Source organism: Aythya ferina, assembly GCF_964211825.1.
Source record: "Aythya ferina genome assembly, chromosome: 2".
In the NCBI taxonomy this organism is placed as follows: domain Eukaryota; kingdom Metazoa; phylum Chordata; class Aves; order Anseriformes; family Anatidae; genus Aythya; species Aythya ferina.
Window position 1 is genome coordinate 137,374,875 of NC_140297.1, and position 70,657 is coordinate 137,445,531.

General features: G+C 42.4%; 3 protein-coding genes across 9 annotated transcripts; 1 reads left to right on the forward strand and 2 right to left on the reverse strand.

Moving 5' to 3' along the window:
* Window positions 1-9,098: 9,098 nt before the first annotated feature.
* On the reverse strand, window positions 9,099-13,670 carry UQCRB (ubiquinol-cytochrome c reductase binding protein). The gene is made up of 4 exons (XM_084510445.1): window positions 13,584-13,670; window positions 12,394-12,465; window positions 10,438-10,604; window positions 9,099-9,341 (listed from the first exon to the last, which is right to left on the reverse strand). Exons 1-4 carry the CDS (start codon window positions 13,600-13,602, stop codon window positions 9,264-9,266), a joined length of 336 nt encoding a protein of 111 aa, XP_084366571.1. The 5' UTR covers window positions 13,603-13,670; the 3' UTR covers window positions 9,099-9,263.
* A 2,154-nt stretch (window positions 13,671-15,824) lies between these two features.
* Window positions 15,825-31,590, reverse strand: MTERF3 (mitochondrial transcription termination factor 3). 2 transcript variants are annotated; one of them, XM_084510444.1, is made up of 8 exons: window positions 31,464-31,590; window positions 30,802-31,150; window positions 28,506-28,658; window positions 27,332-27,521; window positions 21,478-21,625; window positions 20,144-20,215; window positions 17,359-17,520; window positions 15,825-16,080 (listed from the first exon to the last, which is right to left on the reverse strand). In XM_084510444.1, exons 2-8 carry the CDS (start codon window positions 31,127-31,129, stop codon window positions 15,886-15,888), a joined length of 1,248 nt encoding a protein of 415 aa, XP_084366570.1. In that variant the 5' UTR covers window positions 31,130-31,150; window positions 31,464-31,590; the 3' UTR covers window positions 15,825-15,885. The 2 variants fall into 2 exon arrangements, with proteins under 2 accessions (XP_084366570.1, XP_084366569.1); XM_084510443.1 differs by lacking the exon at window positions 31,464-31,590 and having other exon boundaries at window positions 30,802-31,283.
* A 91-nt stretch (window positions 31,591-31,681) lies between these two features.
* On the forward strand, window positions 31,682-56,878 carry PTDSS1 (phosphatidylserine synthase 1). Of its 6 annotated transcripts, none has more exons than XM_084510447.1 (14): window positions 31,682-31,974; window positions 37,172-37,263; window positions 38,727-38,771; window positions 40,920-41,044; window positions 42,421-42,579; window positions 45,943-46,094; window positions 47,892-48,033; window positions 48,900-49,012; window positions 50,484-50,549; window positions 53,478-53,577; window positions 54,440-54,508; window positions 55,021-55,090; window positions 56,379-56,496; window positions 56,619-56,878. In XM_084510447.1, exons 1-13 carry the CDS (start codon window positions 31,796-31,798, stop codon window positions 56,489-56,491), a joined length of 1,425 nt encoding a protein of 474 aa, XP_084366573.1. In that variant the 5' UTR covers window positions 31,682-31,795; the 3' UTR covers window positions 56,492-56,496; window positions 56,619-56,878. The 6 variants fall into 6 exon arrangements, with proteins under 6 accessions (XP_084366573.1, XP_084366576.1, XP_084366574.1 ...); XM_084510450.1 differs by having other exon boundaries at window positions 56,382-56,496; XM_084510448.1 differs by having other exon boundaries at window positions 56,615-56,744.
* Window positions 56,879-70,657: the final 13,779 nt, after the last annotated feature.

Below are 70,657 nucleotides of genomic sequence, written 5' to 3' on the forward strand. Positions count from 1 at the left end.
GCACTCGTGTCAGAGCAGCATGTAATGCTGAGCCCCCACGGCACCCTCTGCCATTCCTTGTACAGAAACAGTGCTGATTTCAGCTTGAAAATCTGATGCTTGGAGCTTTCTGCATGCTATCGTTCCCAAGAAATATAGCTGAAACTCCAAGGGTATAATACATGGCCATGAGAAACTCATACAGCCACACTATCTTTTCTATAATATATATTATATCCTTCTTAATTAGAAATAAGAGAAGTAATTATTTTGGCAGCTGAGTGCCACATATGAAATTCTTGGAGAAAAGTACTCTGGATTGCACTGAAAATACTGTGGACAAAGTAAAAGCAGAATAGCAAAGGTGAAGAATAAAACCTAGGGGGAAAAAAACAGTGTTTTTGTTAAATTTTTGGTTAGTGAGAAACTAGCCTACCTGTCTTTTTATCCGCTAAGTAAGACATATGGGACACAGATTTTGTTTCTTGCAAATTAAAGTAACATGTGGACTTGCTCTTTTGAGTGAGTTCAGAAATCTGTGCTTTATGGATATGCAAATAAATTCTGCATACGAGGCAGCATACAGGGCACATTCAGCAAGCACGACACCGCTTAGCTCCTGCACATACGACAGTTTGCAGTTAAACAATATCAAAGGCATTGGCAACTCATGGCATCATTAAGGACCTAAAGGGCAGAGATGTGTCAAACTCTGTGTGCTGCTTTGTCTCAGCCTCTCCTACACCCAAGGTTAGAGCAGGACAGTTCAGCAGCGTGTTCCCCACTCTGAGCCACTGCCAACATTTTTTTTAATGGGATTAAATTTTGCCCTGTTACTGTACAGACATATTTTAAGTATGCTTGGCCATTCATTTGGAGTAGGATTCTCTTTCGCTGAGCTATTATCCTGGATTTGTGAATAGCAAAGTCTTTATTTCATTACTCATCATAATTCTTCTCCTTGGATTTATCCAATTAGTGGTAGAGCTAATAGAAGGAGAAGCAAAGTGGGTAATTTAGATCCACTAAAACTTTTTAAAGCTTTTCCCCTCTGTTAGTATCTCTACCAGTAATTGAATAAATACTGGGAGGAGTACAGCCTTTTGACGTATGTTTAATTAAAAAAAAATACTGAATAAGCAATAAGCAGAGGAACTCTCCAGAGCTGCCACCCTGCCTTGCCGAAGCAGAAGGAGGTTTACAGATGACAGCAATACCAACCACAGCTAAACCAAGGCATGGGCTGTTCAGGGAGAGGGCTCAGTGGCTGGGGATGGGGATGGAGAGATCTCTGCCAAACTGGGGCCCTGGCATTTGCTGCCCTGGGCAGTAGAACATCAGGGATCACCACCCCGAACCGAGCCATTCTCGGGCCACGAAGCATGTGGCAGTCACAGCTATGGCACACCAAACCTTCTGAAAACACTTCTGTTTGCTGAATGAGGCTGTAACTAAAAAGCAATTGAGGTTTAGAGCTACCCAGGCTGGTTTTCCTCACGCTGCTGAGCAGCCACCGGGGCTCTGCACCTTGTATCAGCCGGAGACAGATCCGTCCCACTTCATCCTCCACGACCAGCACAGGGCCTGGGCTGAAGTTCTCAGCAGGAGGGAGCAGTGCACACCTGGGTCAGGATAAGAGGGTCGGGTAGGTGCAGCTCATATCCTGGCACTGGAGGATACCAGCAGCATGCTGCAGCTCTGCAATTGCTGCCATCTTTATAAAAACCATGCAACAGGGCAATTTCTGCACTACCACAGACATTAAGTCTTACCCAAGGCTTGTTAACCACCGTAAAACATCCTCCACCGTATTTTTGTGAGCACTCAGCTGTGAACATATCAGGAATGGGAAACTGCACCTCTTGGTTCCTGCAATTGTTCGGTGGGGCAAGTCCCTCACTTGCTTAAACGTGGATTTATTAAGGACTTGATTCTGGTCTGATTTCACAGCTACATAATTCCACCGCTATGAAGTTGTCCCAAATGACTTTTAAATGCAACACATGAACGTGGAAAAATTAGGAGGATTGCCAAAATGTGCCTGGGGAGAGCATTCTTAGATTTGTTTCTGATGTAGAAGATGGAGCACAAAGCCTGATTCTGCCCTCTCGAAGAGTGGTGGCAGCCAGGAGTGAAGACGTCACAGCTGCACTGGTAAATAGGAGAGGAAAATTAAGACAATGGCTTTTATCACTGATGGGCATTTTCATTCTAGTTTCGTTCCCAAACCCTTTAAATTTCCCTGGACCAAGCATGACCATTAGTGACTAATTGTGCTTTGTAATTAAGCAGGGTCATTCATCTACCTCTCATATAGGGCCCAGGCCAACGCCGACAAGGCCTGCACTTCTAACAATGACCGCACTGCTTCCAGCCCAAAAGCCACTATTGGTAGAATTAAAAGAAATTTATGGCAAAAATTAAAACATTTATATTTTAACATCTCCAGACTTTATTAGGTGTTCTTTATACAGTCATCTGGTATGTTTAAAGAGTGAGCAATCATATAAAAGGAAATATGGTCATAACTGATTGAAGTAATAAAACCCTGAAACTAAATAACATCTCATAACTCATTACACAGCATATATTAGATTTCATTACATCAGTATATGACTTAGTAGTAAATTCTCCTGTTGGTCATAAACCTCCAAAGTGTTGTCATCCTGAAAAATGAAATTAAAAAAGAGAAGACAATGCCAGGACGCTCTGGTGGTGCTTGTACTGTTACGGCACAGCCCCACCTGCCGTCGGGGCCAACCAGCCTCGGTGGGATGGGTAAGGGACATTGGGGAACCGGGCCACCAGCGCACGTCACCCCATGGAAATGCCAGCACAGGAGCTTCCTAAACCCTCCCCTCTTCCTGAGGGTAAAGCATCTCCCAACAGTTGAGTTGCTGAGGCCTGAAGGCTCTTCAGGACACCGGTGCCTTCTGCTGTCCTTCAGAGCACGCCCCGTGAGACCCGTGCCCCGCTCACGGGTGGAGAGGAGAAAAACAGGGCTCGTTCCCAACACGAGGTCTCCCGTGCCCTGCTCCTCCCCTCCTCCATTTAACAGTTTATAATTACAGAGCACCCGATCAGCAGCTGTGCTGCTCGCAACATCTGGGAGATCTTAAGGCAGATCCTGCTCCAAGCTGCACTGATGTAATTGTTTTGCTGGGTGAAGGATGATAACTCTCCCCACGTGTGTATATACGCTCCTTCAAAATAATCCAATGGTTTTTTTGAAGCTCGCTTATGTCAACACGCGCTTTATTGTGTCTTATGTGTTTTTAAAGTGCTGGATGGGAGCAGCTGGAGGAGAAGTCCCCTTTCAAAGCACACCTCCTCTCGATCTCCTTGACACAGTTTGTTGAATCGCTGCGAAGCATCGAGGCTTCAGTGGCTGGTTTGGAGGTGTCCGGCCACAAAGCAGATCCACGGGGTGAGATATATGTATTTAAAGGCAAGTATAAGAATGAAACAAATAAATTTCCCAGTGCCCTAGGGGTGGAGATGGCTACTCACCTCCTTTCCACAAGAAAGCTCACAACCAGGTAAGGAGGAGGCTGGGCAAAGCTTGGCACTCTGTATCCTAAATCTTGCACCAAAAATCCACCCTGGGGACCAGCTGCAAACCTACAAGCTGTCCTGCAGAAGCTGCTCCCAGCAGAAGCTGTCTTCCAGGGGTGGGCAGCAGACAAGCCGCACAACGATGCTCCTTAAGGCAAGCTGGGTGGATCTGGGCTACCACACAGAAACTTTATACTACAGATATGAAACACGTGTCATAATTGTATCGCCAGTCATATAATGGGAGTAGCAGTGTCTTTAAACCAGCTGTAGCTCTGGAAGGAAATATGCTTTGTTGGATTTTCCCAGAATTTCTTTTATTCTGTATTTTGCAGGGGGAGGAGAAGGCATCGCTGCCCCGCTGCAGACTCAGGTCCTGATTCTGCCCTGCCGCAGTGCAAGGATTTCGAGGCAGCGCCTGAATAAAGCTCAGAAATGCTGATCTCACCTCTCCTCTGGTAACTCAGTGCTTGCAATGCACAGAGCAGAGCTGAGCCAAGCCTCACCTGGCAGCAGCATGCATTTTGCTTTTTATCAGAGCCACCTCCACACTCCTGTGACAGTCTCGTTAGCTCTAATAGCCAGGCTGGGCTCCGAGCATCAGCGCAGCCCTGCTCATACACCGATGGAAAATTAAAGGAGCTTTCCTCCATATTCTTCGGCATGAGAACGCAGCTGAGGATCTTTCAGCGTTTGGAGGACTTTTGGTCAATTGAAGCAAACCAAACATACCTAGATGCTTTTACGGCTGTTTCAGAGCCCTGTCTTTTTTAAGCTAATACTCCACCAGGGAGCACAGCTCGCAGACAAAAGCCGTCTGAAGTGCCTCGAAGAGATCTGAGCCTTGGGCTCTGCACTTTGCTGCTTATAAGCAATCATTTCAATCTGCCGGGCCGCGGCGGGAGTATGAGGCTTCATAAAAGGGCTTAGGTGTTGTAATACTGAGCACAGCAGCATTTCGCTGGGTGTCTCGCTCTCCAGCCTCCCCGTGCAGTCCAGAAGATTTAGACACAAAGAACCAGATCCGTGCAGGCCAGCAGGGAACCACTTTAGGAAACGCTGAAGAGAGCACAGCCCAGCTGTGCTGAGTGAGGTGCCTCTTTCTGATCAGGTTTCAAGCCCCAGCTCCCTTCCCAGAGTAGGGGCTGAAGCAGCACACACTCATAAAACAGCAACAGCAATTAGAGCACTTGCTTAGGCTTTGGAAGGGAAAGATGCAGGTCTCCTCTTTCACTGCAGAGATGTGAATTCCCCAGTCCCAGACCCACGGTGTGACTATTGGGGTATCCTCCTGAAGCCCCTCTGGAAACAGACGAGGTCGGGCCAGGGGAGATGGACACCAATCATCCCTGAGCACTCTGGCAGCAGGACAGACAGCTTGGGCACCTTTCTGACACAGTTTGATGGGTAAGACTACAATATCCTTTAGAGAAGACTGAAGTCTCAGCGAGCGCCACGAACTGGGGGTTCCCAGAGTTAAGCCACACAGGTGTCACCCTCTCTGGTGGCCTGCAAAACACCAGCTTTTTGTGAAGAAAAATGAATCGAGCTCACGGCCTGCCAGCATGAACTAACGTTAAGTCACTAGTGACTAGAAGGTATCGAGGTGGTCTTCTCCAGGCTTGCTATGAGAAGCCACCTTGCCAGGAAAGCAGAAGCCAAGGTGATTTCTGGCACCCCAGCTTATCAGACCAGCCTGACACCTACTCCAGCACCACCAGCGCTGAGTTCCTGGGCAAGCCAAGATCTATTCAACACCGCAGCATTTACATAACTTTACTTGAGGAAACTTGCACCTCTGCACAGCCTGCAGAGGAGTTTGGGGAAACCGAGCTCTGGGATCAGGCCCAGTTCTCCAACGGTACTTAGATACTAACCCAAACAGTTTACAGTGGAGATAGTCGCCTAAATATTTTCCAAAATCTCAGTCCTTTGGGCCTTAGACTAGCTGGAAAAGAGGCCGAGAAGTGAAGTCACTCAAGGCACTCAGCTGCATACCAGGAGGGACACCGAGTTCCAGCTCTGGTCTCACCCCAGAGCAGTGGTGGTGCAGGTTGCATCTCCCTGCCCTGCCCTGCGAAGTTTGCCCTTACCACGGCCAAAATTTCAGCCCACGAAAGCTGATGGCACAACAGCACTGCGGTGAAACCCTCTGGATAATCTTTGACTTCTGCTACCTAGAGAGAAAACGCTTCAAGTAGGAATGTGTTTAGCATAATAACGCTAAAACAGTTCCATCGCAATGACAAGCATGATGTTTCATCAAAATTCTTAGGAGATTTGTATCTGCTGCAGCTCTCCTTTGGATGGGAGTTGGATGTAAAACAAGCATATGTTTCTCGTTACAGAGCTGCAGAAAAATCCATTGTTTCTTGGTTGACTGATGTGAAATTTAAAGAAATCGGTCTGCCATAACAAACACGATCTTCAGCAATCAAAACCTATTCTTGTATTTCACTATGTATTTAATCGAAGAACTTCAAGTGAAGTGAAAGCTCATTTAAAAATTACGAAAATTAATTCAAGCTACAACTATCAAACTGCAGGATTAATATTATTAACTGGAACTTTCTTAATTTGACACAAATAATTCTGATATGCCTAAAATGCTGTGAACTTAAGATAGAAAAAGATCCCAGTAATGTAAGAAATCTATATAGAATTCATATAAATTAAGATCAAGGTTTCAAAATCAAGTTTGGAAACTCAAGATGTACACTGCTGCCTTGTGCATTATGATATGACCACAAGTTACAGGTTCATTTTTTTCCACTAGGAACCCCTTTTTAAGAGTACTTTCCAATCATTTTCTGTACACAGCACAACCTCAAGTGCCACACTCTGCACAGGTCACAAAAGTATCAGCTGCTGTATTTCTATGCTTAGCATCCTAGGAATGAGGAAGGAGGTCTTTTTCAACACAAATTCCTCTCGAGATTCGCTCCCAGCACCACCTCCTGTAGTATCAGTGGTGTGCCCAAACGAACACCAATGCTTTTTTCTGTTCTGTTTTTCAGAACAGAAATACTGAAATGAGCTGCACTAATGCAGATGGAAGTCAGAGATCACTGAACAGTCAAAGTTCCTTGCAGAGTGCTACAGAGGAACCTCATGACAGAAAAACTAGTTCTCCAGAACAGAATGCTGTTTTCTTCTTCATCAGACTATCTACCTATCAGTGCTATCAAGCTTTTCCTTAAAATTAGACATTCTTTCAGATTGTAGGGTTTTGCAGCCAGGGGTTCACACTCTTCACAGACCAGCACACAGCCTACACCAGAAATGTGGCAGGACACAGCTGCACAGGTGGGATGGAAGTGTTGCAAGGAGATTATAGATACATGGAATTCCCTCCTTTTTTATTTATTTATTTTAAACTGTCTTCCAAGTTACTCACCTGCTAGCTGGTAGCACAAGCATCCAAATCCTACGTTATGTATTCTAGATAAGAGCTTGTTCTCTAACATGGAACTGCTACAACTCCTGGTTCCAGCGCAGAGGTCCCCCTTTCACACTGACCTGCTCCCTCCCTGTTTCACATTATTTTTAGATTTTCTTAAATGTCTCAAATACTCACCTATCTCTGCCAGAAAACCAAATACATTTTCCTTTCTAATATTAAACTGAGAAATAAGCCAACAGTCTTCACTGAATTCTTGAAAAATACTTCAACAGAAAACTACTGTACAGTATGAGAACTTAAAAATGATTAATCCACGTCAGAAGCATCTGAAAATATGCCTAAATTGAAGCTGTCAATCTCAGCTAGTCAACAGGCAAGCTTTGACACTGCTTCCTTTTACCTCCTCCCCTGAAACTGCAATAAAGACCACTTGGGAAGACTTTTGTTAACCTGCACCACTTGCCTCTGACTCTTGAAACATGATATATGACAGTAAAGAGGTCGATGATTTCAGGAGTATGATGCCAATTGGCACATGGATGGTTGGTATCCTCCTCAAAGGTCAGACTATTTTCAAGTGCTGGTGGCCAGCAAACCCTTTTTGTCTACCCCAACTTATTTTTGAAAACTTTTGAACCAAAGTAACCTTAATCCAAACCTATAGTCAAATAAACAGATATGGTCTTTCTACAAAACTGTACCTTTCATAGAATTTTGATCAGTTAAGCCCTTCAAATGCTCCTTCCATTAGATAATTAAGTTCTTTAATATTATTTAATAGCTAATGAAGTAGTTCTAATTCCACTAGAAAAAAAAAAAAAAAAAAATATTCTAATAATTCCATACAACAGAAGTGTGGAACTTTCAGGTCCTGTCTGTCCCTTGAAGAAAATTAGGAAGTTCTCAAAAATCCATCAGCAAATGATGTATATGCTTCAATGATAAGATTTTGCTATAGAAGGTGAAGGAAACCTCACATTCTTGATGTAACTTCCACACAATTTTTTCAAGGAATATTGGTGATGCAGATATTTCTGCAGCATTTTGATTCACCATACTGTGAAGTGTTGAAATAAATATTTCACCTAGTAATCGCTCTACCCATTTTACAGATGTAAGCAACTCAAGCAAGCAGGTAAGACGAGTCTGAGTCATGACCAAAGCTAAGATATGGATTAGAATGAATGGAAGCTATTTGGTTATATATTAATCCAAAGGTATAGGCATGGTTTGCTCCATATTTATGTATTTTTTTTTTTAACTGTTCTCTAGCTTTTGGTCCACAGATTACTGCATTTGGCTTACAAGCATGCATAATAAAAGAGATACTGTGTTACTACCGCACAAGATTGTGCACTCCATATTGAGGGATATAATAAGCCTCAAACTTTGCAATATGTGTGCAACACCAAAGACTGTCTAAGTAGTAACGCTACTATTATACTACGGATGACTAAACTCAAGGTCTTCAGTCAGCAAGGGCTGGTACCTTCTGCATACAGCTAAATTGTTTCTGTGTTGAAATAGGACCCAAGTTCTGTGGATCTCTACTGTTATTAGGTCTGTTAGCATCATGGTTTAAAGTAATTGGTGCAACTCACTGTAAATAACAACATGCTCTAGGCCAAGAAAAAAAATACATGGGATGTTAATTATACTGTAGAAAGCACATCAGCTTTTTATAAGGATAAAATCAAGATGAAATGAGACAGTCATCAAGGTTTATATGAAAATAATCTTATAAGCATTGACAACACACCTGGTGTAAAGAGCTAGTAAAATATTTCTTGATTTTATGATTAAGGAACCATTTACATTTGTCATTAATGAAATAAGTACGTGCTTAGATACACAGAATATCACATGCTGCCGTCTCACGACACCACTGTCACATCAAACACTGGTCCAGTATTCTCATCTCCAGGGAGAACTGGTGACAAAGGAAACAGCACCCCCATTTTAAGTTAACAGAGCAACTAGCAGCAACAGCCCTGGGCATTTCTTACCTTACCCTCTAACTGCAGGAAACAGCTGCACTATGAAAAGAGTAAGAAGCTGGAATGAAGACTGCATACCATTAAACTAATATGTAATGTATATGCTCATAGGAAAGATTTAAACATTAGCCTGTTAGCATTTACAAAGAAGTCTTCCAAGGAGATTTTATACTTTGACACGTTTATTTTAGTTGGATGAACAGAAACCATGAACAAGCTGAAACAAGTATTCCTTCAGCTTCACATCTGCCTCCCTGAAGACTTCAATAACCAAATGTTTAGAGATATCAGAAGTATGTGGACATTCGCATGAAGTAGTAGTTCAATAGTTATTTTTTGTTCCATGCTTCCCTTTCAAGCCGTTCACGGATTACTTCTTTAAGGTATGGTTCAAGATAATGCTTATCCTGAAAAAGAAGAGAGTATTTAAGATTAGTTAATTTCAACTCAAAAGGGAGGTCCAGAAACAACTCAAACCATCCTGCGGATTACTTCTCTCTCATTCTTCCTCAGATTTGGCTACAAACTAATCTACAGAGGGGGAAAAGAAAAAACAACTACATCACTTACTCTGAAAAGGTAAGTGTGGCATTTACCAAGTCTGCAATGACAAACTCTAATGCAACCACTGCTAATTCTTAATGCTTCCCCAACATTAACAAGTCAAACGATGCCTTCAGCTATAACTTCATATTTTTTGACAAATATCCAAGTGTGCAAAATCCACTTTAAATTTTCCTCACACTGCAGAAGCTTATTTTGAACTTAGCTTCTAAACAGCACTGCAAATTCAAACATAACCCCTTGTCTGTGTATAACTGCCAATCAATTGCTGCTCAAGCAACTTATGCAGTCAATACCAAAATATGACCAAGAACACCACAAGAAACAACCTCCGCTTCTATCGAGAAATTAATGCTCTTATATTATTTTCCAGTCCAAAGTTTAGTGAAAAAATTCTGCCAGGTGATTTGGAGAAAGTTGAAACAAGCAGTAATGCAAAGTCTGAATTATTCCACTACAAAGAAACATGTTAATTAAAAATAAAAAGGAAGGTGTAGCTTGATTTGGTTTTCAAATTACAGTAAGACTTTTATTTTAATACAAGGCTTTCCTTTAAATTATTGACATTTTCATAAATAAAAGCTTTGGCTCAAGATTTTCTACAAAAACAAGAAACTCATTCAAAAGAATTTCCAAGCCAGTTAGAGCATACTTCCTTACCTGACAGCTTAGAGTATTTCATCTGAATATAGAAGTGCTATAGTTTTGAGCTGTAGTTGAAGCCTTTGTCATCTTGAGCAAAAAGATTTAATTTCCAATGTTAAAATACAGATTTTTAAACAGCATTTCAAAGCTGTGTTTTTCAGAGGTATAGCATGAGATGCACACTCATTATAAATAACATGTAAACATGCATCTCTTCAAGAGACTGAACATCCCAATGACACTACAATGATCAGTCTTAAAGACCTCCACCTTGAGGCTACTCCATACACATACCTCTTCATATTTCACCCACTGGTCTTTCGGAAGGATCTGATGTTTCAGGCTTAAGTCGAGTGCTCGCTTTATGCGAAACATTCTTTCATTGTAAAGATCCTCTGGAAGTCTCTTCAGTGCTTCCTTTACATCATCATCTTCATAAAACGTATCATCTCGCATTAATCCTGCACCAACGATATTTGACATTATCACTGAGTTGATGTTCCTAAGTAAGACTTAGGACCAACACAGGTGTTTTTGCATAACATGGACATAACACTTAAAACGCAAAATTTTGAGGAAAAAAAACCAAAACAATCCAGGCAAAGAGAACCACTAACTGCTCACAGAGAACAAATTGTGAATGCTGACATTCACGTACTCTATTTAATTGCTCTTGCTCCTTTTCTTAAGAAGGAATATGGAAAATCGATATTTGATTTAATGTATTTCATAATGTTTTGCATAATCTATGCAGAACAGTAACTATTCAGGATCTGATGGGTGGACTTTTGTTCACTTTATTTCATATCCTTGATTTCAGATGACTGTCTAGGCAAAGAGTTTAACAGCTGATTCTGTTGTGGCCAGTCATCTGCAGATGTGACTATTTCAGTACCTAAGAATTATTGTCTAAGCTCCAGTGAGGATAATGCCTTGATCTCCATCAGCTACAACAAGCAAAGGGAACATGAACCTACTGAATTTTTTTTGTGCCTGAGTTTCCACTTCTTCCCTCCATCAGAACGTAGTTCAGGGAGGTGTAACTAGCCTTCTGACAGCATAAGGAGATCCCCACACTGTTTTTGGAGTGAAGAATTTCTGAAATTTAACCAATCCTGCTTGAAATTTCAGTATTAGTAACAAAGCACAAAATGTTACTTCTGTAACATTTTAAAATTGGTATAGATTACAAGTGCAGACCTACTGCCTTGAGGTTAAAGGTTTTGCTCTCACGTGACCAAGTTGGCAGAAGTCTCCCAGTAAAAAACAAATTTCCTTTGAGCCATATATTCTTGAAAATATAAGGTGTGGTTTTACAGTTTCTGTTTAAAGGCACAAGAAGCACAGCTGCTAATTTAGCCACTAGATTTCAGTCACATTCATAGAAAATAGAACAAATGTATAAATGCCATCAAGAATTTCAGTGGATAGCACTTCACCTCTAGAAGTGAGTGACCAAAGAATAAACTTTAGTCCTTCATTTTTCTTTTTTCTTTCTAGCTTTCCTGGGGCAGGCAAGTAAGCTTCTTTAAATCATGCCCTGAAGCTGCAGCCAGTACTAGTAACAGTCTCTGAATATTCAAATTATCTTGTCATTCAACAACAGTTCTGCAATCTATATTGTTGAAACAAACTTGGTAATAACAAGGGATGAATTAATAACAATACCATCAAGGCAAAGCCCTTTACTTAAGGAAACACTATTTTTACAGCCACTTTCCCATTATACAGGCCAGAGACACAGCAGCTCAAGTTACAGTGATACAAAGTGCAAAAATAGCTAAATCCTTTTATACAGGTTGGATACTTTGCACAAGTAACCCAGACAGACCAACTGCTATTAGCAGCAATCTCTCCAGTTTGGAATGCAGCCCTTGGGAAGGTAACAAGATTAGCAGGTACTAACCCATGCAATTAACTTCGTGGGGAAAAAAAATAAAGAATCAAGCTTTTAGGACTGCTTTCTGAAAGTTTTTTTCAACGGCTCCAACTTAAGCTTGGTTGTTACGAGTTATTTCACTGAAAAGGGGAGCAAACACAGAAACAACAGAAAAGAAGTCACTGTCTCATTACTAGGTAGCAGTCACGGTGACTGAAGTTGTTGATAACTTTCTTCTTGAAAGAAAAGTAGTAGCTAACATTAATAAAAAGACATGCAACAAATTGTGCATCCATACACCAGTTATGAACCATAACTAGATGAAGGACTGTTAACCTTGCAAAGTTTCTAAGGCTTAATGAAACACTCACCAAGCTTGTTGAATCCAGCCGCGTTGTAGTACCACTTGCGGATTCTGTCGATCAGACGGCCACCTCCTGAAACTGAAAGTGACTGCCATCAGTCGGGGAACACGATAAAATGCAACCTTACACACTGCTATGACACTATGCAAGTATTTGTTGACCTCTTTCACGTACAGTAATGCAACACCATGTCAGGTTTGGACTTGAGCATGCTTTCCAGTACTCTTACATGGATCCTGAGCATACAGAACAAGTGCTTGTTCCATATGATATTCTCACCTTTTTTTCACTCTATTTAAACATTAGAGCGCTTTAAGACTTGGAACACTGCTAACAATTCATCCCCAAACACATCAGCAACAGCTTTAAGCTCCATAACTCTTCCCTGAGCTAACACCATAGTGTTTACCGCCCTGTTTCTCAAAGCGTTTACCTGAGTTTCACAGCTCTCATTACGGGTTAATGCAATTTCAAGACCAGCATATTATGTTGTTAACCTTCTGCTCCCCTCGCCCATTACTTAAATACTATTCCAGACCTGCTTTTCCAAACAGCTGCCAAAGTCAGCGGGAAGGTCAACACCGAAACCTCAGAAGAATCGTTGGCTTTAAGAACTAAAGGATGCAATGTGCAGGATACTGATCTAGCAGGATACCGATCTTTTCCTAGCTGTGATTTTGGATATCAAAGGTGGGTTGGTTGGTTGTGTTTTAAGCGTGGTTAAATGCTGTTTGGTACCAAATTAAGATAACTCGGCAAGGGTCTGGAAAGGTGAAAACAGCACAGTTCAGGCAATGCGGTGAACACAAGGATGTATTTCATGGCTTTAAGTGGGCTGCCTTATGAAGACAATCCAGAAAGACAGTGCTATGTGTAATAGCAGCACACTATCAGCATGTCGCCTGGTCAGACTTCGACCTTCACATTTTAGCTGAGAAGCAACCACACCAAACGAACCGAGCCCGAAGCCGCTACTTATCACAGAACAGTATGGGTTGAAATGAACCTTAAAGCTTAAAGCCCACCCAGTTCCAGCCCCCTGCCATGGGCAGGGACACCTCCCCCCAGCCCAGGCTGCCCCAAACCCCGTCCAGCCTGGCCGTGAGCCCCTCCCGTGACGGGACACCCGCACCCTCCCCGGGCAGCCCCTGTGAGCGCCTCAGCGCAGCCCCTGCCCAGCCGCCCCCCCCGCTCACCGGTCGCCCTGGCCGCCATGTTGACCTCGGCGCGGCGCGCTGCCTGCTGGGGGGCGCAAAGGGCGCATGCGCGGCGGGGCGGGCTCGATCCGGGCACGGCCGTGAGGGGAGGAGCGGGGCGGGGGCCGGGGGCAGCGTCTCGCCGGTTGTTCCTGAAGAAAGGTCCCGCTGCGCTCCTAAAGACAAAAATAAAAATAAAATAAAGAAAATAAAGTTGTTTTATAACAGAAATCTTGTCACGCTAGACAATTTGAGGTGGCTGAGCGCGACGCGCAGGCTCGCAGCAGCACTGAGGGCGCCCTTCAGGCAGCCGCTGCCCGCAGCAGGAGCAGCGCTGTCGGAAATTTCTGTCAGCGTGCAGCCAAAAAGTATTTGATATAACTCCGAAAAGCCTTTTCTCCCCCCTCTTCTCTTCTCTTTTAGCACTTCTCTCGGTTGTCTTTCTTCACGGTGTTTCTGGGAAGCTATTTTGGCATAAGGTCACACAGTTAACATTTCAAGGAACCCCTTTAGCTGTGGCAGCGGTGTTCTTTTTTACATCTAAATTAAAAGCTCAAAGTTTAAGATATCCCAAGTTTCATATGTATTCTGTAATGAGTAATGGTTTATCACACACTAATAGTGCTAAGGGCAGCCAAGTAAATGCAAAACCAAGCTAATTTAGTGTTATGAACACACACGTTTCCTGTAATCATTACTCTTACTAGATTGTTTGAAGACTATAGTTTATTAGCATTTAATATTTAAAATCTGATCTTAAGTTAGATTTAGAGCCTTGGGTTTGAAAGGAAGGAGTGAGGAAGGGTTCAGCCAGCCCATTTTCAGCCACCACTTCAGCTGGTATTTGTGCACCTCCAGCAGGAGCAGGCAACGCGACAGAGGACTCAGTGATCGCTGTGGTGATCAGAACAGGAACAGGAGAGCATCGTGACAGACACTCAACACAGCTTTTTCCTGCAGTTGAAATGAAGATACTCTAGTAAATCAACCCATATACTGCTTATCCTGATGCTATTCCTTACCTTGGGTGGTGTTGCAATTCAAATTTTAATTTTTATTCTGGGTAAAAGTCCCAGATTGTGATGCCGAGAACTCACTGTTCTTCTCATTCTTTAAACTGCCCTTTAACGTTACTGTATTCCCCCCTGATTAGGGGAATTTAACCTTTTGCATTTTATTCTGCTATCTGCAGTCAGAATCTTCAGGCTTTTACTCCGGTGGCCCAAATGGGTATTTTAAGTTCCAACACTAACCTTAAAAAAACGACGACAGTTTAATGAAATAAAAAGCTTAAATACAAAAGACAACATCTGGATTTCAATTTCTTGACCTATTTTAACTGAAAGAATAGTTTATTGTTTACAAGTTTCTATTAGTTTGCATTTGTGCAAAGTTAGTTTCTTCACTTTGCTCAAATACACTGTGAAACATTTCGTAACTCTGTATCAACGTGGTTTATTCACTGATAATATTAACTACTTTTAATACTCCCACAATTTCTATTTTACTTCAGTTATAACTGAGCAAGATAACTATCAATTAAGTACACATTATAGCTTTTTTTTTTTTTTTTTTTTTTTGCACAGTTGGTTACTTCTATACTAAAGCCATACAAATCACATCAGGGTGGAGTAAAACTGCTTCTGGCTCTCAACAGTGCTTAAGCAAAAGTGACTTAAAACTAGACGTGTCCCTGAAATCTAGAAGGCTAGGAGCTTTTCTTCTTATAATTTGCCTAGATTCAATTTGCTGATTTTCTCTTACGTTTCAAGCCTAATTTCACTGTACAGCTTTTAGGATACTAACTTCAGCAGCCAGCTTTACAAGGAAACACCTGGGTAACCTGTTGAAAAGCGCCTTCTTTTATATGGGCTTCACATGTCATACTGTACTTCTCTTTACTGTTTAAAAGAACAAATAACATTACTAGCTCTTAAGATGACTGGGGAAAAAATAAAGTGATTAACCATTTTTTCCATCTCCCAAGCTTCTGAAATTATTGAAAGAAAAGAAAAATCACCTTGATTTACTTTTGTTAGCATGCTCAGTATGAATTTTAATTCATACTGAATTAAAAGTTAGCAATTAATTACAAGGATCACATCAAGAAAAATGAACATATACTTACCTAATCCTTTTAATTCACCACAAAGTTACCATATGCTTTTACATCCTACAAGTGTTTCATAAATAATGATGACTTAAACAAATAATTAAAAAAGTTTGAGACCATAAAAGGGAGCATTTTTAAAAAATGTTTATTTTACAACTTTATTCTATTCCTTTCTACATGTGTTAATAATTAAATTGTTTTTAAGAATTTTTCAAAGTCCTGTATAGACGCTTTGGCAATCTCTGTACAAAACACCTCGTCCGGCAAGGATACTAGCTGGTCCAGAGAGATGTAGCTGGGTTTTGCTGGGTCATACTGGGCTCTTCCCAAAAATGTAAGAAACTTGTGTCTCTCTTTGATTCGTAATAGCTTTGCGTTGAAAACCTAAAAAGAAAAAAAAAAAAAAAAAAAAGGAGAATGCTTTAGGTAGTCTAAATTTCAGATTTTGATCAATCTAAAAAACAAAAAGCATTTTTTAGACAAACTGGGGATCTAGCAAGAAAATACTTTACATCTTTTTTCCCCTCATTTATGTCAACCATCAGGTAGGTTGTATTTAAATACAAAAATGACAGGCTCAGCTGCCCTAGTCATGTCATGAAACTCACCAGTTTTGAAGATGACAAGGAAGAACAGAGAAAGGAAAGACTGACCACACCAACAACATAGAGTGGAAGAAACTAACCACTTACTCTTCCGAAGAGAGACCATAAATAATGAGGTGAAGCACCACAAAGCCATGATAAGACAACTGAGAAGGAAGTGAACAGGACTTGTGATCATTTACAGGTAAAGGAGGACAAACGTGAGACACAGACTGGAGTTACAGAAAGCACTGGTGCTAAGATACGTTAGATACCAAGATAAGCAGCCAAAATGAGGAGTCATAGTTCCCCATACAAGTTTGGCTTTTTAGCCAGTTTAATTAGAATCGGTTAGCATTAGCTTTAGGAGGAGCGTTGTTGCAGTTTGGAAGTAGCAATTTATACTTTTTTTTCCTTGTAAGAAGTTAGAGCGACTGCCTGTCAGCGCTTGATGAAGTGAGAAATACTTTGAACTTTCAGTTTGTGAGGAAATAACTTTAATGAGAAGATGGAACAAAAATCATCAAAAATTTCATTTATTTTCACTGTTTATTGCTGCAGCAGAAGAAAGGTCAATCCGACCACATAAAGGATAAAAACTTCTTTGCCTTTAAACTATATTTTCAGATCTTGGGATGTACAAAATTTAATTTTTAATTCGGCAAACATGAAATAAATGGTTATATGTTTATCCTGTTTACTGAGCAGATCCTCTGCACAATCTGTCTTCTTTTCATGTCTCTACACAGAAGATTTCAGGACAAGGAATCCCTAAGCTGCTATTAATTCTCTTTTATGAATCCAAAAGAGACAAGCATGATTATTTCTGTCAAAAACTTAAAATTGACCAGACGCGGGGCTGGGAGGGCACATACACAAGGGAGAGAAGAAAGGCACTTTTACACTTGAATACTCAATGGTTGCTGACTTGTTAATAAAAGTCTTCCCAATTAAAGTAAAAGCCACACGTAAATTGAAGAATTGTGTGTCCTGCATACAGCAGGCCTCCACTTTCACCAACCTAGTGAAACAGTGATGCACACAACACCTACAACATATCCCCGGATTAACAGCTCACCTGAGGAAAGCGAGTAAGCATGTGGTGGGGAATGCCCATGATGTTGTGCAGGTAGTCAAACGTCTGTCGGAGTCTCTTTCTACTTGCAGTTAAAATCTTGGGGGTTTTATACGCTATCTGTTGAATTTCGTTACGTTGAAAACCAAACTCAATCTGACAAACCTGAAAGAGAGTAGAATTTGATTTTCCAAAGTCAGCTACAGCAAACAGCTTATTTTAACATGCCACTGAAATAAACTCATGCAAAATTCTTCTACCCTTTGTCACATGGCAATATGAACGCAAGCCATATCATCATCTTCCAGTTCTCTGAAGTCAGAGAGTTTAAACCGTTTATCGTCCTGCATTAAAGTGTAATTTGCTTATGAAGTATTCCTAAAGTTAAGACAGCTTCTGTGAGTGCTATCTATTTTTCAGTTTGTCCAAGATATGAACAAAAACGCTTGTGTCTCAGTACACATGGCAGTTGCGAGCACAAAAACTCTCCCCTGAGAATCCTTCCTAAGTTGAACCTGAAAGAGTTGCATAGAATATGCAGTGTATTCAGTTTATTTTACAGTTGGTTCATGTCTAAAGTAAGATGTCTTTTTCAAAGACTGCCTTGACTGCAATTATGGTTTCCCAAAAGGAAAAACAAAACAGATTTTTTCAATAAAATCATGAGAACTCCTCCTGACACGCAGGATGGCAAGCAGTTCACTGAGTTGTTGAGAAAGGAATTCAGCATAGAAGAGTGTCTGGTAATTCAACCATTTCTTCTATCCTCCAGTGACATTTACAAGGAGCTTGTTTTCCGTCATGAATTGGGTGGGCTTGCCAGGCAACACAGCCAGACTTTCAAATCCAGCTCAGGTACTTCTTCACAGCTGGCACAAAGATGGTGCTTTTTTGTGTCCAGTTTGATGTGCCAAGCCCGCTCTCTTCCAGGACTGCCTGGCAAAAGCAGAGGGAAGGGCACGGAACTGGGTTTTGAAGATACTGTAGGATTTCCAGGCCTTTACAGGCAATTGTTTCTAGAGATGACTTTAATCAGGTCTTTCGACTCCTGATTCTTCCTTAACTGCTTTATAATATTTGTGTACCACAAGGAACACTAACCGACTACGATGGCATTCAAATATGTAGAGATGTATTTGCACTGTTGTGATGCCTTCCACAGATCTGAGTTAGCAGGGGGCAGCTTACTGCAGTAAGAAATATGACTGCAAGTAAGACTTCTTGTTAGCTCACCAGAGCCATACAGCCGACCCCACTGCAGTTAACTGTGGCAAGTCCCTTTGCCTTTTCTGTTCTACTATGTGAAACATTTTCCTCGACATAAATAGTGAACTCAGGTGTAATTTGCTTTGATTGCACTCAGATAATATATTTAACACTCAGTAGCTATACCACGTATGCTAATATCCTTACTGTGCAAGTCCTAGCAATGATCAACACACCCTACATGATTCCCACAACAGATGGTGATAATGCAAACTTTCCAGCTTTACCCTCTCAGTGAATCTCTAATTGTGCTTGAAGAGACCTTTGGAGGATGGAATATTCTATCCTTGAGCTTGCTTAGTCCGTGATTGGTATCTTTTGACAGCCAACATGAGCTGCAGCCTTTATTTCCAATTAGCAGCCCGCTCAGTGAGGGGTAGCACCAAATCATTCCTGAAGCGGTGGTACAGGGTTATGCTTTGAGAATGCTGCTTGCTCACGACCAGCTTAAATCACACAGGTCTGACTTCAGATTCTGAGTCAGAAACATCCAGCTTCCTGAAAAAACAGAGCTTCTAATTATCAGTAGATTCAGATATCAAGGACTTGAAATTCTTTCTCCTCTCTTCATAACATACGTTAAAAATAAGGATGCTACACTTTGTATTTCCTTGCAGATAGGCAAGATAGTCAGATAGAACTGCGAGTCTCAAAAAACACATTCATCATAATATACTGAATCCCCAGCCTGTGGAAACAATGTTCATTAAAAAGAAAGCAGTATTAATTGGAACAGGCTGTTACTTTCCAGTCTCCTCCCTTACCACACACACACATTTCAGATTGCAAGATTCCCAGTGCTTAATGGTTTCAGAGCAGTGAGTCTGTGTGAAAATTATATATTTTAATTCATAGTTATGCATTATAGGATAATGGGACTTCTCAAATTGTTAGACTACATCATGCTGTTTGGCCTAGCTGGCTTTACAGCACAATAATTAAACCAATACACAGTTACATTTTCAAAGGGGAAAGGAGTCCCTGTGGGTTTGAAGTTATTTACCCAACAGTTGTTAATAACGACCATCTGCTATCAGACAATAGGTGTCAAATGCACATTTTGGCAGACTAGCTACCTGCCAAGAGGAAAATAATCAAACGCACATTTCTTGCTCCTAAATCCTCATGAACAATTCGAGTTAGCAAAAAAACATAGTAATTAAGAAAAAAAAAAAAAAAAAGGAGAGAGCAAGCCCTATTTTTCACTCATTGTAAAAAAAAACGAGTAACAATTTGTGTCATCAGATACCAAAATCTGGCAGGAAGGGACCCAGATGAAGTTTGTAACCTACATCAGAATAGAAAACAGAACAAGACATTGTTTCACGTATGCTGTACACTGACTGGCAAACCGCAGAGGAAAAGAAGTGGTCTGACAAAATCCTCAGTTGTTTTCCATCTTCACTAAAATTATTTCATTAAATTCTTTCTGTACAGGATTCTTTTCCAGGGAATTTTATCTTCTGTCAACTCAAACTATGCAGGTACTCAGTATATTTTTAACTTCTACTAATAAACTTACCTGAAGATTCTCCTTTACAGGCTCTAATTTGCCAGTCAGTAGTCTTGGCAGACGAATTACCAGATCCTTCGTCTGCAATTAGGGAAAACACACACAAAGGAAAGATTACCATGAAAGCACAGTTGCAAATATATCTGTAAAAAAAAAAAAAAAAAAAAAAGGATTTTTTTTTTCCAATTGGAAGAGAGATGCATTTTCACTTGCATTTCATTTTCTCTCTAGCCCAAAGCTGAGTTTGCAGAAAACAGTTATGTATTAAAATGCAAATGTTACCCAAATGTCACGTTAATTTGGAGAACAAAAAATACCATAGCCTCTATAAAACAGATGGGGAGAAGGAGTAAAACCACTCCCCAGAAGTAGATATCATGCTGAAAAGCCCTCTCTTGGTGCTTGAGTTGTTTCTCCCCATCTCTTTAAAGAGAAGTAAACAAAACACTACCTGCTAGAGGCTATAAAAGGATTTTTCAACTGCAGTGCTTTATTTGTCTACTTTGGGATCTAGTAACACCATAACATTATGGCAACACAAGAAATTACTCCACATCCCCTGAGCCATGGGACTACTTGTAATCCACCCTGAGTACAAGGCAGTGACTAAACCCTTTTCCAGAGACATCTCTTACCTCAAGCCTGGAAAGGCCAAGAACAGGCACTGTGACAGCTATGACTCTTCAACTAATAGAAGCCAACAGAAGAACAAACGATCCCCCTTGAAAATTGACATTTATTGCAATCACCAGCTACTGCAGGAAACAACTCATATTGTCCACTCATTCTAAGATGCTTCAGCTGCTAGCTCCCCTGACTATCCCAAAGCGTGGTGCTAAATACCTGCTAAGCATGTCACAGTGTGGTAGCACTCTGAGAAACGAAGATTACTCTTGGTGAACTAGCACATGACTTGGCATTCAGTTTGATATTATATTTGCAGATTTGACTATTTAACACTGATGAGTGAAATGTTACAGTATCTCAAAGCAATGAAGAGAGCCAGTTAATCTGCTTCAAGTTAAAAAGTTGCTTGCACCGACAGATTCAGTCCTGTGAATTACTGCAAATAATAAAACTGGGTACAGGCATGCTTCTTTGTCAACATCCTGCAGCTGATCATCTTCAAGAACTGTACTTAAGCATATTTTGAATGTCAGATGTCCTATTACATCTACGGAAGGTTAAAATCATGTTATACCTTCCTGCAATCCTGTGTTATGCTGGTAACATCAGCAGGGCTCATGGATAACCTGCCAGCACTGCCATGTAAGCATTCATGTTCTGAGACTTTACAGATGTCATTGATAAGGTACCTAAAGACTTCAGAGTATAGTTTTTACCTTTTTTACACTGAGGCCAAGTTCAGTTTTGAAGAAACCCAGTCTGTTATCCAATCTTTCGACTGAAAACAACAGCAAATATGGAGCTCTTGAGACCATTTGAGCAATTTCTGCGTTACCAAATTTTTTTGATTTTAGGTAAGCCACTCTAGAAAGAGAACAAAAACAAAATAAAAGTCTAGTGATGAAAATTTTATTGCCTCCATTTATTCAGTACTCGCTTAAATTCCTCAGTGGTATCTTATAAACGGACAGATGTTCTAGCATTAACATGCAACTCTGCCAAAAATAATTAGGGGGAAATCTGCAGTTATCATAAAAGCAAAACACCATCCCTTCCAATTAATTAGAAGTAAAATAAACCTCAGAGCAGATTGTCAATACCGAAGACAGATTTTAATTCCTTCCAGCTGTACTTAAGCAGATAACTATGTTAACCTATACTTAACTACCAGCCTGTCTCCTAGATTGCAAACACATTAATAGATCATCATAGGGTATGGACAAGAAGATATACACAGCCTCTTGCTATTTTAATCAATTCCATTTCTACTGCTGAAAGAACAGAGTACTATACCTCATACATCCCTGTTTTGCCAATAGCACTGGAGGAGAAATATCGTACAACAATGCCATCTGTAGAGACATTGTCCAAAGAGACATTTCTAAATCAGCTGAAGTTACTTTGGTTACCATAGGTCCCTACTTTTCAGTCGCTGCTCCAAGGATTTAGTCACAAAACATCTGGTTGTCAGAAAGGTGAAGGGGCTGACTACAGTTTTTATGTTTAACAGATCTTTCTTTCTTTCCAACTCAAAACTTTTTCCAATTTCTATTGAATTCAGTGAAAGTGAAATCCTACTTCAAGTACTACTTACAACAGATTATTGCCATAGCTCCCAGGGAAAAAAAAAAAAAAAAAAAGGAGGAAAAATACAGCATACAAAAGAGACATGATTAACCCATTTGCCACCATTTACAAAAAACACACTGCTATGTGAAGTGGTTCCCTTTGGTTACAGATGATCAGAAACAGAAGTACTTGTTATCAGATGAACTTTGAGCATACAAGAACTGATTTCATCTGACTAATTAAGATACTGCATGGACTGCAGAACATTCTGCAGAAGTAGATAGTCAGCAAAAGATGCTTGGTCTTATAGTGGGGGAAAAAGGCTGTGTGTTAAATTACATCTTGTTGAGAGAAAGAAGTAAAATACCTTCTAGTACCTTCTAGCCACTACAGCCTCCCTTTCTTTCCACAAACCCCGAAAAATGAAATAACCATAAGTGAAAAAATCTCTTCAGAGAAGATAAAAGAACAACGTCTAGAGAACCAATTTCTAACTGAGCAGGTATCCCAACACAGAAGGTAGTAGCCTAGTCTCCAGATAATGCTGATGGAACTGGCTACAGAAACCTGACAGACACAGACATTAGGAGGGGGAAGAAATACAGGATGCAGAAAGAAACAATTGTGCCTTCAAAATTTATCCCGTTATGTTTTTAATGAAGCTGTTTGGCTATGCTGTTCTTCTTCCATTCCATTTTTCAAGGACACAACTGCCAAGCATTCTAGAAAATGAGCTTAATGAGCAGATAAATAATAAAAAAATCTTCTGGTTGTCCTAATTCCCTTACTTTATCTCTGGAACCAGTCATTAAGATTCATACTTGAAGCACTTCTCTACGACCTGGAAAGGCAAGAAGTCTCAAAGAGGGACACCGAGATCATAATCAGCTGACTCTAGGCGATGGTATATCAGAGAAGAACAGTCATTCAGTCTGACCAGGGCTTGAGATAGCTCTGTGAGCATCGGCACCAAGGTCAGCCCTCGTTCTCCTACAGCAGTCAGCAGTTGTGTGTAGCATGTTAGCAGTTCTAAGTCATCATTAACAACACCGTAAAAACAAAGCATCTGGTGCAGCTGCAGTGCAGACACTGATTTGCAACTGTCAGAATTGTTATGAGTTATGGAATGTTTTGACTTTTGCAGTGTTTATCTGAAGTCAAATGCCAAATCTATTGAAATTTGTGTTTTGTTTCCTGGCAACACGGAATCCACAGCAATAAAACATTCCAGAGTGATGTAACCAATACCGTGTCCATCTGCAGCAAAGCGTTTATGCGAAGGTGATACTCAGCTTTCAAAGACAGCTATCTGAGCCACATTCACCCTCTGCAGCACGCTTACCTGAGAGATTACACTAAACCATTCATCAATGTCAAAGCGAGATAAACTTACTGAAAAATCAAGCTGTTGAATAAGAAGAAATTGGATTGTACTGTTCAGCCCTCATTTTGCTAACTAAATAGTGACACAGGACAGTCACTGAAAAACAAATCTGATTTCACAGGTGAGTTACAATGCTCATCAGAACAAAAACTACACTCTTCAGGAGAGTACAGGCAACTCAGACGATCTCAGCTCAGGACTACTGCTGAAAAATCAGCTACTTTCTTTCTGGATGCTGTTTCTGAAAGGCCACTTACTGAACAAAAGGATGGAATGGAGGAGAAAAGGAAAAGCCAGGTCTGTGTTAGACCTGAATCTGCTGGTATACCTGTTTCCAAAAAACTGTATTTTCAGATTTCTGTCTTGGACAGCTACTACATGCAAAATCTAAGCAGGCAGCCTTTCTTTTCTAGATTTTCTAAATACCAAGATATCTTGAGTTCATTACAAAGCATGTAAGCACACAAAAGAGTTGTTCTGCAAAAGAAGAACTGTAATTTTGTAATTACATGTAATTACAAAATTGTAATGTAATTTTGAGAATGTGTCCATTCTCCTGCATTTTTTCTATAGTCAACACACCTAATGAAAGTATGTATCAGAAGAATGAATTAATTCCATTTCACAATCTGTTATTTAAAAGGTACACAACAAACAAACACAGCTGAGTAAAGAAAGGTAGGATATCTGTAACTACAAGAGAAACCAGTAGAGTATACTCCTATAGTCTAGAGCTGGTACCTTGAGTATCTCCTATCTTAACGTGATCCCACCTGCCCGAACCTAGAAGGAAACAGTAAAGCAAAGGAATAAAGAGAAACCGTTTGTAGCCATAAACCAAAAAGGGAAAAGACTGGAACACAGTTACACGCTACCACATTGGCCCTGTAGCAGGAACATGTGCATGAAAACATACACTCCAAACCTATACTCAATTATTTCATATAAATGAAGAATTAAGGAGAACATTTTTGGGGGAAAAAATAGATTGTTACAATGCATTATTTTGAATATTTTAAACTCCTTTTGGAAGGAGTTTGTTTAAAAGTGAAGGATTTTCTGCCACAGATACAAACTTTATCTTTGAAGTTCTGCAAATAATCTTCCAAAGTTAACAGCCCCAAAATACTGAGAACAGGCTTCAGTTACAACTGTAAGAGACCAGCATCAGCACAGGTATCTCAGCCACTGCAGTACGAAGCCCAGCACCCTAATTCAAACCCGGTGCACAAACATTTGAAATCTTTGTAAAAGCAGCCAAGGTGCACACGCATGTGGCAAAACACAATGGTTGATTTTAGACACAAGAAGAACGAACTGCTGCCATCAGTAACATTTTGGACCCTGCCAGGCACACAGCTCCTCAATATTCTTGTTTTACCCACCATTATCCCTTCAACTCAGCTACAGATTTATAAAGCTACTTAAAACAAACAAACAAACAAAACAGTATTATCCCATTATATCTTTAGATATATGCTCAGACAAAGAATTGGTATTGAAATAATGGCCACTGAAGACGATGTTCCACTGTTGGCAGAGAACAAACAATACCACTAAACAGCTTGATTCAGACAACACTAAAACCAGTGAAATTAACAGTGAGACTTCAGTTTATGACTGACACAAATCACAACTTTCTAGACCAGGCTGCTGGAAAAAAAGGAGTATGTGCACACATCTATCTGATTTCCTCACTGCTTACTTTCAGTCAAATAGCTAGTATATTCAGAATGCAGCATGTTCTAAGTGTTCTCTAGAAAGTCAGACTGCATCAAGCACAGTCTGCAGTACACAGATTCTAAATCTAAGACATTGAAAAAGACTAGAGAGGACTAGGAGAGAGTGGTGCAGAAAACAAGAGATTGACAGTAAATGGAGAAAACGGCTTGTTTCTCTTACAGTTCCTGAATAAAGGCCCACAAACACAATGACTTTTCTTAAAAAAATAAACCATTCTACCTTTGGGGTTTTTGGTAAACACATACACACATGAAGAAGCTTTAAAAAAAACAAACAAACAAAAAAAACACATTAGCAACAAAAAACACCCCAACTCCAAAAAGCAGCTAACTACATAAGCCTTGGTCTAAGACATGAGATCTAAAGAGACTGGCATTTATCCTTATGCACATACAAGCTTGAATGACACCAAGGGACAGTCTAGTGCAATACAAGTGGGAACACACAAACAATGAAAATTGGTTCCTGGTAGTCTTGTGTTCAGTTTGGGCTGGACAACAGGAAAAAAAAAGGCACCAAAACACTGTGCTGCTACTAAAATTAAGCACAGAAAAGATTTGTTCTGCTTCTTTTACTGCAGAATCTACAAGGTAAAACCGTATAGAATATGGTTTTGAAGTATGATTGACAGAAGACAAAATCCATGCCCAGTCATCAGTATCTCCCCATCTGCAGATTACTACATGCGCAATCAACATCTGACAACAACAATACAAAAAAAGAGGTTTACATTGTTCTCCAACTTAATCGAAGCCTCAGGGAGCATAATTTTGGAATCTAATCTGACATTGGTAAAGCGAGCAGCCTAGGATGGCAAGCTGCTTCTTCTGCGGCAGAGACAGGAACAGACATTTTAGCCTGAACAGCCAGTGCTGGACAGGTAAGTAGGACACCAGAAACTGCTGCAGGGTGAGCACAGGCACATATGCACACGGACAGCATAAGAATTGCACCTGACAAGCAACAGCGATTGCCTCCATCTCCAGACACAGCAGACTCAAAGAACCTCTGCAGAAACCCTTTCTTTCTGTGCACCAGTAGAAGTTGCTGCCAGCCATGTCTTGGCCTCCCCCTCCTCCCTGCTCGTAACCCACGAATGTCAAGGTTCCTCATGGAAAGACTAAAAGAGGTGTATGCCTTGATACCCAGCAAAGGTTTGGTCAACTCAGGTATCTTACTCCCTGATCACAGCACTACTGAGCATTCCCACTATACCCTTACCCACAGCTGATGCTATCCAACCTCTCCTGACAGCTTATTGCCTAGTAGAGCAATCCTTGCTCTTCCAAATTCATACCTGTCTTGCTATTGCAAGCCAGTCCGCAACATGATTCACTTAACCAACAACTAAGCAACACGTAAGCAACAACTGCATGGAGAGAGGTGGCTGAGCAGCCCCACACCCATGAGTTAAGCCCATTCAAGTACTTGGCCTGATGCAGTCCCAAGCACATCCTTACAGAGGGATAAATCAAGGCACAAAATCTTAACATGTATTCAAGGGGCAGTCTCCTTGGTGAGTCAGTTTCAAGCAGCTACCAAAAGAGATGGTCTTATTCTGTTTCTCCTCCTTTCCAAGGTATGTTTCTCCTCATCCTTTGTATGGAAACAGCACACAGCCACACACCTCACAAATCTGACTGAAAACTTAATAAATTCTGGTAATGGTCAGTTTTCAGATGGATCAGGGGGTTGACTTGACTCACAACACCGCCACCACGTTAATGCTGACTGATGATAAAGGAACACGGAGCCAAGGGACTGAGTGAGGAAGTAAGCAGCCACAACGGGCGTTCAGACAAGCTTAAGACAACTCCAAAACTACATCTTCAAGGCCTGGGGCTTAACATCCTGTTGCTATGTAAAAGGCATACCTGGTTTCAAGAGCTTCCAGATCTTCACCAAGGATGTATGGATTTTTGGTCAGGAACAGTCCCAGCTGATTGTCTTCTACACCCACATCCTTAAGGAACAGGAGTATTTTTTTTATATCTTTCTCGAAGTCCAAGGTCAGTAAGAGCTGACCTGCCTTTTGACGTTTCTCCACTTGGGATAAGTCAACTCCTACAACAAATAAAACAAGATACTGTTTTAATTAAACACAGACCTCATTCCCTATAAATGTCTCAGAAACGCATGCTGATGTTTCTAGGACTATTCTTTTTTTCTTCATTTATTTAGCATACTTTGATTGCTTAACACAGTAAGGTCATGACACCTCCTATATGATGGAGGTATTCCAGATAAAACAAGCAGATTGGTTTCAGACTTTTGCTAAGATTATTTTCCGAAGGATGACATCTCCAAGGAATTCTGCACGTGAGGAATCAAACACACCAGTACGTGCCACACGCAGTGACCTACTCTTGTCGCACGGAAGCATCTGTGCAAGGAATTCCTAACTCCGCTATACCTGGGACAATTTCGCAGTGAGTGATTCACACACCAATTTCTTACTGCACAGTGCCAGATCTCCCCATCGCAAACATTTGTTTCACCAGCTTTCTGGTATTCCTTGTGCTTCTGGGAAGCGATGAAGAAGCCAGCAGCCTCGGACTCTGCTATCTTTCTTGCACAGTCCAAATGCTTTTCGATGAAAACTAAAGTTCTCTCCCACCCCCTCATTCTTTCCTCTTCAGTCTACTGTGCCCCACTTTTACAGTTCTGCATAGCAATCACTCTCCTTCCTTCCTGGAAGGGAGAGCTGCAGTATCTTTTGCAGCAAATTAAAAAATTGTTATCCAGCCTGAATTAAAAGACCAACCAACGTACACAAAGTGCTCCCTACCTCCAGAAGCTCTGGGAGATACGCTAAGGGACTAGAGCTAGGCAGCCTTGTCTCTAACTAACACAGCATTCAGTAAGCCATACCACCTTTTCTCTTTTTCCATTCACCCTGCATAACATTCTGCTGCCTGTAGCAATAGTCACTGCTCCTATAACTTGAAATTTTCAAATTTACAAAGCCACCACTAAGATCAAAGCCCAAATTACAGGAACTCCAAAGCTCCAGGCACAAAGAAACCACACAAACAAAATCACACATACCTAGCTGGACAAGCTTTGTTAGTGTTTCTGAGTGATCAACATAATCTCGGAGCGTGGAAGACTGAAGGGGAAGAAGTGGGTCCGCAAGGATCTGCACGGCTTCTTCCTCAGAAATCTCCTCCAAAGCAGATGAAGGTGGAACATCATCCCAGTCTAGGAAATAAACACAGAAGAGCAAAGTGCATTTTGTGAATGACAAAGCTGTTCCCTTCAAACCCTACGCAGATCTTTGAATCCATTTCAAAATGCAAGGACACTCTGCAAGAGATGAACAGCCAAACTATTGCTGTGTGAAAGCATATGAAAACAGGCTCTGCTCCCAGTTTTTGCTTCTGGAACACTGCCCTGCCACTGCCCATCAAGTCTTGCTCACATGGCCAAATCCAAGCTTAGCCCCTATGTAGCCTGCCTTTGGTCTCCCAGCTTGATCACTGCACACAACAGATCACATCACCTTCCTGAAAAGTCTTCTTTCATGCCTCCACAGATTTAATCTTGCCTGATTACATCCAAACCAAAAGCTAACACAAAGATTTTTCATAGCCCGAAAACCGCACCACCCGGCTCCTTCTCCAAATTCAATGCTTGAGCTGCAGTTGTTTCTGACCTTCAAGGCATTTCACAGCCAACTCCAACTGAGCCATCATGTCTTACCCGTTACGGGATGGCTGCTGACTGCCACCAGCTCTGACAGCCAAAGAAACAGAGCTCTGCCTACTCATTAAGGTTTCCAAGTAAGCATCATTATATTTGCTTCCACTTAACTGTGTTCAAAGTCACAGAAACTCTGTCTTTTTTTGAAAAAAAATCTCTAAACTCATTTATTTTTCCACTGACAGAAGCTCACAGCACACAGATCAAGACTGCTGTCTTGCAGGCTGACCACTAGCATTCACCTCAATGGTCAAGCTGATCACCCGTACTAATTATAAACTCCTCAGGATGGCAATTTTCTGTGTCCTGTTCCTTAGCACAACGACTTCCTAGAAACTAAGGTGACGCTCTTCTGTGTTGAAAACACAAAGCTACACCTGAACAAGAAGTTCCAAAACCAGCAGGAAGATTCTGATGTTCTAGGAAAAGTTGCATAGACTAGCTCAATTATTGCAGCTCTTACCACCTTTTTTTTCCTCAAAGCCTCATCAACAGAAGCACAGTGGAACACTTTTAGCAACATTAACAGCTTAAACAGTAATAACAGCTCTCTATGAATTTGTATGCATATGAAGCATTTCCCTTCAGAACCAAACCAAAACATACCAAGGTCCAGTCTGGTAGCACATTTTTGCTACCTTTTTTTGGTTAGACATGCATTTTTTGGCCGCTCCAAGTTCTTTGAATCTATTTTCCTATCAGGAAACAGGCCTCAAATGATTAAAAAAAATTATAAAACCAAACCAACGATGTCTCTCCCATTATGCACTGCCAAATAGGCAAATTGCTCCACGCACACCAGTAAGTCTGCCTGAGGATAAAAATCTGGCACGTAGATCAACTGTGTCGCAGGTGTGGACACATACAAGCTGGCTGACCTGTCAGCTCTGGTGCAGCACTGTTTCCAGAACCAGCTGCAAAAACACACAGGCCTCAGCTGCAGCTCTGAGCCACCCCAAAAATAAGCTCTGTAGGATCCAAGCTGGCTGGACTCAAAGCTGAATCTGAATATACAGGACTGCCTAATAACTCCAGATCAAGTTTCCTCAGCATACGGTTCCTAAAACCATTTTGCAGAGGGTGGAATACGTTATAATACGATATAAGTATCTGAGTAAGGATAAAAGAATGCCACTCAGAAAATGCTTACTGGAAGAAAGTGATGCTATTTTGTCAGGGCAACGACACCAAGGAGACCTCGCATCTATCTGCCTTCCCTCAGCAGAGGGTTTGAGGGAGCATTTCTCATCGTGACAGTTCTTAAGGAGGCTTCACCCTCTGCTGCCTCCTGTTGCCCATTCCTAATCATCCTGAAACACCCCTCAGGACGTGTGAGCTGCTTTGGGAGTGGCCTCCCTGACACCTGCTCGGCTACTACAAGTAGTTATGAGAAGTTCCTTAGTTGGCTGCTCCAGACTGAGGTTTCTACCCAGCATGCTGTATTTTATTTTACCTTAAAGGTATTCTTTATAGGCTAGCGCTATCACAGGAATTCTACGTTAGCTATGGGGCAAAAGCTAAGTGAAAGTCATGAAATTCAGATAAATATTTTAATTAAACTGGGCAAAAAAAGAGAGCCAAAGGCAACACAAGAAACATGACTTGAAGATTAATAAGAAAAGGTATCCTCAAGGCCTCTTACCTTCACACAGTATTTCTGTGTTCAGGTCAGGGATTGTTTCTGGTTTCACTTGTTCCTGTTTTACTGGTAACAAATTACTTTCCGGTGAAGACGAGGATCCATCCTGGGCACTGGCAGTCTGCGAACAGTTCTCTACGGCTACATATCTGTACGTCTGCCATCCCCACGGAAGAAAGCCGCGTCTAGAGGCCAGCAGAGCCAGCGGGGCAGCCCCTTGCCGTGCCTGCACCGCCTCGCTGGAGCTCCTCAGCCTCTGCGGGGCCGTTAAGCGGGCTCTTTGCAGCCAGCAGCAGCAGCAGCGGGCGGCCGGCCGGGCCCACAGCGCCATCCTCCACCTCAGCCGGGCATCCTGCGGGGAGAGAAGGGGCAGAAGGAGGAGGAGGAAGAGGAGGAGGAGGAGGAAGGCCTCAGCCGGCGGAGCGCTGGTTACCCCCTCACGGCGCCCGCCGCCCCCCGGGCAGCCATTTTAGAGCTCCGCACACCCCACGAACCCCCCCAGCGGAGGGCTGACCGCCTCCACAGCCACCGGGGAACGGCCACCGAGCCCGGCGGGGGGGCGAGCGCAACCGTTGGGGGGCGTTAACGGCCCTCAGGGACCGTTGGGAGCCGTTAACGGCCGCTGGGGACCGTTAACGGCCGCCGGGGCCGCGCCGCCGCCTCACCTGCCCCTCTCAGCGCCCTCCTCCCCACACGGCCCGCGTGCTGCCGGCGGAACCATCCCGGGGCAAGCAGAGGGGTGTCCGGGCGCGGAGGGGACATCCCATCGCCTGTAAGAGATAGGGGGAATCGCTCCGTTTCCCCCCGTTTCTCCCGATTGGTCTCGCCCTCCCCCCGGCCGCCGTGGCCCCGCCCGTGGGGGCGGCGGGCGCGGCGCGGCTCCCTCAGCGCCTCAGCGGGAGGCGGCGGCGGCGGGGCCCGGCCGGGGCCGGCCGGAGGCGAAGGTTTTGGGGCTGAGGGGGGGACAAAAATAATAATAAAAAAAAAAAGTCCCGAAATGGCGTCGTGCGTGGGCAGCCGGACCCTGAGCAAGGACGACGTGAACTACCGGCTGCACTTCCGCATGATCAACGAGCAGCAGGTGGAGGACATCACGCTGGAGTTCTTCTACCGGCCGCACACCATCACCCTGCTCAGCTTCACCATCCTCAGCCTCATGGCCTTCGCCTTCACCAGGTGAGCGGCACCTGGGGGGCGCCGGGGGGGCGGGGAGGGTCCCCATAGGGTTCCTATGGGGTTCTGGGGGGTCCCTATGGGGTCCCTATAGGGTTCTGTGGTGTCCCTGTGGGGTTCTGGGGAGGTCCTATGGGGTTCTGGGTGGCCCCTATAGCGTTCCTATAGGGTTCTGGGGCGTCTCTATGGGGTCATCGTCAAGTTCTGGGGGTTTCCTATAGGAACCCTATGGGGTTCTGGGGGATCCCTATGGGGTCCCTATAGGGTTCTGGGGGGTCCCTATGCGGTTCTGGAGAACCTCTATAGCATTGCTATGGGGTGCTGGGGGGTCTCTATGAGGTCCCTATAGGGTTCTGGGGGTTCCTTGTAGGAACCCTATGAGGTTCTGGGGGATCCCTATGGGGTCCTTATAGGGTTCAGGGGGGTCTCTATAGGGACCCTATTGGGTTCTGGAGGGTCCCTATGAGGTCCCTATTGGGTTTTAGGGGCCCCTGTGGGGTTCTGGGGGATCCCTATAGGGTCCTTACAGGGTTCTGGGCGGTCTCTATGGGGTCCCTAAGAGGTTCTGGGCTATATGGCCCCTGTCAGGCTCTGGCAGAGTGGGAGATCCCCCTCAGAAGGGCGCCGCTCTTCTGTGGTGTTGCCTCAGACTTGGGTGGTCTTCTCGCTAAAAACGAGCCTGTGGCTCCAGCAGTGCCCAAAAACAGCTTTTTACTAGGTTATCACGGAGCTCGGCAATGACATCACGCCGGCAGGTAACCTACCAAGGGTTCGCGGAGGGCAGGGACTGTTTTGTGTCATCGTTTTCACGCAGCGTGCTTTATCTGGGGCACATCGCCCCTTGGCATAGGGCCCCGGTACTGATAAGCGTAGCCACGTTCTTGCCCCACCACAGGAACAGCCTTCACCACCGCAGTCGTGCATGGAAATAAAGCCGAGGACAGGCACAGGTATCTTCAGGAGCCTTATCTGTAAGCAAAAGGTATAGCAGGGCAGGCTGCGGGGCACCTCACGGTGTTGTTCCAGGTTGTCCACGTCTTTTATTGCCTCCTGCTGAATGGGACTGCGAAGACAATATTAGCATCCTCCTCTAGGTTCAGTTTCTCGCACAGTTTCTGGGCAAATAGGGATTCTGGAGAGGTTCTGGCTGAGCTAGTGCATCAGGGTTTGGACTCATTTATGCTTTAGTGATGTTGTGTGTATGTGATTACAGATTGCAGTGTCCTCATTCATTATACTCTGCTTTTGACAGGAGAACATCCTTAATTATCCCTAGGCCTCAGATACAATTCAGTGTGTAATCTTCAATATCTGAGGGATCCGTTTTTAATAGTTAACTCAGAGATGTTTCTGTGTGTTGGTACAATATTTAATCAGGAAGCCTTGCTGCGAGTGTTCCTCTTGCCTCATGTTCCCCTGTCTGATAACTTGTCCTGCTGTCAGGCTAATTTAGGTCAAATTGGCAACGTATTGGGGAATTCTCATCCAGACCTTGTTCTGAGGGGCTAATGGCATTGATTGCTCACCTTTGGGAGAAGAAAAGGCTCCTGCCTTTAATTCTTCCAAGCAGAGGATGAGTCAGGCAGCAGCTTTGGGACTGTGCACTCTTCTCGGCCCAAAGAATATTTATTGAATTCTCAGGTGGTTTGTTTGTTTGTTTGTTTTTTCTAAAGAGGATTGCCATCTTTTCTTTCTTTTTGTCTTGCTAGCTTTCTAACTCGCCTTGGTTTCATATTCTTTCCCTTTTCTCTCTCTCTCTGCTCAGCCTCACTTCCTGTGTTTAAGTACCTATTGACTTCTCTTTAACACTTCCCTGTTGCTCCTCTTGTCAGGTTGTGGGAATTACTGTTTTTTTTTTTTAATGTTTTTTTTTTGTTTTGTTTTGTTTTGTTTGTTTGTTTTTTTTGTTTTTTTTTGTTTTTTTTCCTTCCCCTTTTCTGCTATTTCCAGCCATCACAGGAATTTCCTAAATCAGGGTGATACCAGAGCGTTGCCTCCGTTGCCTTATTTGGGACGCTGCTCAAGCCATATGTTCTTGAGAAGCTGAGGGAGGTGGGAATAGCTCCCCACGTGCTTCCAGTGTGTGCTCCCAGCTCTGGGCTTTCTGCTCCCATCAGCTTATTGCACGAGTCTCCAGTGGCTGCGTTCATATTTCCACCTCCTGTGCTCAGTCAGGTGTGCCAAATGATTCCTCTTCCTTGCTTCCCCTGTGCTGTCAGATGTTCCGTAGCACTCCCGATCGATTTATAAAGCAGGGGATTTTTTCCACGATACATTCATACCAACGTTCAGCAAAATGCATTTTTTCAGGAACTTCAGCATAGGCAGAGGAAATCTGGCTTCCCTTAAAGTCTCTCTTGCCTCTTCTGTAATTGTTCAGCGCCAGAAATACCCGAGGGTTCACGAGAACTTACAAAATGCTTTTCCCTCGGATATACCAAGCCTCCCTTGGGATCACCGGGAGCCGATGACACCGCCTTTGAGCAGGCAGATGAGGGTGAGACAGAATTTCAGATAGCAGTAATGTTCAAGGAGCAGTAAGCAGAGTCCAGAGGAAGAAACGTGAGTGTTTTTAGCTTCTCCATTTTACAGCATGGGGTAGTGGGCATTCTCTTTTTAAAGCACATCCTTCTGGTGCCTCTGACAATGGCTGCAGCTGCCGAGCTTGTTTCCTGCTGAACGAGCCAGACGCAGGCTCCTCTGCTTCCAGACCTCACCCAGCGTGGAGGCACGGAGTGGTTCTCGCTTTCCCTGCCTTTTTCCTCCCTGGAGCAGAGGGATGTGGCCCTCTCCCAGCCCCAAGGCAGCCTGCAGGAGGGCAGCTGGCTGCTGGAGGGGATGTTGGTGGATCACGGCAGCGTTTATGGAAGGCTTCTTTTCCCCTACACTCTAAATTTAGCGTCCTTGCTATTTTTACCCCAGTTCAGTGTCCTCAATTCTTCTTGTTGTGATTTAATACCTACTTTGTGTTTTTGCAAGATGCTTTTGGAATGCAGTGCTCTGGAACAGGGAGAAGATCAGGAGAGACAAAAACATCATGAAGTTATGAGGTGCTTTGTTGTTTTTTTTTAATTTATTATTATTTCTTCAGAAAGCGCCAGACTTGAAAAACACATTTATGAAGTGGGTTCAAACCGAGAGAATTTTCTTCCGTCCTCCCACACGAGCGTTAGAAATCTCATTTGTGCTGCATGAACGCCGACATTTCAAAGTCGGCATCGAAGTTCCTGAGGCTAAGCGAGGAGATGATTTAGCACATTTTCCTGATTGCAGCTTGTTGTGATCGCGTCTTTCCTCCACCGGTTATTTTGCCTCCCTGTTTCCTTCGGTGTCCTCAAACCAACTCTTCTGGGCAAGCGTTGTAATTCTTATCTTAACTGGCACGCCGCAGCAGGTCTCTTGCTGCTACCTGTCTTTACCTGCTTCTGGCAAGGAGATCGGTTATCTAGCCCTTCTGAGAGGCACCTCCGAGCAAACCAGCCAAAAATGCTTCTACCACTCGTTTGGAAAGAGCTGTGCGGTGATGTGACTTCAGTAATCTCTTCAAAGTGAAGAAATCTGCCCAGTTGGTGGCACCAGTGACAGCCTGTGGTATTTGCATGCCTTAAAGCAGGAACATGGCTTTGGCTGAGCCCTGAGGCTCTGTCTGGGAAGGGCTCTGGGTGAGACCAGCTCTGGGGGTTGCCAAGGGAGCCAGAGTGAAGTCCTGGAGCTGGGAATTTGGGGCCAGTGTGAAGTGTCAGCCCATGCAGCGTGGCTGCTGGAAAATGACTGCGAAGTCCGGGGTCAGCTGCTTTAAGGAAAATGCTGAAGGGGGTCCCCAAGGCCTGCAGAGAAACCATTTGTGTTTAATGTACTTTTTGCTGCCGTACGGATGAACTGACACAGCGCTCGAATGTCTCCTCGTGATGAAAGTCTGCCATGGAGCTATTAAGGTTCAGTTCTGAGGGCAAGGGAAATAATTTGGCAAAGAGAGAGAGAGTTTATGGCTGCAGCAAATACATCTAGTGTGGAGCACATTTGTGCTGTCACAGATTATTACCGAGCCATCCAGAAAAGTGACAAATGCTCTGCCAGAAAGAGCTGTAGTCCCTCTAAAGTTGTCTGGGACTTTTTTGTGTGTCGTGGGTTGGGGATAAATAAAGGAATTTATTTAAATAGATAAACTGATCACAGGCACATTGAAATTACCCAGATAGAGAAACTTTGAGCAGTAGTAGCTGATACATTGTGAAATATCAGTTGTGCTTTTTCCTATAGTTTGAAGCTTTTCTAATTTTATCGCTGAAGTCTCCTAGAAGCTGACTGCTGGTGAGAAGGCTTGGGTGCTGTCTTTGTCAATGTTGCTGCTGTACTCTTTATATTTATATATTATATATTTATATAAATATAATATATATTTATATACCTGCAAGAGAAATAAGAACTTGGTCAGGTGTGCCTTGAATTCTTAGATCTTTTTTTTCTGGTCATAATGTGACAGTAGCACAAATAATACCTCATATGTTATTCAGAACTTGGGCTTAGTAGATCACAAAGCAGGTGATTTTTCTATTTCTATTTTCTTTTAGGATTGGCTGTGTCTGTGTTATACACAATTTCCAAGCTGTGTGAGGCAAGATGCTGTTCTGTGGGTTACCTACAACCCTGGCATAGGGGATCTGTGGCTAGGGAACAATAAAATATTAAAGGCTGATTGGAATAATACTTTTCCCTGTCTCCGTGTACTCACCTCAGGCATTTGGCATTGGGAACAGGCCAAGGGAAGTAAAGGGGATTGCAACGTCAACCAAAACAGCAGAAGGGAAGATGGGAACTGCATCCAGGCTTCTAGAGTCTTGGTCACCATTTGCAGTGTAAAAGTGCTTTTGATGATTTTTCTGTGAAAATTAAAACAGCGGGATTTTTTCACGTTGCTTTAAATGTAGTTACTGTTAGAAGTCACTGCAGAAGCAATGCTTGTGGCTTGCAGGTGTTGATGATGTTTAAATGCCTTGTAAGAAAGGATAGCCAGAAGTGCAGAGTGGAAACCATTTGCTGCAATTACTGTCTTGACTGGGTACATAACCAGCATGCTTATTTCTTCTACTTATTTCCATGTAATCTTTTATTGAAGTAATTACATCTTCAGAGCCTTTCAACTTCACCTTCAAAATAACACTTTAACACTTTGATGTTCTCTTTCTCTCTCTCTCTTCAGAGATGACTCTGTCCCAGAGGAAAATATTTGGAGGGGTATCCTCTCGGTGATTTTCTTCTTTCTAATCATCAGTGTTCTAGCTTTTCCCAATGGTGAGTAAGGTCCATACATCATTTATTGCAGCATGTGAATTTGCCTTTATCACCACTATGTTTATTTTGATTAAAGTGCCACTTTTAAATGTAATTTTTCTCTACTCTTCTGAATTCCCTTACGTTAAGGGACAGTATAAAAACGCGTTGCAGTCGCGTTGAGTGGAGATAACAGTGAAGTGCCAGTTATTTATAGCTTGTCTGTACCTAACTAGGAAGTCGGGTTTTCAAAATCAGCGTCTATGTTTGCAGGTGCACAGCTGCTGCTCAGACTGTGAAGTAATGATGCTGCCAGATCCTTAAGTAATGTTTCAAAACACGCTGCCTCTGTGTGTTTTAGCAGAAGTGTAATTCTGCAGTAATTCTGAGATGTAACATGTAAATCACCTGGTGATGGGTACGAACCCTCTACATCACATTACAATGTCAAACCACAGTTGCTCAGTAGAAATTTAAGTCAGACAAAGATTTTGGTAATGGTATAGGGAGCAGAAGGTGCAAAGGGGGTAAAAGCTGTGGGTGACACTTAGCTCTGCAGAGGAAATGCTGTCTTTCCTGTTTTTATTTATTTAAAATTTTTGCTCGTTGCTGTCAGCAAGAGCCTTATTCTTGGGTCAACTCCAACCAGTCTTAGGTTCGGCAGTGTTCAGAAATAAATGAACGGTAATTGTGCTCATGGCATGCTCCTGGGATGTATTTTTCTGATGTTTGAACATTATTAATTGATGGCTTTCACAAAGCGCTCCCTGAAAAACCAAGCGTCAGAGAAGAATGAACTTCATGCTTACAACTGTGAAAGAGCAATCCACAGCGTGCACTGAAAAAACTAGTTGGCCACATCTCGCTCCCTAAATGTACATTTCACGTTTAGATGTTTTCCACTTTCGCCAGACTCAGCTTTTCTGCTTTTTTGCATTAACTCAGGTGATTTTAATCGAATAAAGTCAGGTTAATCACTGGCTTTAAAGTAAATAATAGCGACACTGGTGAAGTGCACAGGTATCGTGCACAGCTATTAGATGTGTGATACTTAGTTTGGAAGTTTTAGGAGGCCTGTTTGCTAACATTTCTTGGTCACCTGAAGGCTGAGCACTGTATTTCTTTGCTGGCATGCAAAAAGAGTGTATTTGACTTCACTGAGAGCAAGCCATGAGTTGCTGTGGTCTAGCAAGCAGAGCAAGAGATTCTCAGCTGAGATATGGTAAATGGTATACTACTGTTCTGGGAACAGCTCCCATTAAAATAATTGAACGTTATATTTATGTCCTGCTAATTGGCAATCTCTCTCCCCTCTCAAATCTGATACATTTATTTTTTTCTTAAATATACAGGAAGGAGCCCCAAAGTTTTGGGCATGTTATACAGCTTGACATAGAACTGATCTATGGTTATGTCAAACTTGGGATGAGAAATGCCGTTCTTGCTGACTGTTTTCTAACAGGCTTTTTGTTTACCCTCCACAGGACCTTTTACACGCCCCCACCCTGCAATATGGCGAATGGTTTTTGGTAAGTTTAAGTTGTGTTTCTGACTCAGTGCTTTGGCAGGACCGACCATTTTTCTTCTCCGATGAATGGATTTGTCGTGAAACATAATTTGTGTGTCAAACTTAGTGAATAACTCTTCCCTCCCACTTCTGAGCTGTTGCTTATAATCTGTTCTGAATTATGTTTGGGAACATCATTGGAGTTTCTCTATGTTGGGATCGTGTAAATTAAATCATCAGAAAAGGAGCATTCCCTCCGATTCTTTGTTTTAATCCTATTTTGTCTGTATGCATCCTAATTCCGTCCCCACTTTACTGCCATCTCTTCCCAACTCAACTAAAGGAACTAGCTTACTTTAAACTAAACCTGATTTAGTAGAGTGTTTCTTTTCATTATCTGCAAAACATGCTATTTTTTCTTAAATAGCAGAATCGGTTAGTTGAATATGCATTTATTAATATTCCTAAGGTGTATTTTTTCATTTTTTTTAATTTCAGCAAAATTACTGTAAATACTAATTGCATTCATAGTTGGGAAAATAATTCCATTAACTGCAGTAGCTACCAAGTGAAATCCTGCTCCTTAAACACCTGAATTACATGGCAGGAACATAAACATTTTAAAAATAATCGAGAGTTCACAGAGCACAGCCTAAATGTTAAGCATATTTACAGGGAATTAGGCGGATTTGGTTTAAAAGCTGGTCCCTTTCTTTTTAACGGGACTATGAATGTCCCTCTCTCCTTCCACTTCACAGAGCTAAAAATAAGTAGCTTCCCAAAGTAGCTGATTACTCATCTGTTGACATTGGGAGGATACTGCTGATTAGATAGTACTGGTTAAAGAATCCTGCTCCTTTTGAAGCTGGGGAAACGCAGTCCCTACTGCTCACTTCTGATTACAGCAAATGTAAATTAAAAGAGCTTTCCCAGGCAGAGCTTGACCCTCTGTATTTCTGGGGAAAAACTGCAAGGAAAATCACGAGTGACATCTTCCCCTCTCTAATCCTGCTTCCTTTGGTGTGACTTACTTAGCCATGCTAGAGGTCTCAGATCTGTGCAGTCGATGAAAGGCAGGAATGGCACATCTTCAGCATTTCAGGATGCACCCTTACCCCCAAGCTGCACTTATTTTAGTAGTTTGGCATCTGTTTACCTGATGCATTTTAGGGATACACTGCAGAAGACAATATAGACTCTCTGTACACGTGTGCACTTGAATGGAACTTTTCTAGCACGTCCTGGGGGTTAATAACACTTCAGTTCTTCTTTTCATAATTGCTATAGTTTGTTTTGGATGGCAGATGCTAAGTTTTTATTCATGTTAATTTTTCTACCCTCCACGACATCACTGCAGGACGCAAGTAAGTTTGAGTGTTAGACTGTAGAATTGGTGTGTTTATGTGCCTCTTCCAAATGTGGTCATAGATATCTGGACTTGTGAGTAATATAAAGATACATTCCCAAAAGCAGCTTCATCTGCCTACAGATCTACACCTAAGACCCTTCTTAACTTCATACAAGTTTTGATTTATTTTCTTTTTTTTATATAAAATCCATACTCTGACACTGGGAGGAGAGAGGAGGTAGTCTCAAACGCATCGGTGTTTCTTAATTTATAAATGTATGTAAGCATATCATCATCTTTATCTTCAAAAGCTTCAAACAGCCAATTTTCCAACTCGCAAAAGTAACTGAAGCCTGCCAGTCCTCCAGTTTATATTTGTAACCACTCTTTGTTGTCAGATTAGTAAACTGATCTTGGTGCTGAAATCTGCATTTAGGCTTGGAGATTTGACCAACAAAACTTAAAGTAAAGGCAAAAAGCCAATCCAGTCCTGTGATCCTGATGTGTCTCCTACTACGAAGCTTCCTGATCACGGACTTGTGTTACTCATGCCCAAACTGTCTAGACTGATTCTTTTTTGACTGGATTGATAGAGTTGAGCATACATCGTATCACATGAAGCAGGAGATAATATGAAAGACCGAGTGCTCAAAGATTAACACCTGCCTTATTTCTTAAGCTGCTTTGCTTGTAGGCACTGTATGTAGAAAACTTAATCTGTGCAAAGTGGGCATGTGTTGAGTTCCTGTTTGAAAGCTTTTTAACCTTCTGTGTCCAAAAATGTTTTTGTGAATATGATTCTAAAGCAGACTCTTTTTGCAGGTCTCAGTGTGCTCTATTTTCTGTTCCTGGTGTTCGTGCTCTTCCTTAACTTTGAGCAGGTAAAAGCAGTGATGTACTGGCTGGATCCTAATCTTCGGTACGCCACAAGGGAAGCAGATATTATGGTATGTATCCTCGGCACCTTGTTGGACATTTTGGCTTTTTTAGATATGTTTTGCATGGCTGGGAAGGGATAAATCTGAATTTACTGTCATTTGCAATGCAAGGTTTTGCCTGTACTTGATAGTTGACACAAAGGGTTGACTCTGCTCGTTGACTCTGCTATTTAGTGACACTGAAATCAGTTGGAGTGAAAAACAGTCTTCTGGGAGAGCAGATTCAAGAAAGGGGTAGGAAAAAAAAGGCTGTGCAACAGCAGCTGGGAGATAGGAGTGAGAAGCAGCCCTGCAGCCTGTGGAGAGGCCCCTGGTGGGACGTTTTGCAGGACGTGTGGTGGTGCTGAGGCACGGGCAGCCTGCTGTTAGGGTGCTGGGAGGACACGTTCCTAAATGGAGCCTGAGCATGGGCGTTAGTGATGTTGCTGAGCAACAAAAGGGAGCTGAGACGAAGTCTGCTGGTAAGCCAGGCTCACCTGGCTCTCCTGTCATTTAAGCTAGAAATAAATTCAAGTCAGGAGAGGACTAGTGTTACTGCTGGCACAGAACCACAGTACAGCAGATTTCCTGCCTGTAGCAGCAGCAGAGACTTCTGAACTACTGATCCTGATAACTGTCACTTAAAGAAAGTTGGAGTAAAGTTTTCAAGTGCAGTGATAATGGAGGCTGTAACTTGGTCTCTTCTTGTTCTGGCCAAGTTGCTTGTGTATAAAAGGAAGTTAAACACGTTTCACTGTATGACTGGCAGAGCGGTGGTTGAAAAGGTGATGCATCAGGTGGGGGGAAAGGTCCTAGTAAAAATAAAAGCAAAAATACTTTTTTATTTTTTCATCTGTATACCAGGGCAAGAGTCCTGTAAAATTCTGCATTCTTGTCTTCATGGAGACCAGGATTTAACCATTTCTCTACCATCCCTTTTTCAACTTGTTCATGGCTCGTTTGTGCAGGGGTAGCAATGGTTCAGGCCTGAGGGAGAAGCCTTTCTTCAGCAGCTCTGAGCAGTGCTGTGTTGTTACCTGCAGATGGCAATGTATGTTTTAGGAGGGTTGAAGAGCAGAGAGCTTCTTACATGTGTATTTCCAGTTGGAGATAGTTCAGTTTGTGCCCAGTGACAAGATAGAACCCCCTAGATTCAGCCTTCTGGTGGAATCCTGATTTATATCCTGCCTATTTTAAGTGGACAGTGATTTCTAGCTCTCGCTGTTAGAATGTAATGAGAGAACACATTTCTTTTGATATTGGTGACTGAAATATTAATTAATATTCTTAAGGAATCATCTGCTCATTTGGGTTTCACTGGGTAGAAAGAAATTCCCTCATTCTAGTGTTTCTGCAGTTTTGGGTTCATCGAAGTTATTTTTATTTGTATCTTTTATCTTTAACAGGAATATGCTGTGAACTGCCACGTTATCACTTGGGAGAGAATCCTCAGCCACTTCGATATATTTGCTTTTGGGCATTTCTGGGGCTGGGCTATGAAGGCTTTGCTGATCCGCAGCTACGGGCTGTGCTGGACTATCAGCATCACCTGGGAGCTCACGGAGGTAGGGCACCCGTTTATCTCAAGAAAACACGTGACTCTTTAATTGTTCCGGGACAGAAGGGGAATGTTCCTAGAAGGATGAGTCGCTAGTTCTCAGTACAGATTCATATTTTAAGCCTTATAAACCAGGTGCAGAGCAATTGGTTTGGTCGCAGTAATGGAGAACAACAAGCTGGGCTTTAGGTAAGTTGGGCAGATGATGGTTTACTTAAATAGAAAGGAAGTTTTGGCAGCTTATTGTTTCCATCCATACTTTCTATTTCTGCTGTAATAGGAGCCAAACCTCATATTATTTCAGGTGCTGATTTTTATACCCTGATTTTGAGTAGCTATTCTCCTTTTTCACCTTGTAATACCCGTCATCAACTGTCATGATCCCCTTACTCCAAATAAAATAGCATTTAAACGTTTTATATGGTTTATACACCATACAAGTGTTTTAAATACTGCACAGTAAAAAGGAGTTCTGGAATCCCCAAGGGAAGTGAGAGGACTCAGGGGAGAAGTCCATATGGAGCAGCAGAACATCATTCAGTGTGCTGTTCCCTGTCATGAGGCCAGAGGGCATAGCCACTTGTTTTGTTAAATCGTACCCCACAAGCCTCGTTTATTCATGTTGACTGACATAAAAATGTGGTTTTTATTGAACCAGGATTTAAATTATTTCATACCCATTGTAGTCCCCTGTACCATGGTTTGGGGGACGATTGACTTACTTTTGTTATCCAGCTTTACCACAATTCTCCCAAGCATGTGTTTCAGTCAGTTAAAATAGGTTTCAGTAGGGTTTATTTTAAATAAGTTTAAATAAGTTTTGACCCTTACATCCTAATTTGATTTAGTCAGTTGACTTGCTTGGACTGATGATCTTTATTGTTAGATCTGTTTTGAGAGTTCAAGCTGATTAATTAGAATATGCATCACCAAAAATGCAAGGATGTGTTTCTATAAAAAAAATGAGTTTCATGATATTTTTTTGATGGGACAATTCAGAGAAAAAAAAAGTCCACATTTTATCAGCTTTGGGGGCAGTGTAGTTTAGACATTTTATCAGCTTTGGGAGCAGTGTAGTTTAGCCTATCATACTTAAGATACCAAATGTCGATAGAAACACATTTCATTTAATCTTTAAAACTAGTTTTCTATAGGGCTTACCTTCTTGAGAATGCTTGGCTTATCTGACAGTGCGTTTATAATTCAGAAATGTAGATAAGGATCTAGTTGTCAAACTAAATTTCTGGGTTTGAAAATACTGGTGCCATGAACTCATATTCAAAAAATATTTTTGTTCTGTGGCATTCAAGGTTACACTGGTTTTTAAGCCATTTTGAAACCGTTTTAAGCTCAGAATTTCACAAGTACCCATTCACAGAGAAGAGCTTTGGTGGTTATTGTACTCATTTTTCCCTTTGGAAAAGAAGTTTTAAATTTGGATTTGTTTCACACACTCTCTTATCGTTCAGCTGATCTTTACACAACCATCATCTTCAACTTGACACCACACGGGGTGTCTAGTGTTCCCACTTGCTGAAAGGCAGATCGTGGGGACAGACAATGTGTTGGGTAAGGTTCAACATACGGAGAGGTTATCACCACCCAAATGGATTTTTAATGAATTAGTTAATTCAGGGGAGTCATTAGAAACCTGCAGAAGTTATCGGGGCAGTTACGGAGGGATTTAGCTGTGCATCTCCTGTTAGCATTAATGGCTTTGAGCTGGCTCCCCCTTCTGAAATGGGACACTTGGCTCTCGCTGCTTACTATCGGATTAAAGCTGGGACGCGGGCGGGCCTTGGTCTCTTGTTCTGAGAAAGCAGCGAGCAGCTCAGACGGACTGCCTAACACCTGTGGTCTGCTCTTTGCTGCCTCCCTATCTGTAACTTCTGGTGCCTTTGTCTGGATTATTGCATATTGGGATTCATAGCCTAGTGTCCCTTTTGGTGTTAAACTTACTTGAAACATGAAAGGGAAGCTGTCTGTAGCAAGATAACAAGCAACATTGTCTAGCTTAAGGCCTGAAGAGAACTCAATTTTCTTCTTTACAGGTTGAAATTCAGTATAGCATTGGCAGAAGCAACCAAGCTGCTTTGATACATTTTGCAAGAGTTTTCAAAGGAAGGGTCACTTGTCAACATCAGGCACTGATTTATTATAACTTGACCATTAGCCATTCATCCTGTATAGCAAGAACGTTCTTCTTGTTCCTTTTGACACATCTGATTTTTTTGGGGTATTTTATTTATACATTTGTCAACAAAAGATGCTCTGCCACCAAACTGTACCAATAATCTTCCACAGACACACGAATCAAATTATGTATGTTCGTTTACTGACAAAATTTGTGCTGTGCTTATCAGAGGGTTATTTAGTTAGCTATTTGTTTTGTTAAGCTTCTGCAGGAGTATTTCAAGGGGACAGCTTAACAGGTGGCTTTCTTGAGTGCCAGTCCACAGCTAGATTTTTTTTCAGTCTCTTAATTATTGGGTTGCTCTGATTTTTTCTTATTTTTTTTCCCCTTGTAGAACAAATAATACAACTATTTTCCTTTTAAAGGAGGATGAGAAGAGCTGAATCCATCTCTCAGTAAATTATGCTTGTATCTTGCCTCAACTGTTGCCATCTGGCCAACTGTCCTCCTCCACTCTACCAAAAGCTATCAAATGTGTCTGTAAACATGTTTAACTGCCTTACTGATGCCTCATGGCGGTCTTCAGTTAAGCTGAGGATTGAGTTCAGAAAGGAACTGATTGCTAAAGAAGTAAATCATTTTCCAGGGGAAATTTTTAAGGGCCTGAATTTTGCTTTGCTCTTTCCCAGTGGTGGCAGCTTTTCAGTCCAACACTGAGTTGTTCCTGGGCTATTTCCCAGTATCTTCATCTTAAAATCACCTTCACAATTAGTACTTACCAGTATGCTCTTAACTGCTGGAGCCGTTCTGGATCAAGTATGGCAGCAAAGCTTGTAGTGTCTGAGTTATTGGTGAACTCTAAATCTTCCTACAGTCACTAAATTTCCCAAAAAACAGTAAATGAAGGAGTTTTGAGATTTTTTTTTTTTAAATCAGAGCAAGTCTTAAGTCCTGAATTTCAACACATTTTAGTGCTGACAGCTATTTAAAAATCTTTATGTACAGCATTGCCCCAGCAGGGAGTGGTGAGAAGGAGCCCTGAGGTCTTACACACTCTTACCCAAGGCCTTCCAAAGTTAATGAGAGGACTCCCATCAAATTTCAGTGATTGTGGCTCGTGTCTTTGAAGTATGGCATGTACTGAAATGCTGGTATTTGGATGTGTTCTTAAAAATGAATTTGTATTAATTCTGTGCTGTTCCTCACCCAGAATCTTCTTTTTGCTGTATTCTGTAGCTCTTCTTCATGCACCTTCTGCCTAACTTTGCTGAGTGCTGGTGGGATCAAGTCATTTTGGACATCCTGCTTTGTAACGGGGGTGGCATCTGGTTGGGCATGGTAGTTTGTCGTTTCTTGGAGATGAGGACCTATCACTGGGCAAGCTTCAAGTAGGTCTAAATTAAAGCTTAATTAAATATTCTTTAATATTAAATTGTTTGGAAAATAGACGTTCTTTGCATATGTAAAATGCATGTAATACAGAAATGACATGCAAGCTGCACGTGCTAACAGTGCTGTAAATTTATTTTGTCTTAAAAATCCTTTTCATATTAATATTACTTTAGAGCATATCTTTGTAAATACGGTTATGTATATATTTTTCTTTGCAATCCAAGTTACAATTATTGATGCCAAATGAAGGAGGGGGGAGGAAGTAAAGCTATTTGCATTTTCAGCTTATTTTATAGAAATAAAACTTCGAAGAAAGCAACGAACAAAGCTAATTGTAACTGCTTTTCTCTTTATACAGTATTTGTAATCTCCAGATTTGGGTTTGGCTTGATGAGGCAGCGTGGCAGCCTGTTGATATAAAAAAGGAATCAGGCTGGTTGTACCTGTGTTGTGAATTACCTTACCCCACTGCTGACCCTCCAAAATAAATGATTTATTTGCAAAATAAAGTAGCATTTGCTGTGTAAAAGGGCAACAGCTTGTGGCTGAGTAGGTTCCTGTTCTTAGCTCTCCCACTGTGGTTTCTTTCTGTTGTTTTTGCCCACCTTCTCCCACCTCCTACCTTTGTTCGTTGCTCTGAGAACCATCCAGCCTTCAGCCTCAATTCAGTTTTCCCACATTTCAGTTCAGACAGAATAATGAGCATTACAGCTGATGTTCCCTCTGATTTTGGAGAGCTCACTGAGAATTAAAGCAGATAGCAGAGTATCTTTGGCAGAACTATTTTTTATTATCCTTGTGGGATATTTTTCTTGTAGACGTTTTGGACCTTTAATGTGAGGAGGAACTGCAGAGAATGAGAAGCTTTTGCTTATGCTCTTTTGTTTTCTTTTCCCTTTTTTTGGTGAATAAACATGGATCTTAAAGATTAGAATATTTCCCCCCACCCTGCCCCCCCTTAACCTATTTAACCTTAGATTCCACTAGCCTAAGAGAACACAAATATTACAAAAATGAAATCTGATTTATTTTTTTCTTTTTTGTCCAGAAGGGCCAGCGAAATAGGTTGAAAACTGACTTCTAACCCAGAAATCTCTTGATTTTCTTTTTTTTCTTAGAATTCCCTGTCCTTTGGGTGGTGTTGCTCATCTGAATTGTTACCAAAAGCAATAACCATAAGTCATCTGTCAGATGAACCTCCATTCCCTTTCAAAAGGGAATTTAAAAATCTGCTAGCTTATGACAGTGCTACCGCATTTCTCTGGAAGAGAGTGCAGCTAAATACCAGAACAGCAAGGGCTGTGTGTGCTGTTAGTGCAGTATGCTTCACCCTGTGGAGCCAGCCTCTTAAACGTTTGATGAATAAGAAATTTAAGAGATCCTTGAAGGACTGATGTCCACGAGCTCTGGAACATCAGAGAGATATTTGGCGTTGGGATAAGAGCAGTGGCAGCATAGACTGAGGAGAAGAATCCTCTAGATTCTTCAGGGTATTTGGAGAACTGTAATCCTCCTTTATTCTTCCTTCACGGAGAGAATGAGAGAGAAGTTTTTTAGGTAGTTACTGACTCAAGGTAGAGGTGGGTGGGCTTTCATAGTGTGTCCTGACCGAAATGCTTAACAGATCACATTTCTCAATTCCCCCTTGCCCGGTACACAGTTATTTCTGTAGAGATCTTTGCTATCCAGCAAAAAAAAGTGTGATGGTTCTGAAACATCCGTAACGTGGCTATTGTTTCTTTTTTTTCCCTTGCCTCTTCCTTGTCTTCACTCCAGCCATTCTCTTTTTCTAGGGATATTCACACGACCACAGGGAAAATCAAAAGAGCTGTGTTGCAGTTCACCCCAGCCAGCTGGACCTACGTCCGCTGGTTTGACCCGAAGTCTTCATTTCAAAGGGTGGCTGGAATCTACCTTTTCATGATCATTTGGCAGGTAAGAAGCAAATTCTGTGAAATCAAAGCTGCCATCAGCTCAGTTACTTATTGGCTGTGTTCGGCTAGAAGATATTCTAATGCAATGTATGGCTGTCACTGAAATGCACGATTAAATGAATTGATCATACAAAGCTAGTCAGGGCATTGTTCACAGGAGTTACATGATAGTTCGGGAGTGTAATTACAGAATCTGTGGAAAAGGGGGGAAAAAAACACAAATGCCACTGGCCATCAGTTTACTTTTTGCAATTGATACAGTTTTAAAAACTGCCAGACAGGTGGGTTTTGTTTGTTTTTTGTTTTTTTCTTTCCCATTGACTTTTGGATGGATCACTGATCCTCACAGTTCTGGCTGGGATCCAGCAAGACTCCGTAATATGTTCCAATTGCCTGGGTACATAGTCAGGCAAATGCTGACAGAATTCACTAAAATAGCTTGTTGTTAACTTGCCGTATTTAGTTTTTGAAAGGACAACCAGAGGTGTTTAATCGTTTTTTGGGGGGTTGGTTGGTTTCTGTTTTAAATAGATAAGTTCTCTTCTAGCCCTCTACAAAACTTGCCTCAGTTATTCATACGTGAAAGATTCCAGAAACCTTCTGCAGTGCAAGTTAGTATCTGGTCCAGGTTTCATAAGAGACTAAATGCTTTCACAGAGGTGTCTAGGGAAGAATTTCTTGTGTTAATGGCTCATTCCTTGCTTATAGGCACTTTAAATTCTCAGCCTAATAAGCAAGGCTACAGTGGAGCATTAAATAGCCCTTCTCTGTTCAAGTTACCATATTAATCCACAATTTTTCTGTAGTAACTCATTAAGAGTTATGCAAATTGAACACTACTAACTGATTTTTTTTATTTTTATGTAGCTGACTGAGTTGAACACATTCTTTCTGAAACATATCTTTGTGTTCCAAGCAAGCCACCCTTTAAGCTGGGGGAGAATTCTCTTCATAGGAATCATTACAGCACCCACTGTAAGGTAATTTGTGTTTTGTTTTGTTTTAACGTTCAGAGTAACTTGACTTCTAGGGACCCAAAAACAACATGTAATTTGTGAAAGATTGCAGTTCATTTCAAGGAATTTATGCTTTAGCCACCATGAAAAGCAAAAACAATCACCAATTCTCAATAAAGTGTCTTTTCTGCCCAAACTAGTAAGGTGAAATGTATGTAAACATCTGTGTTTCCATAGGGATGCAGAACCTGTCTGTTCCATTTTCTGTTTGTATAGCAGCTGCACGCTTTATCCTTGAGGACTGGGTGCATGCAGAAGTTTGGGTTGATGAGTCAGATGCTCACAAAACTGTACATGAGGGAAAATAAAGCTGTTGTTTTTTCAGAGTTCCTTATGTTGCTTGTCTACAGGAAACGTTAGCATGTTATAAGATAGAGCATTACCTTATTCTGAATGATAGGACGTCATCTGTTAACTTTTTTGTAGGAACTACCCTGCTTTTAGTCACGCATGCTATTTCACAGTCCTCTTTTTTTTTTCCCCTGTGACGTAGCTGAATGTAGACAGAATTCACAGTTTTGATGTTAAGAAACAAGGTATTTCCCATTCACAACTAATGTAATGTTACCTTGGACAGTTAAATAGCAGCCATGCATTGCTTTTTTCCTAAAAGTGTTTTCTTGAAGCTGGTAGTCACTGAAGTTATGTGCGGTGATTTCACACTGTTAATTAAATCACCTTAAACATCCTATAATCTCCTAAACGAGTTTTCAGGTGTTTTATGGCACTTCACAGCCTGTAGAGATCTTTATTCTTAAACAACCCTTATGTTGTTTGATTAACAGCGCTTGCCGTCCCCATTTGTCAGCAGAAATCAGACACTGAGGAAAGGAACTTTGTTCTCATATACTTAGGGTTCTCCTCTCTTTTAAAAGAGAGGATTTTAAAATTCTCTCAAAAATTTAGGAGCTCAAAGAAAACACAGCAGAATTTTCTCACTACTTAGTCTAGAGACCAGAAAAACATGCTGTTTAGAGCGTTCACCCAGGATATGGGGTAGCCACATTCAGTTACTTCCAAGGTTTAAACCCACATCTCTCAAGTGCAATTGTTAGCAAATTGAAGAGAAGCTGTGGAAAAAAATGGGGATTTTCTAATTCTGAAGCTGTTGTTTGTTGCCTAAAAGAACTGGAGATTCAGTGGAGAGACAGGAGGCAAATACGTAGCTCTGCTAGCCTACTAGTTTGGGTACTTTCCCAGTCCTTGCTCTCAGGATTGTTTTCTGTGTTGTTTCAAGCTATTTGATCTATGTGATAATCTGTCCTGCTAGAATTGGAGCCATCTGGTAGACATCCAGCATGATTGCATGTGAATTCAAGCATCAGCACTTCATTTTCAGTGCAGATCCAGTTATAACATAAACTAGGTTTCTAAATGTAAATGTTCTGGGGACTTTCAACATCGCTGAAGAATTTTCTTGTGTTTTCCTTCGCAGGCAGTACTATGCCTACCTCACAGATACGCAGTGCAAGAGGGTGGGAACTCAGTGCTGGGTGTTCGGGTAAGTGTTCTTGCTGTGTACAAACCTGAAGCACTTGAAGAGGTATTAAGTAGGAATCCAGCACAGAAACAGGCTTGAAACTGGATGAAGCCAGTTCGTGTCTTGTAGTTCCTGTCTCGTAGTGGTTTTAGTATAAATAACAGTAAAGAGAGAATTTTTTTCTTTTTGCAAGTTCAGAGGAAAGGAAAATTCTGGATTTAGGGGTAGAACATGAGAATTGATGGAATGAGTAAGGAGAATAAAAGGAAGATCTAGAAACTGCTGGATAAAGCTAGCCTCCTTCAAAGTAGCACTGGCCTTGCTGCCCGTATTCTCAGTTAGGTGAGAAGGATAAAGCTTTTGCACCTACTGCTTTCTGTCATTAGAGTAACGTTCACCAGGCTGTTGAGGTGGGCACTGCTGCTATTTGAGGAATCACAACAAAAGGCGGTGAAACAAACCACAGTTCTCAAAAATTCCTATTCTGTTCTCGAAGAGGGAAAAGAATAACGCTGCGAATAATGGTTACCTTGACTACGATCTCTTTCAACATCTCTTAGAGACCTTTAAATGAAGGGTTCGCAGGATTGCTTCTGGTGAGAACTTCCTTCTTTAGGTGGTTTGACTGAAATGCAGCCTTCTGGAAACCAGAAGCGTATGCTGTTGTGGTACTGTAAAAGCTTGCAAACAAACAACCCAGTAATGTCCCTCCTGGTTTATGACTTGGAAGCTTACAAACGGGCAAGCATAAAAGATCCTAAATCAAGTCTTATGAAAAAATACACGTCAATTTTAAGAAGCTATTAAAGAAGCTCATTTCTGATGGCAATGATTTTAAATGAAAACAGGCTTTTCATTCTCATTGTCAGGATTAGTGTATGTCTTATCTCCAGTTGTCTAAATCATTTTTGTGCTTAATAGAAGCAGCTGTTGCTTAAATTAGCGTAGCATTTCAATGAGCCATAAAATGCTCAAATTTAATTTAGTTACAGTGCTCTGCCAAACTGCCCCTCACCTTTATTGTTGGTCTCGGGGATGTCCCAGCATTTAAGGAATTGCTGAGCTGGCAGGCTTGTGTCCAGGGACACTGTATCACCATAAGCAATACCCATTTTTCAGCAGTTAGTTGAGATGAGAGTGGAACACGCTGCAATGTAATTGAAGGGACTTCTAGTCTTGCTTTAAATGTACCCTGGAGAACATGACACATGTCTCCTTGGGTTTGGAAGGACTTAAATATTCACCTCTTTCACTGAGATTCCACCTTCCTGGATGGATCTATTACTGTCTTCAACTCATGGTCATAACATCCAATGGATATTCAAAAGGTAGTAACTTTCTGTTCTTGTTTAGGTTTATTAGAGCTGAGAAGGAGTAAGTAATGTATTCTGTAAGCCTAAATCCCCTTACCTGGGGAGGATTCCCCGATTCCCCCTACTCAAAACATGCATTATGATCACTAAAGGGAGACTGCGACATACATAGTCCTTAAAAAGGCATTGGCTTTTTTTTAATGATCATTACAGAGTAACCTGTCTTTTGGATTTGGGTGTTAATTTAGTACCAAAATAACTAATCAATCAAATAGTTAATAAGTGCTTAATTTACAATTAGAATCAAATAAACTTGCTGTGTTTGTGCAGAAACATCTGAGTAGTGACAGAGCAACTGAATTACCATTTCAGAGGTTCACATTTAAATACAGACATTTTACTGAAATATTTATTTAAATGTTTTAGGAATTGAGATGTTTGTATGGAAGAAAAAACATTCTTTTTAGCTACAGATGGCAATCTCAGAGTCATATAAAAGATGCATATTAAACTGATTTATAATTTGGAGGGGGGAATTTTCAAAGTCTGTGCTATGAAGGAAGAAAGATGCGTTCCCTATTTCATCCAAGAGAAATAATGTCTACATATTCTTTTACAAGATGAAGGGAGGCATAGTTCTGAATGTTTGCTTTCTGACTCAAATCGTTGAGGATGGATTACTGCAACTGTCATCCTTGGTTCAAAGCTCTCACTGAACACGTTTGTCTAATAAGTCAGAAAATAGATATTCAAATAAGTTTTTGTGATTGCATATCTGCAGCCTGATCTAATTGTGGAAAGTGTGCACAGTGCAAGTATTCTTCATGCTGCTTGTTGCTGTAATCTGCTGGAAAAAATAGAGCAACACCAAGAGTTCGTGGAAGCTTTGGATTTATAGCCCCTTCATTCCACCCCAAGTGGCAGAGGGGACTCCACAGCATTCAGTCTGACAAGATGTAAATACCTGATGATGAGAAAGAGATGGAGCTTGGTTTTATTCTTACAATGTTGGCTAGGAAAGTAAATACAGCAATTTTTTCCTCTCACATTTCTCCACAAATCCTCTAATATTACAGCGTGGACCTGGGTTTACACGTAAACCAGAGCAAACGTGTGGGCTCTCAGAGAATTTGGAATACTGTTTCATGTTGTTTTTCTCATTAAAATACTTCTGAAGTGAGCAAAGTAACCTATTTAGAATTGTAGTAAATTTGTTTCCTGCAGAGAAATATCCAAAGCGTAGTTCTAGCTCACCCAACAGGGAGTCTATTGGTCGTTCAGCATGCAAAAGACATTTCTATCTGGTGAGGGCTGAAGCACAGTGGTAGGTATGAACAGAAATTCTCAGCTATTGGCACACATTCCTGCCTGTTCCTTGGACAAGCAGAGGCTTGTGGAATTGTGGCCTACTAGCTTAGCATTTTCTGTGGGCTGTTTATGCTGAAGAAAAATAAAGAATGAACAATAAATTTTCCAAAGACTTTGAGTTAATGCTGTTGTTGGGGAGATGTGTGCTCGCTAGAGAGTAGTGCTTGTTTAGAGCCGACCATCCCGAGCCTGGGCTGTGGACATGAGAGTTAAGTCTTTTGTGTTTGTAACCACTTTTTTCTTCCGTTTTTCTTGTATTCACTCACAGGGTTATTGCTTTCCTTGAAGCTATTGTGTGCATAAAGTTTGGACAGGATCTTTTCTCCAAAACACAAATCCTGTATGTTGTGTTTTGGCTTCTCTGTGTGGTAAGTGAGATTTCTCATGTGAAACATAAGGCACAGCAAAGGCATTGAAAACATCTAAATAGCTTCCTCTCTGGAACATTGGCAGCAGGGGATCATTGTGAGGGAATGCTGGTAAAGAACGTCGTGCATGTCCTAGGAAGAGCAAATATGAGATTGTTTAGAACTACTCTGAAGAGACAAGAATAACTTTTTCCTTAGTTCTTGACCTAGTAGAATGTAGTCACTTAACCAGTACTTACCAAGGAAACAAACTGTGGTTATAGATCTTCTCTTTATGAGAGAAAATGACAGTTCAGTTGAGGATAATCTGGGAGCTGCTTCTGACAGTGCCCTCTGGAAGAGAACAGGAAATAATGAACAGCATTAATAAGTAATGCATGTTGCTTCAGACTGAAGTCTTACAACTGCAGAAACCCTGCTTTATCAGGCAAATTGTTTTCACTCAGCCTGCAACTTTCTGCACTTCAGTGTAATTACCGCAAATGCAGCATGAAATGCCCGTTTTACAACAGCAAACACATTAGTTAGTCTTGCCCAACTTGTAATTCTGATGCTAAACACATTTTAATGAAAACTAAGGCATTTCTTCTGGGCTGTGACAGTTAAATGCTTCTCCCTTCTGACTGGGAACACAGTTCGAACAGGTGATAGGAAGTCGGTATTTATTGTTCTGCTATTTAGTGTATCCTAAAGTTGGAGCCCAAGTTTTAATTGATGTGAAAAAAGATGCAGAGAGAAACAGAGCATGAAAGTCTCCAAACATGGAATCTCCAGGAATTCAAAGATTTTGAACCAGCAAGGAATTTGGGAAAAATGAATAAATAAGTAGTTACATTTTTTTTTCCTCTCCTTCCTTGTTTAGGCCTTTACAACTTTCCTGTGTTTATATGGAATGGTTTGGTACGCAGAATACTACGGCCACCGAGAAAAGGTACTTTACTAGGATGCCTGGTCTTGTTTTATACCAGAATGAAACAACAGAGCTACTAGATGTTAGGATCCTTTACCAGAACTAACATACGTGGGGGAGAGGGGGATGGTTTGGAGCCTTAACTGAAGTCAATAGAAAGAACTCTGAATTCAGTGAGCCTTGGACAGATCCCAGCTTACACGGTGGTTTCTAAAGAATGTTGTCCTCTTGGATACCCAAAACGAGGCTGTAATTTTGGCAAAGCATTCAGGGACAAATGGTCAGCTGCTGTTCCCATTGTACAGGTGGAATGCTAGGGGAATATTAAGAATACTGGGTTACACAACAGATCACCTGGCAAGTGGTGAATTCTTACTGCACCATCTATGTTGTACCTCTTAACTATGAAGGGAAACATCCGAAGTGCTGGTTGTATGTTTTATTAGGACTTCTGCCACAGTTTCAATCTACAAGTCTGTGCTGGCCTCAGGAATCAGCATCCCAATGACGTGTGTCCCTCTTGTGTTTTGCAGACCCTATCAGAAAGCGAAGACAGCCCATACAGTCCAGATGCTTCCTGGCTTCATTCTAAATTCAGCAGAGGTATTGACACTTTTACATGTGTGTTCTTATTAATGCTTAGCATTAGGAAATGAGGCTTGAGAAACTTACCTTGGAGACAGCTGGACTTCCTTAAGCATCCCTGCAGGAGCTCTACAGATAAATCATCTACAAAGCTATTTGGTTTTACTGTCTTTTTTTCTTTTTTTCTTACAATTCTAAGAAATGTATTATTTTTTTTATGGAGCAGTTTCTCTTTTCTCCTGCTATTCCAGATCATTCTTGGAGGTTTAAGACGTTACATATTTCATAAGTGTTCTGAATGGGTTTTCTACCTAAACATTGCATGTTTGGTTTTAAATATATGAGTGCAAATTATACTTTTATTCCTCCTTTTTAAGAAAGTAAAGTATGTGCCCTGGAGCTTATGTTCTTGCTGACACTTGCCTAGTTAGTGCAGCGCTGATAGTCATAAACAGCTTCTTCTGTACTTACAGGCAGCCCACCTCTTTAACTTCTTTTCCCTACACTAGAGGTCAGTTAATTTACTCTTCCTCTTACTATTTAGTGTGGGCTTACTGAAAAAAAATCAAGCTTCACATCTGGATGTGACCTGTCAGAGCTCACGCTCCAGATGTTAGTATCGTTAAAATATTTCTTATTTATAATATACTTGAAAAACGTCTACAATTGAGCTTTTATATGCCAAATGTGATTTCTCTAGATGCAGATAATAACTTATTCTTAGTTTAGTGCATTTGTGGACTTTTATTTGAAGAAAAATTGCTTGCACTTGAAAAGTCTCTCTTTATACATGCTGGAGAAATCTAGCCAAGCAAATATTTGTTCTCTGACTTTATCTGTTTCTTTATTAATTGTGAACTTAACCTCTTCGTGTTTTGCTCTTGGATCCTTCTTTCAGTCCCCATTGCCTCTCTTTGTTTACTCGGAGTCAAACACTACCTGTCAAGAAAGACTGAATCTGTGACTTCAGTCTCATAGTTCTTAAATTCTGATAGTAATAAAACTTCTGTCAGTAATAAAAGTGTAGAGATCTGAATTATTGATGTCATTTCAAAATAGAAGATGCTTCACCACTATATTCTGCTACGAGAAACTTCTGAAATCTCTTGTAAGAGGAGGAATTTTACAGTTCTTAAATTTGTTTTCATTCTTTTTTGTAATTAGGCCACTAGATGGAGTAGGAGTACCAGTTTGTATTAGCTTGAACTACTCCATACTGTAAATGCTGTAGCTCCAGAAAGCCTTCACGGTCTTTCAGACAAGAACTTGTCAATGTCAGATAGTCAAAAAGTGTTTTATTTCTCAGCAGGTGCTGACAATAGCCCACCAAAACATACGGTCAATAGTGAAAGCCACTCATCTCGGAGGAGGAATCGGCACTCCAAGTCAAAAGTAACAAATGGAATTGGCAAGAAATAAGAAAGGTGCCTGAAGATACTCTACAATGTGATTAGAGATGACAGAGAAAATCAGACCTGGTTCTGAGCTTCCAAATGGAAGATTGATTTTTTTTTTTTTTTTTAATTTTAAATTTTAAAAAAGAAAGGCGTTGAAGAAAAGGATGGTCAAGAGGGAGCCACCGGTGTTGTGCAACTCATCGCCTGCTGATACTTGCCATTCACTGATTTAAACCTAGTTTCTTCAGCATGTGGCAACAAAAGCTAATGAAGAGTATGCTGGAAAGAAAAGTAATTTTATCATAGCAGGTACACCCTGTTTTGTGTTCAGGTGTTACAAGTGCATTTTAATATCGTAGCTGAGGCCATAAACATGAAGGTTAGTAAACTGATAATCAGTTTGCATGGTTGATTGGATTGTTCTGTTTCACTGTGTTCTTGTTGTTTTCTAGAAGAGTATGCAATCCTTTGACTAAAAGCCACTGCCCGTCTTTCTCACCACTAAACTTTTCTATATGACAGTTGGTAAATATTTAAAATGTCCATACACGTCGACAGCTGCTTGCTTTTATTTAAAGGCTCTACAGACCTGGTGACAGTGTTCTACCAGCTGAGAAATGGGTCCAGGTTTCTTGTAAATGATGTGAAATTGACCTTCAAATACGGTCCTTTTGTTCTGCGTTGTCCTTCTGCTTGACTGTTACAGATTCTATTTCTTTGAACGTTTTAAAATCCTCGTATAAAAACCTGTTGCAAAACAGAGAGGGCCGTGCCTCCTGCCCTCAGAGACGGATATCTCATTTAGCTGGTTTTTCTTCTTTACTGCAGCATTTTGCATCTTCAAGTGCAAGTCTGCCATTCTCTCAGCTGTGTCACATTGTGTTCAGTGTTCCTTCCTTCTCCCCTTTGATTTGCCTCTGCCTCAGCTGGAACCAAGAAATCCCAGCTTCTTCAGACTGAAAGCAGAAACTGCTTTGAAGGCTCTGGTGCCCTACCAAGCCTGATGATAAGGCAGGCTTGTTTTTTTTGCTGGAGCCCAGTTGCTTACTGCTTCCGTAAACATAATTATTTGTAAAGACTTGCTGAGGTCTTTGGTGTCTGAGAGCTAGCATGATATTTCTGTGATACACCGTCTTGGTTTGTACTTCCTATCATGCAGCTGGACACCCAACAGCAAAATGACTTTCATGCAGGTTTTTTTATTTTCTTTTTCTCGGGGGGGAGGCCAAGGGGTTTGAAATATTAAATCCAACATCTAGTAACGTGGGTAATACTCCAGGTGTGACTGTAATGATTAAATCAAGAGGTAAACAATCAAAAGCAATCTGTTCCTGTATTAAGTTATCGAAATGTTTTTGTGCCAATTAAATTTGGGGGTTGATAGAGGTAGGTAGCTTACGTAAGGGTAATTAATACCCTCAGCCACTAGTTTTCAGAAGAACCTGGGATTTTCTTTTTCTGTGAATAAGTTACTTTGATTTGCCATAGAGTAACGACAAAAGAAGATGCAGCAGAGACTTTATACAAGTGTATGATACTGTAAATAGGAGGAAAAAACAAGTATCCTGTGTAATCCACGAATTCCTGTGTGCCACAGATGATCGACATTGTCAATGCACTTAACTGTTGCTGCTGAACTCCTCAAAGGCCCTTTGCTCCCCACCCCCCTTTTCAATCAAGTAAGTGTCCAACTTCAGAGGCCACACAGTGGAAGCTGCTAGATCAGCATTGCTACGGTGACATTAAACATTACGGGGGAAAAAACGATAGGAAGACTTTCAGGCTTTCCTGCAACTACTTGGTTTTCATTCATATCAGCAGATCCGTGTATTATTGTCTCTTTCTTTGTGGTGTGCTGCATATTGATGAACGTATTTGTAGATTTCTTTGGATGTTCAGCTCGTTACTTTATTTCCTTGGTTAATAAGTCAGCCTGTGTAAGGCTGAAGAACGGCATTGTACATTTTCTGTTGATCCAATACCAAAGCGAGAGGTTGGAAGCCGAGTGGTTTCGATCCAGTAAGTCCTGTGGCTGTGCAAGGTGAGAGCCCATTTCGTACTTGCACGGTGTATGCACACCAGCTGTGTCTACAACGCTTACGTGTGCAAGCAGACACTGAAGTACACCATCTGGTTGCCTGTGGGGACAAGCACACCTCTTGTAACTGCAGACCTGGTGCTTCCGCTGCTGCACTGCACCCTAAAAACTGAAAAGGCAAATGCGAAGTGTTGTCTTGTTGGAAGCTGACTTCTCTACGCTGTTACAACAGCCCTGGCCTTGAAGAAATGTTGTTTGACAACATCTTTTTAAATATTTCCCGTGATTTTTTTGTTTGTCTGTTTGTTTGTTTTTTGCTACTCTTTCAGAGGGAGGGCTGGGGTGAGGGGAAACAAGTAAACTTTTCAAGTGCTGCTTGGAAAATGGTATTTCCTGTCCTCTGTCAACAGTTCTGCCTGGAATTCACACGTGTTCTCACAAGTCCTCTGCTGACTGACAACTGTATTTTCAGCTCCATCGTCTCTGGATGTGAGCTTTGCACTAGCAGGCATTGGAAAGGTGCTTTTGATCACTGCTGTAAACTTCAAGTGATCCCAGTTTTACCATTTTACTACGCTACTGCTGAATTTGGTGTGCGCGCGACACCTACCGTGACAAATCACCGAGCTCTTTAGCAACAAGCGTCCATGTATGAATTCTGCTGCTTGAACAGTATTTTGTAATAGTCACAGCTGCACTGTCCTGTTTTTAACTACTTATTCTGCCTCAACATCTCCTCCGTACTCTCCTGCTTCTGATGTTGTTTCTCTGTCCTCTGGTGATCTCCCCTGCTGCCAGTGAGGGAGCTGAGTTGGCCCTCCAGAGGCTGGCCGTCAGCGCTGTCAGTCATTGAAGGGAGGCTAATTCGGGGCAGCGGGGCATAAGCAGGGGGTTGTGGCCAGAACTCTGTGTAGTGGGCTAAATAAAAATGAAGAGTTTTAAGGTGCAGGCATGGAGTGAACCAGTGCTAGCCTGGAGTACTGGATTCCAGTACTAAAGTTGCTGTATGGGTTATATACAGCATCCAATTCAATAGTGGGAGTGTAATTTCAACCAGTGCTTTTGTTACTCTTCTGTGAAGATGACCATTTATTGTTCCATCTGTTAAAACTTGTCCTGTTTTTTTACCATGTTATCACAAGAGGACACAGATGTTACCATGTATTTAATAGTTTTGAATAGAGTTGCTCTGTATCGATTGCAAAGTCTTGTATTTTGCAATAACTCAGTAAATCAACCCATGTCACCCGTGTCTGTGTGTCTGTCTGTACTTGCAAGGCATAGGAAAAGATTACATCCTTGAAGTCATTACATACCTTCAGAAGTTATTTTGTTGTTTGTAATTGCAGCAGCAAATGTTCCTGAGCAGCAATTTATTATTTCAGCGCAACAGCTCCAGTAATACAAACAGTTGTATGCCTTCTGAAGCTCCTACAGTATACAGCTTAAGCCTTGTCTTAAACAATCCCCTTATTCTTTTTGGAGTTGTTTTACTACAGGGCCAGAAAACTGAGTTGGGAGATGGCCTCAAGACAGATCTTCAGAGGAGAAACGAGACTTCCTGTGGAAGAGCAGTGAGACAGGCTGCTAGCAAGTAAACTTCTGCCAGCACAGTGGTGTCAGCGAGTGTCAGAAATACTCTGCTTTGGCTTACGCTGCTGCCCTAGTTTCCATAACAGCAGTTTCTCGTTTTTGTATATAAAACAACTTGATTGTGAGCTGCTGATTGCTCCTCTGCTGTTAGTATCAGCCTGATGTCTGGTGTGCACAGGCTTTCCCTTCTTTCCTCAGTTCCTTCTCTCCACAGGCAGTGAATGCTTCTTGGGAAAGACTTCAACATAACTTATCCTCTTGAATATTAATTTATATAGAGAGCCAATAAATTCCAAGATTGTAGTGAAAGGTGGAAGCTTTTTCAACCTCTGAGGACAGCAAAGAGGCAAATGTTGAGTTTGTAGATCTGAAGAGTGGGAAAAGACCTGATGAAACAGATTATAACAACTACCTCTCTCAAGACACAGCTTACTGCACTGGAGGAGATGCTTTTATAGCCTGTTTCTGATCAACTAGTGTTGTAAAGGACTGGAAAAAAAAAAGAGGCATTAAAAAATGAAGCGTCCTTTAACAGTAACACATCAAAAACTGCGTTTCTTCGTAAAGGTACTGGTGCCCACGCCTGCTTTGGTAGCTGCAGTTCTCTCAGTCATAGTGTGTCCGAGGAGCTGCTGCTTCTACTTTCTCAGAATTGCTCTCTCAGAACTAGAGAGGAGCCCAGAAACTTTATTTTTATTTTTTTAACTGGTTTTCTTAGGTATTAGTGTTCACATTCAGCTACATCCTGGTTATGTGCCCATAGGCCCAGGCACTGCCCTCCCAGGGCACTCTTCTCCCACTGGTATTTCTCGTTCTGACTGTTGGAGGGACTGTAAAGACTACATGGTCATGGGGTGTGGTTTAACCAGAGGTTTCTCAGCTGATTTTAGGCCTTTTATGTTCAAAATAACTTGAAATATTATTTTTCCCTCCCCCTCTGGGTTTGCTCTGCCTTGTTTTATCTATCCGTTGTCACCCTGTGGTTTTATTTTCTGGAGCCCAGGCAGAGACTGGTCCTGTCTCAACAAATTAAGGTGCAGTTTCACAACTGGATAAAATGAATTTTGGACAGACACAAACACACCCCAAGTCACTCAATTTAACGTGGTCGGGGGTGGGGAGGCAGGTCAGGATTTGAGGACACATTCTTAAGAAAATAGTACTAGAAATCCAAGAGGACTTCATCCAGTAGGCTCCAAGCCCAAGGACAGCATGACTGCTGGTGTTTGCCTGAGGAGATTCGTGCACCTGCCCCCTCTGAAGCCAGCTGATGCACGGGGCAAGGTTTGAGAGGTAAGCAAGGGAGAAGTGCCCTGGCACCGTGGCAGTAGGTCGAGTACACTTTTTGTAGGGGCAGTAAGCCCATCCAGGTGCTCTCTAGGTAGAGTCAGGCTGGGACTAACGAGGTCAGGTGTTACTTTGCACCAGCTCTGCCTGCTTCCAGCTCCTTTTGGAGTTGCTGCTGTGCCCTCACACTTCTCAACCTACCTGGGTCCAGAAAGACTTACTGTGAAGGTGTGAAGATAGGCAGCTGCCAGGCTTGAAGCAGCTCCTCGTGTTTTATATGGTACCAATCCAATAACCTGCCTGGATGTGAGAGTCCGTGTGCCTCTAGAGACACAGTTTGGGTCTGGAAGGAACACCAGTGCTTCCCTTATTCTGAAGGATTTCAGATCTCTTGCCTTTGACAAAGTCCAGCTGGCTGTTCTCGACAGGACACCTTGAGAAGATGCTCTACAACTCTTCTGGAGCATGTCATTCACCCAGCTGCTTGCTCCAGACAGCTGCAGAAAAATGTATCAACCTTCTTCATACTTGAAAGAAGAGTCCAAGTCTTGGTTATCTCAACCGGCCTTGGAAATGTTCGGTAGCAATTATTTTTTTCTCATCTCCTTTCTACGTCTTTATTTTGGATCCTATTTTATGTTTCCTTCAGTTCTCAGCCCAGTATCGGTGTCTCAGGCTTGGACTTTGCTTCTCTCGCAAAGGAGCACTCCTGCCGTCCTCAACAGCCTAAATTGTATTATGATAAGGCCAAGGGAGTTTTTACTTCAATTTGAGGGGGAAAAAAAAAAAAAAAAAAAGTCTGGGAAAGAATGTAAATTGTAAACATTGAATTCCTATAATCAGCAACAACGTAAGTGCCAGACTATACTAAGCATACACATGGATTTAATTTTCATTTTTTCACGGATCTCAGCTTGCAGATGATCGTGAAATAACTGGACAGCTCATTTAATGCGTTTTGGAGTAGGGGAATTTACAGCAGTAGCGTTCCTATGGACGTCATCCAGAGTATGTTCTGCAATTGTTGTGCCATCCAATTCAGTAATTCAGTGGGTTTTGCTTAAAAAAATGCATAAAATGCTCGTGTGTGTGTGTATATGTATCTACCAGGTGAGCCATCTCAGCAAAATGCTCAGGGCCTGATTGAGTGTAGCCTCTGTGACAGTGACTGCCGTGTGTGGGGATGCTCAAAGGGATCCGAGCCTGCCTGTATGCAGTGTCCAGGAGGGTGGACATGAATCCGAGCTGCAGCCTCTAGGTGTTGCTGTAACACAAACGCAGGGACCTGGATTTTCAAACCTCGCTTCTAATTTTGGGCTGCCAGCTTTAGCCACCCTGGCTCAGTTTTAAAGGCCTCGTAACCCCCGTTGGCTTTAATTACATGTGCCATACAAGCAGGCCTGCAAAGTGCCCGTGTTGTCAGACTTGCTGCAGAACAACCAAAGCAAAATAAAATCAAATGAGTAGCTTTGGGGAGGCTTTTAATTAAAACCTGAAATGATAGCTCTGGTCCTTGGAGAATAAGCGAGAGAAAGACTTCTATTTTGGTTGCTACCAAGCGCACAGCCTACCAATTTGTTGCCCAAGCACCTTCCCTGCTTGCAGGGAGCTCTGCTCTCTGCAGATCTTTGGGCTGAAGCCCTGGGCAGGGTTCTTGTGGCTCTCCTCCTCTGACCGCTGCCTTTTGTGCAGGGCATCGGGGTGGGACAGGGTGACCGCTGTTGGGAGGGGTGGGTTGGTTTCTGCACCGGGCTCGCCTCCGTTTCAGCCGGTCGCAGTGAAGCTCTGAGCTTGTCTGCTTGCTCGGGTGAGCCCGTCCCTCCTCCCTGCAGCCTGGTTTGGGGAAGGGAAGGTGCTGTGCAGATCAATATTGCCTCGTGTCTTTATGCAGCTCAGAATTGGAAGAGTTCAGTGGGCGTTCAGGACTTCATGCCATCTCCAAAGAGTTTCCATTTTTCCAATAGGAGCCAGCTGTCACCGAACATTTATTTTAAAGGTTTGGAAAATCCTTTCAGTCCCAAACCTCAATGGGGCACCTGACTTGTACCATTTACCATGACTTTCATCTGTCAGCTTTGAGATGTTCCTATTGACCTAGAGAAAAAGAAGTCTAGATCGTTTAACTTGCCCGTGGGAGCTGGGGGAAGAAATTACAGCCCTCGTTCCTTGCGGGATGACACACGATGTCCTTGCTTTTCTGAGTCTCTGCTCTACAGGGTCACCACCAGTAGAAACCTGTGGTGGATTTGTTGTAGCCTGACTGCAGTACTTGCTTTCACAAAGCTCTCAATGGACAGGAAAAAGAACACAGAAAAATGCCACTAAAGGGAACATTTCCATTCATTAAATAAATGATCTGGAAGAAAACTAGGACCTTTTATTGAATTAGCAGAGACATTTAGGGTTGGTGCTGTTCTTTCCCCCCCACTCTGTGCTGTACGAGCAGGAGGTATTGCAAAATGGTGCTTGGAGCTCATTGAACATGCGTGGCCCTGCCCATCAGCTGACTTCGCTGTACTTGGATCACAAATCCGGGTCTGCATGTTCCATCTGCCCACGTTTCACGGGCCTTTGGAAGAGTGGCACAGGGATTGGGGCGGAGAAACCAGCTGCATTAGACCTGAAATGCAATTTCCTGGCGATGTTCTCTAAACAACCCAAAACATCTCAGGCTGAAGCGTTCCCCTTGTTGCCTCCAGGCCCAGGAGCTGGTGTCGTTCACTGGGGCCCATTGCTTTCCACAGCAGTAACGTCATTACCACTAACGACCTTTCAGGCTGTATCTTTTTTTATTATTTTTTTTTTTCCCTTGCACCATTCCAATGTCAAAGGAATTTCTCTGAAACAATGCATAGGACATTGCAACACTGGCGGGGGTGGGCAGTAAGTTCACGTCGAAGATCAGAAATGGGGACAAAGGGTAAGTGACTTGTCCATGTTTCCTCAGGAAGCTGAAGACATAGATTAGAGTAAGATCCCAGATTTTCAGTTCCCAGGCTGTAACCACAAAATTATCATGGGACTCGCTAAAAAAAAAAAAAAAAAAGTGCTTCTGTAGTAAATCCAAAAATGTTATCCACATTTCTTAATCCATACAAATGAAAACACACTGTACAACACAAAAAAAAAAAAAAAAAAAAAGAAACAGAAGTGAGGTGACACCACCCTCATTTCTATTCTGGTCTTTGTTTTTATTTATCTGGGTTACTTCCATGTACCTACCTTTTCCAATGAGCTTTCACGACCAATACCTCAGCTGTTGATTTAAAGCTTGTGTTTACTAAGGTGGGTAAGCACGTAGGGCAAAGTAGATCTCCAGAGATTTGAGTGCAGATTTGAGAAGGAGCACACTCATTTCTCCTTCTTGCTGCTCTGTGATTTGTGCTTCTGCTGTGCAAAGGCGTGTTGGAGCGCCGTGGTTCCTACCAGACCTAGCAGCTCCGTGTTTTTCTCCTTGAAAACACCTACCTTGAAAATGCCTAACACATCTGGCCTTCCAAGCAATGAAAGAGGCGGGCAGTTTGCGTTCTTCACAGCTCACCCATCCAAGCGGTGTTGGGTGAATCAGGGATGCTGAAGAGACATCAGCCAGGGGCTGGGAATGAGCTTCTCGTGCTGGTTTGGAATTGCAGCCAGTTTCAAAAGGAAATTGTAGCCCTTTGGAAGGCTAATGCCCATTGTTAGCCCCCGTACACATAAAAATATAAATAAATAAAATAAAAAAAAATGCAGCTGGAGCTGTTGCAAAATAAATAACATGCAAACAGGGGTTTGGTCTCATGGGCTTCTTGCTGCTTGTTGGGGCACACACAGGTGCTGGACCTGCTCTGGCTGCAGAGCCAGCCCCTGCCCCATCTGCCCTGAGGTGTGAGATTATTTCAGGCCTTTTGCTTCTCTCAGGTGGTGATTTGTCACGAGACCACGATCACTTTTGTCTCTCAGCTCACTGACTGCAAATCTGTCCCCGTTGTGGGCCTCTGTTATGATCATGGCTTGCTTCTTGCGTATCCAACCATCGGCCTTCTAGCAAGTTTCCAGAGGGATTTTCTGAGGAAAAGCCTCTCTGAAGACCTTGATGCCTACAAAACCCAAAGCCAAGATAAGGTAGGAGTCTGGCCACTGCATAAACTTAAACTTTTCCATCTATTTTTTAATGAGAAACTTATTTTCCATGGTTTGGAGCACCCAGGTAGGCATTATATTCTTGCACCTACATGAGGAAACTTTGTAGTTTGTAGAAGTGGATGATTTAACACAATCCTGACCCTAATTTTAGGACTTTAAGGTGCTCAAGTTTGGGGGTTTGCATTTATCAGAATTACTGGGTGGGCTGATCGCCTTTGCATCATGCTGTTCTCCTTGTTTGGTTAAAGCAAGAATAAATGAGATGAAGACCATAGTGAGCTTGTACCAGGTGAAAGTTTCAGTTTCTGCCCTTTAAATGCTGTTCTCAAACATGTTCCAGGCCTGGGTGTTTGCTTCCATCAGCCACACTCTTCCGCCTTGATACGTCAAAGATCTCTCATCAAAGACTAATTACTTTTTGTACTTGACAGGATGCCAACTATTTTAAAGTAAATATGAACCAAAAATGCTGCTTTTGTTTCTGAGCAGTGTTCCAGGCTCGTCTCTGTCCTTCCATCTCATGTGATCCCACAAGGCTTCCCCTTTCGGTGGGCGGCAGGGGACAGCGGTGGCCCCGTGAGAGTCTGGTCCAGGCCCTGTTCTCCTTCTCCACCCACAGTTGTTTTTTGCTTATCTTCCTCAGCAACTGGAGGCCTGGATTCACCCCCTTGTTGAAGGGGATTTGGGGGGGAACTTGTCACTTTTGAGACAAGTGACAGAAGCATGGGGTCACCACAGGCCTCCTTGGCAGTCAGTAATGGGTAACGTTCAGCAGGCACCTTCAAAGAGCAAGGTGGTTGCATCTCCAGAGGTTGATTAAACAGATGGTTTAATATTCATCATAGGAAAAGACACGAGACAAACCTTTCTTTCTCTGAACTATCCCAAGATGTAATTCATATTCCCCAGCTTGCTCCCTTAGGAGCTGGCTACGGCTGTTAGAAGAGGGTTAAACCATCTCGCTAGGAACCAGAGAACTTTATCATAGCTAAGCAGGATTAACACACACGTAATCCCCTTACAAAGCTACTTGCCTTCCAACTCCGGTGCATAAAAATAAAAAAGGGATTGGATCAATGTTATTTTTCTCATATCTAATTTGAGAACAATAGAGCACATTAAGTAATTAAAATGTTCACCTTTAAGGTGCTTAAAAGCATGGCTGCTGGCAGATGTATAATTAGCTCCGGTTAGCTGCTTGCTTGTTTACTGCAGTTAATTTATCTCATGTGGGGTCTTTGGGCTTGGAACTTTATTTAGAAAATGGTTTGTGGCTGCGTAAGGTGATGCAGCAGAATAGGTGGGGACCACAGTTAAAAAAAATAGAAAAATGGTCATCTACTGAGCCAACATACATGCTAATATAGGGCAATTCAGGTCCTCCTTGTTATGCCATCTGCATTTATCTCTTGTCAGAACTACAGTTCTTAATGGGCTGGGTAAAATTACCCCAAATGGTACTACTATTTTTCTTGAATTGTTTTTCTAACACGGGGTCTGCTCTGCCTGCAAAGAAGAGTTTTTTCAACTTTCTTTAGTGGGGTTGGCTTGCAGAGAAGTGGAACCGGGTGCTTCCAGACCCCATGGGCATTTTGAGAAGCAGGAAGGTGTCATTTGGGGCAGGGCACCTCCATGTACACCAGATAAAAGCCAGCCTTCAGTGATGAGGGTCCTCTTGGATTGGCCCTGTTTTGTTCATTCACATGCTGTCTGGAGACATAAGGAGCAGGATTTTTGCACATTTTCTCCTGCTGACGGCTTACGGACCACCTGAAAGCCAGAGGATGTGGGCTGGCAAGATGTCAGGACAGACGGACAGAGCCCTGTGTGGATGGGAGAGGCAGCAGCACTGCAGGCAGCACAGCGGGTGGGTAGGGCCCCTCCGCTTTGCTTGGTTTTCTTCGGGTATCTTAAAAAATCGGACAGCACTGCAAAAGCAAGCCTTGAGGAATCACTCGTGTGCATTTATTGTCCTGGTGCTGTGCGGGACTCTGCTGAAGAGCCCGCAGGCGGTTAGCATTTATGATCCAGATAAGACACATGGGAGGCTGGAAGATAATGACTGACACCGGGGAGGAGGGAAAAATATTCCGTATTATTATGCTGACGCTTTGTGAGCACTGCAGAGGAAGTGAGCCTTCAAAGTGCGAAACCTCCAGCACTTGAAATGATAAGCAGAGCCTACAGAAATCAGCTTGTGGGATCTGCCTCTCTTGCTAAGCTGTCTTTGAAGGTTTGGGGGTTGTTTTGCTGTCGGTTCCCCCTGGGAAGCTTTCCCACCTCTCCGGTCTCGCTTGCTGATGGGAGCTACACTCCCACATCTGTAGGCATCTGTGTTCCAGTGGCAGGCAGGGATAAAACCCAGTATTTTTCACAGAGTATAAATGATTGTACTTCCCTGTAGGTCTCGAGTTCAACAGCCACAGGAGACTGAACCTGTCAGCAAATGAACCCTTCATGGCTTTTGCTTTCTTAGTGAAGTGTTGGTTTCATGGCTCCTGACAAGTGCATCTCAATTGAAAAATCATGTGTGCAAGGTGACTTTTTTTTTTCTGTCCTGTTGAAAATTTCTCTGTAGTTTCCTGTTTTTACTGTCTTGCTTCGGGAGCAAAACCCACCACGGCAGCTCCTCTGCCAAACCTGCAGCAGCATCCTTGATGTTTCAGCAGCCCTGGACAGGCTGAAGGTCCTGAGGAGCTCCTCTGTCACAGCCCGCTTCAGCCTTTCCAGCTGCCACAGAGCTGGAACCAAGCATGGATAGCTGCTGGTTGAGGATAAGGCCACCAAAGCTGGTGGACATTGACCAGAGATGGATTCACCCAACGGATGGGGCCTGCTCCTCCTGCTCTGCTGCCCTCTCAGCTGTAGGCCAGATGAACATAAGGAGCCTTCAGACTTGGCTTGGCCGATGTTTTCTGGGTGGAAAGAGGACAAATCCCAGGCATGTGGTTTTCCTCTGCTTTTCTGTCCCCTAACCATTCCTCTGCTGGACCACTGGTGAACCCACGTCAGTTAAACAGCTCTCACAGAGTGTCTGGAGAACCCCCAGCCTTCAGCTGGCCCTCACCAGATGCTGAAGGGAGCTGAGGAGCTTGGTCTTTACCAGACAGTGCCCACCCCTGCAGGGCACTGTCCTAGACCTGGGAGCCCCCAGGACAGGGTCAAGTTGTACCCCAAGCCTCTTAGGAGCTGCAGGAAGGAAACAGGATCTCGTGTCTCCCAAGCACAGAGCCAGCTCCTTCCAGGGATGGGCCATGTTAGGCTGGGTGCAGGATGAGCACAGCTCAGAGCAGCCAGAGATGAGACCAGCTCCAGGAGAAATGCCTACGTGAAAAGTTGGTGCACGACGGGGACTTGAAGCCACATCTCCAGATGAGAAACTCCAGGCCTTGGGAGACGGGCTAGGAAATGGGACAAAAGGTAGCAATTGTGTGTGTTTATCACTTCAGAGATCTGCCTCACCCACTGACTTCACCCTTCCTGTAGCGGTCGGGTCACCCTGACCTAGATTTCAGACCGCAGTTTTGGATTTCACAGAACCACAGTGAAGACAAGGAAGAGCACTGAGGGCATTCCTGATAGATTTGCAAGGTACAGGTGGGCTCGCATCCAGGTCTCAAGAGCAATGTACTGAAAAAGGTCTTGAGCTATTCCTTTCCCCAAATCCTGGAGTAGGATCTTTTCTTTACAACCCCCCCGTTACCAACACCAGCCACTATGGGGGTCTACGGGTGCTACGGCTGGAGAAATCCAACCAGAGGCTAAATCTCCTCCTCACAGGCAGGGATAAAGTTTAGCTCAGCTGTGCAAACTGATTTATATTCGGCCGCACGTGGCCACAGATCGCACCTTTTGTTCCTGGCAGATGCGAGCATGGTGTGTTTGCTCTGAAAATTCACCGTTTCTCATGCAAAATCTTTCCCCTCGCCGTTCATCACGCAGCCGTGGGGTTTTGCTTGGCAGGGGGACAGCGCAGGAGGGTGGGCAGCCTGGGTGGGAAGAGTCGGTGCCCAGCATGTGGGGTTTCCTCTTCTCCTCCGAACCCTTGTGCGACTTCCAATAGCTGAATGAAACGCAAATGGAAAAAGTCTTCCAAGCTGCTGAGAGCAAAGGGAAGACATCTTTCACTGAGAGGAGGAGCAGGACAGCAGTGCACACAGCCAGTGACAGAAAACTTGTTTCAACTCTTTTTTCAGCCTGGAGACTGGATTCAAACGAGGGAGCTGTCAGGGCTCAGGGCTGTTTTTCAAAGGTATAGCATATTTTTTCAGCTGCCCTCTCTGTGCTGCCTCGTCTTTCCTCTGGATGTGAGGGTCTGGCATGCCACCTTCCCTAATTACCTGAAGGGATGCACCCAAAGTCACTCAGCTGATGGTTGCCATCGTGACCAGCACATCCCAGGTCCAATTCTACAATTTTGGGTAGCCTGTAAGGGGGATATATCAGACACATCTCTGCTCAGTTACTCAGCCAGCTTTGCCACTGCCTAACAGAGCTAGCTGAAATGGCTCTGCCTGGCTCTGAAAGTCACTCTGAGCAGAATTTTTCAAGGATTTAAAATTTTAATTTATAAGAGCTCTTTACCCTCTCCCCCCATTTTATATATATTTATTTTTTCTGAATTCCCTCTTTTTCTGGAATTACCATCTCTATTCTGTGGCAATTATGAAATGACCTGAATAATTTCACCCAGACAAACTCTTATAAGAAATTTCTGCTTGAGCTTTGGATGTAATGGAGAAACTCTCCCCATGAATATTTTATGCTGCAATGTCAGAAAATGCATATATGCATATATACATACATATGTGTATATATAAGTGAGCATTTGCAAATCATTTCCCTCGCTCTGTGAGCTGAGAAAATAATGAAGCAAAATTATTAGATAATATTATGCTGTTGGCCACAGAGCTGTTTCAAGGTTATTATCCAGCCTGTTGCCCTCAGCACAAAAAAGCTGACTGCACACTCTGCCTGTTCCAAAACTCATCCTGCTAAACACAGGGCTAAACCGCAGGCGCAGAACCGAGGAGCACGGGAGAAATGGAAAAGCTATTGCTGAAGCTGGCAGTCAGCAACAGGATCTTGAAAAATGATTTGCTTGGATTTAGCAGCACTTCTTCCTCTGCTCCAGACAGGGCTCTG

Excerpts from the sequence above, each read along its gene's own strand:
- PTDSS1 (XM_084510447.1), top strand. The coding sequence starts at position 31,796 with ATGGCGTCGTGCGTGGGCAGCCGGACCCTGAGCAAGGACGACGTGAAC. Across the intron at positions 31,975-37,171 it reads ATGGCCTTCGCCTTCACCAG|AGATGACTCTGTCCCAGAGG; the intron begins GTGAGCGGCACC and ends CTCTCTCTTCAG. Across the intron at positions 37,264-38,726 it reads TGTTCTAGCTTTTCCCAATG|GACCTTTTACACGCCCCCAC; the intron begins GTGAGTAAGGTC and ends TACCCTCCACAG.
- MTERF3 (XM_084510444.1), bottom strand. The coding sequence starts at position 31,129 with ATGGCGCTGTGGGCCCGGCCGGCCGCCCGCTGCTGCTGCTGCTGGCTG. Across the intron at positions 20,216-21,477 it reads TTGGCCTCAGTGTAAAAAAG|ACGAAGGATCTGGTAATTCG; the intron begins GTAAAAACTATA and ends CCCTAATTGCAG. Across the intron at positions 16,081-17,358 it reads TGCTTACTCGCTTTCCTCAG|GTTTTCAACGCAAAGCTATT; the intron begins GTGAGCTGTTAA and ends TTTTCTTTTTAG.
- UQCRB (XM_084510445.1), bottom strand. Across the intron at positions 10,605-12,393 it reads GGCTGGATTCAACAAGCTTG|GATTAATGCGAGATGATACG; the intron begins GTGAGTGTTTCA and ends TCGTTGGTGCAG. Across the intron at positions 9,342-10,437 it reads AGTGGGTGAAATATGAAGAG|GATAAGCATTATCTTGAACC; the intron begins GTATGTGTATGG and ends CTTCTTTTTCAG.